Source organism: Microtus oregoni, unplaced genomic scaffold (assembly GCF_018167655.1).
Source record: "Microtus oregoni isolate MIOR12 unplaced genomic scaffold, Mior012 000112F_ref0000385, whole genome shotgun sequence".
Taxonomy (NCBI): Eukaryota; Metazoa; Chordata; class Mammalia; order Rodentia; family Cricetidae; genus Microtus; species Microtus oregoni.
The window spans coordinates 1,971,138-2,032,241 of NW_024544738.1; the positions used below are offsets into that span (position 1 = coordinate 1,971,138).

The 61,104-nt window shown below is 38.8% G+C and overlaps 1 protein-coding gene across 2 annotated transcripts; it reads right to left on the bottom strand.

The window, feature by feature from the left end:
* Positions 1-16,146: 16,146 nt before the first annotated feature.
* Positions 16,147-47,160, bottom strand: LOC121443737 (protein XRP2-like). 2 transcript variants are annotated; one of them, XM_041645532.1, is made up of 6 exons: positions 46,909-47,160; positions 33,071-33,736; positions 30,233-30,347; positions 19,805-19,890; positions 19,170-19,264; positions 16,147-16,218 (listed from the first exon to the last, which is right to left on the bottom strand). In XM_041645532.1, exons 1-5 carry the CDS (start codon positions 47,008-47,010, stop codon positions 19,181-19,183), a joined length of 1,053 nt encoding a protein of 350 aa, XP_041501466.1. In that variant the 5' UTR covers positions 47,011-47,160; the 3' UTR covers positions 16,147-16,218; positions 19,170-19,180. The 2 variants fall into 2 exon arrangements, with proteins under 2 accessions (XP_041501466.1, XP_041501465.1); XM_041645531.1 differs by lacking the exon at positions 16,147-16,218 and having other exon boundaries at positions 18,578-19,264.
* Between the last annotated feature and the right edge of the window lie 13,944 nt (positions 47,161-61,104).

The window sequence follows — 61,104 nt, forward strand, 5'->3', positions numbered from 1 at the left end:
TCTCCTGACACTTTGTCTTTTGTTTTAAAAGGTTCTTTATGCTGTGTTTTGGTATGGGTATTTTTGTTGTTTCCTGGTCTAAATTTGTGGGCTGCGGTACCAATGACAATTTAATTTTTAGGGCCCTACCAGTGCCATTGTGGTCTGCTTGTGTGTTAATCAGAAACCATCTTGAAAACCTGAATCCCAGTGTGCCACACTGCTAGTTCAGTTCCAGATCTGCAGGTGTGGTGAGCTAGGCAAGTATCACATTTGGGCCAGGCAGGGTGCCTTCCAGGCACTTCCCCTACAGATTTAAAGAATCCCTTTCTCAGTCTCCTACTTTACTCTAATTGAGAGGGTGTGGGGCACCAGCTGCTGCTGGCAGACAGGGTGAAAGTCCAGACTTCTCACTCAGCTTCCACTGGCATGGAAACAGCCGCGGGGAGGGGGGAGCACCTGTCTGCATCCTCCGCTGGTGCCAGATGGTGGGAGGGGAGCGGCAGATGTCCTGACTCCCCCCCCCCCCGCCCCCCGTGAGCTCTCTGCTGATGCCACAAGCGATAGGGAGGAAAGTGTCTCCCCAGCAGCCTGCCTTGTGGTGGGGTTAAGGGATCTGATTTTCACTTGGTCCCCTGAAGTGCCAGTGGACTTGGGGGTTGGAGAGTGTCTGCTAGGGCCGTCCACTACCACTGCTTGGGTTCAGACTCAGTATGTTAACTCTGGTTTCCCCGCGGCTGTGGTGCAGTGGGGTGGAGGTCTTTGCTACTGGGTAGGTATCCACCAAAGCTGCCAGTTGGGCAGAGCACGCCTCTGCCAGCTGCCGTGTGTGTTTGGAGGACTGGAGCCCCTGCTGACTCTTGGCTGATGCTGCCAGCCAGCAGCAGGGAGGAAAGTACTTCCCCAAGCTCCCTGGTGCCTTTGGGACTCCTGCTTAATCTCAGCTGGTGTTCTCTTAAGGGAGGAGTGCTTTTCCTCCAGCTGTCTAGGGCCACCAAAGCAAGTTGACAAGCTGTAGGCCCCACTGACACCAGGGCACTGCTGGTGTTGTCAATTAAAGTTTTTCTTCACTAGGCTACCTTTTTCTCCTTTCCCAGTGATTTGGCCACAAAGGACAGGTTTTTCTTTGGTTTGCTTTGCTTTAATTGACGCTCTTGGTTACAGGTCTCTTTAGTACCTTTTCTAAACTATGTGGAAGATAAAAGGAAAAGACAAGGAGCATACCCAAAGCCATCCCTAGAACCCTAAGGTCCCTGTCAAGTTGGCTTTCTGCTTTCCACCCTGCAGAGTCCCTTCTGACGAACCTTTGCATAGTTTTTCAGGGATTTTAGTTGTGTATAGAAGGGAACGGCAAGGAGAATTGAGTATCTACTGTCTTATAAATCAAGCTTTGTAGTGCTAGGGATTAAACCTAGGGCTTTGCATACACTGGGCAAATGTTGTACTATTTATCTATATCCCCTGCTCTCTTTTTTGTTGTTTTATTGAAAGATTTTCACACTGTAGCCTAGAATATCATGAAATTCAGTATGTAACCCACACTGACCTCAAATTCACAGCAATCCTCCTGCCTTAGCCTCCTGAGTGCCGGCATTTATAGAAATGAGTGCCACCTAGCTCAATCTCATATTTTAAAACAAGTAAATGAAGAGCTTTTCAGTGTATATTGGAAGATGAAATTTGACAATTGAGGGTAATGACTTCAGTTTGCACTTTAGGGAATTATTTTTCTTTCTTTTTTTAAAATTTATTTATTTATTGTGTATACAACATTCTGCCTCCATGTATGCCCACACACTAGAAGAGGGCACCAGACCTCATTACAGATGGTTGTGAGCCACCATGTGGTTGCTGGGAATTGAACTCAGGACCTCTGGAAGAGCAGCCGGTGCTCTTAACCACTGAGCCATCTCTCCAGCCCCGGGAATGATTTTTCTTAGTGGAGATACTTTCAGTTGCATAAGGAATTGTTTCTCTATACTTCTTGAACCACTAGTACTAGTGACTAGTTGATGAAACAGAGTGCAAGATCTTGAAATCGCTTAGGCTGTGCTACACACATATGGTGGTGCCACTCGCCATAAATAAGCTCAGGGGACCCAAAGTAAAAAGACCAAAGAAATCCAGAGGATCGCTCTTGGCAAGATCTCCTGTTCTTTTTCTTACTATTGTTTTTCTTGACCATCACACCACAAATCTGCCATGATAAGAATCAGCAGTAGGCAGCATTTTCCTTAGACAAGTAAATACCTGCTTTCCACATGGGTTCCTCTGCCTGCGCACTGCACTGTGCGTGTAAATGTGTACATAAAGCCAAAGAGATAATGGTGGTTACCAGTGGCGAGTGGGGAGTGGAGAGCTCTGTAGACTTAGCTCTTGTTTTTCTCCAGGGAAAATCAACCTCTATTTATAGTTAACAATTACTAAAGCAAAGCAATTGTGTGTGTGGCAAGCCACATGAGTCTGATTCTGAAAAGCCCGTAAGTTATGCTACCTTTCTGTTGGGTAAAATGTTATTTCACACTTGTGAAAGCCAGTGACACCTTATATTTGCCCAGAGCATCACTACCGTGACTTGCAAGAACATTTTTAATATTTATTTATTTATTATGTATACAATATTCTTTCTGCGTGTATGCCTGCAGGCCAGAAGAGGGCACCAGACCTTATCACAGATGGTTGTGAGCCACCATGTGGTTGCTGGGAATTGAACTCAGGACCTTTGGAAGAGCAGGCAATGCTCTTAACCACTGAGCCATCTCTCCAGCCCCGCAAGAACATTTTTAGATAAAAATAGGAAAATAGCTGACACTTCAAATAAAGAAACAATTCTAAACACATAAGTTTATCTTCACTCGGGTTGAAATGATAATGCGTACAAAGACCTTTGTGTGTTGTGGTTTCAAAATGAATTGCCCCATGGGTTCATGTTTTGAAAGCTTGGTCTCTATTTGCTGGTACTGTTTTGGGAGGTGCTAGAAACTTCAGGAGGTAAGACCTAGCTCAGGGAAGTCGGTTACTAGGAGTGAATATTTCATTCCTTACGTGACCGTCACTGTATGTACAGAAGGAAAAACAAAAGAACAGCAGTAAGAAGATTTTTCTGGTGATGGTGGTAACATTTTGCTTTCTTTCATTTTTATTTTAAAAATTTAGGAGGCTGGGGGTATGGCTTAGTGCTGACAAGCACCTGCTACCAAGCCTGATGACCTGAATGAGTTCAATCCCTAGAACTAGCATGGTGGAAGGAGAGAAACCAAGTCTAACCTCAGCATGTGCATCATGTTTAATAAACCTCAGAAAATGTTTATTTCAGTTTTTATTACGCTTCAAAGTAATGAGTTTCATTATGATATTTTCATACACATATTACTGTATCTTATTCATTTCATGCCTGTACTACCTGCCCTGTCCATCTCCTAAACTGGCCTCCTTTCTTCTCTCCCATAGTTCTGCTTCTGCTATCATATATTACACACAGACACACACAGATTCCCTTCCCTTCCTTCCTTCCTTCCCACCTCCTTCTTTCTCACTTTCTCCTCGTTCTTGATTGTTCTCTTGATTATGTATGAGAGAAAATATGCAATACTTTCATTTTATTTTTCTACTACCCTCTTGCTCTGCACTTCTCCTTCCCACCCTTTAGACTTTTTCCTTTCCCCTAGTAGTCTCCCCTCTCTTTCTTACAAACACACACACATACACACACACTCACAAGACTTCATATGAAAGCTGTATGATGTATCTTTAGAAAGAAATATAAGTTAAATAAGTATATACTGTACAAAAAACCCACTTTGGTCACTTTTCACAAATACAGCTTTCGTATGAAGTCTTGTGAGTTAAAAGTTCTCTAAAGCACCCTGGAGAAAGAGGCAGGAAGATTAGGAGTTGAAAGTCATGAGGGCTACATAGGGAGACCCTGTCTCCAAAACTAATGGTTGGGCTGTAGTCAGTGGTACAGCACATTTCTGGTACCTGTAGAACTGAGTTTGTTTTCACCAGCACACACACACACACACACACACACACACACACACACACACCAAGTGAGATTTCTAGTGCTCATTAAGTTTTCACATTGACTATAAAACCAGTTTATCATCCAGACTCAGAAAGACAAATTTTTTTATCATAAGCAGAATTTAAGATAGAGACTGTGAGTACTGTAAAATATGCAAACCTACATGCAAGTTGAAAGCACTTTTATTTTGAAGTGTACCTATTGCCCACTAATGATGTTGGGTAAGTTGTTTTCTCTTTAGGCTCATTTATTTACCTGTAAAATATAAATAATTATTACTATCATGAGATAGGGTTTCTCTGTGTATCTCTGACTGTCCTGGAACTCACTCTGGATTCTAACTCACAGAAATCCACCTGCCAACTTCCATAATGTCTTCCAAACCCACACTGTCTCTCTGTGTATGTGAGTGTATAAGTGAGTCTCTTTAGTGGAGTTTTGACTGATAGAGTCACTCACTTTACATTTGTTTTGCAAAGCAAGATCTATATGCATTTTAAAAACTATTTTCCCCCAAACTTTCATGTTCTTTCTTTAGACTATTTTTATAAACCAAAAGTTTCCAAAAAGAGTCCAGAGCATGTTCAACTTTAGAGATGAACCATCCTTGTTCATATTTAAAACAGTCCACTTGTCCACAGTAAACTGTGCTCTGTGTGCCTTAGGAAAGACTTAATTCCTCTTGGGAACTATTATCTAAGTGAATTCTCAGAAGGCTCTATAGTCAGCTTTCTGAAGATAGAAGCACCAAGGCCTTCAAGCCCATGAAAAATGTTCTAGGCCTCCTCTATGTCTGCGTTCTCTAAGTCCGTCCAGAAATGCTGTCTACTGGATGTGATAAACAACAACAACAAATAGTCCTGAAAAAATCCTTATGTTCTCCAGAAATTTCTTGGAGATTTTCCACTTTTCTGGGATATAGTATCCAAGTGTTTTTATTCCACTGCTTCCTTGAAGGAAATTCTGGGTTAATTTCAGAAATTTTCTTAAATCTTTTCCTTCCTACTTTTAACAGATTTTTTTTTAAAAAAATCCATGTTACAAAAAGCTGATCCTTTTCAGAAATTACTTAATATGAATGACAAATATGGCTTAAATAAAGCAAAACATAAATAAAAATTGGTAGAAGAAAGAGAAATAGCAAAGAAGAGAAAGAAAGGAGAATAAAAGGGAGCCAGAGATCAGAAAAAAGAGCATAATTATCTATAAAATTTTATGCTTTAAATTTTTTAGCAAAAGTTTGGGCGAGAGGAGGCCACCAGTGGGATGGGGATGAGAAGCAAGAGGGGGTAGTGGGAGTAAAGATCCTGCTATGCATGTGCAAACATGCCAGAAGGAGGTCCATTATTTTGTTCATTTGCTTAAAATTTCTCTAGTAGACTGGAAGTATACACTTCAAAAGGTTCAAGAGAGGAAACCAAACCAACTTTTAAAGAGAATTACAAGTATTTTTAATGTAAAGGAAGGCATTGCCCCCAGGGATATGCTATTGTATATTTAACCTTTTGCTTTCTTTAAAAAACACACAAAGCAATACCTCTAACCCCAAGCACCATGAGAATGGTTTTAAAAAGTATTTTCAAGTAACAACATTTTCTAATTTTGTGTTTTATCACCCTAATTTGGGAAGAACTTAGCTGTAACTGCACAAAAAGTAATGAATTCTTTGTATTTTTTACTTAATGTTTCACCAAGGACCTCCTTTGTCTTGTGGAGGCAGCTAGGCGGAGGGTCAGAGACCAAAAATCCTCCTAAAGTATTTGTTGACCTGGTGTGGATGTCAAAGAGCAAACATAAGAGCTTGCTTCCCGTCCTGGGGCCTTGGTGGTTGACATTCAACTGTCTGATATGTTCTAAAAAGTTTTCCAGATTAATGTGACAAATAGTGATATTTGCTTTTTTTTGTTAGAATCTCAGTTTTCAAGACAACAGTGGACCTAGTGTAATTATCTCCTTGGCTTCCTTGAAGCTAGGATAGCTGTGTAACCCAGCTCTGGGTTACAGTGAGATCCAAGTCTACTGAGAGACTTTTGGCAAAGTTAATGTCTTCTTGATGAAAGCGGACAGCACTCACTCACTCACTGCTCTAGTCTTTCGCTTAGAATTCAGGCACAGGATTTAGAGGTATGAGAGCCACTCTATCTGCAGAAAGCAAAGCCACGTTTAAGACAGCAGAGCAGAGAGATGGAAAGAAAGGGTTAGTACTTTAAAGATACTGTGGAGATTCTGGGTTGCTGACCTCAGAGTTTTGAGCTGTTTAATTCCTAGTGTGGTTACTGTCCCCCGTACACCTTGGAACCTTGCTTAATCGTTTCCCCCACTTTTCTAGTTCACTTCTGACTGGTAGCTCATGTGAGGTATTCAATGAGTTACTGATTCAGTGGTATTATTGTCCCAGAGTCTCCTCAAACAAGTCCATATTTGCATTCATCTGGCTTCAGGCAGTTTCAGGCTGCCTGAGCCTGGAGGAGATGTGTACAGAGGTCTTCGAATAGGTCCACAGAGAGCTTGTGTCATTTCAGAAAAACAACACAAAAGAAAAAATATGTTTAGAGAGGGAAACTAAGACCAAAGGCTAGAATTTTGACCTTATTTTGTAGAATGCCCCCAACTAACTGTCAAACTGGTCAGAATTCTTGTTTTGCAGATGAAGAAATTAAAGGTATTGTTTAGGTGACAGGGATTTTCACAGTAGTATGTAGCAGGAAGTATGTCACTCTCAGATCTGAGGGTTTGCCACTCCACCTGACTTGTTTGGTTTCCTGAAAGCAAAGAGAGCTCAGGCCTGTGCTGAATGCTGGGCAGAATTTGAATATCTCCGATGCTAGGGAGAAAAGGGATTCTGATACAGAAAGGAACATAAGCAAACAAGAGTTTTCATTGATTGCCTCTGATCCAATAGTGACTATTGGCTAATGGCTAAAGCAGAGAATTGATTTCTTGAAGCCATTATCTGTTAACATCATGATAGTCACTGTCCACTTTGAGAGGGGGCACATGGGATATAATTGCTGTTGTGTTTTCTTTCTTTTCCGTCTTCCATTCCCTTCTCTCTGCTGAAGTTTGAACTGGAAAGCAATGGGCCCCCTTCTGAGTTTCATACTTGAGGTTTCTCTTCCATTTTGGATGGTTTTGGTCTTTAAAATATTGTTACCTATCTGGGAAGAGGAATTATTTAAGAGTTTCAAAGTAGAAAATGTCACAAATTGATCCAAGACTACAGATTACAATCCCCAGAGCTATGCTTTTTTTTTCTGCTGTGATTTTACTCTCAGTGGAGGGAGGCAACAAGCAAGGAGACGAGCTCTCAAGTAAGGAGTCTAGTTAGGAGACTGATGAAACCATTGCAGGGTCAGTAGCACCCATCAGAATTTTGAGGTTGAGCACAAAAAGGAAAACATGACCAAAAGAAACATTGTCCAAACCATCTTAGTTAAGAGCTACTTAACAAGATGCAAATCCACTCTGACCTAATCCTAAAATGTGAGCAGCAGAACTGGGAAAACTGCAGGCTACCAATGGAAAGAGATGCGAGGATGGCGAGACTGTCTGGAAGGACAGAAGTGATACTTTCAGTTTATTACATGTAAGACCAGGAGGTCTACTATTTTGTTATTATTTAAATGCACATATTGGGTAGAAAGTTGGAACTGAGAAAATGGAATCAGATGAACAGCCAGCCATGCTTGGTAGGGTCCTTGTAGCTGTGAGAAAGGTTTGTGTATCTCAAGGAAAAGAATGGAAGCACCACAGCCATCCTTCACACACCTCAACCTTCCATCAATATCATGCCCCATTTACTACTTGGATATGCTTTGACAATGTTGCTAGAATGTTTTTTGTCTGGAACTTACTAAACCTGACGAAAAAAGCGTTGTGTAAATTTTAAAGGAATTGAATTCTAACATGAAGTCAACTCCAGCATGGCTTTCTGGATATACTGATTTTGCTAGTTTTGAAAGCCTCCTTTACAACTGGAACCAGGATCTCCAGATTTAATCCCCAGCCTCAGGAATTTTCTCCTTTGCTACATCTTGCATTGATTTCAAACAAAAAATGTGATCACAAATGAGAAACTACCTTTGCTTTTTCAAACAGTTTCATCTCTTCCTACCCTTCCATCCACCTAGGAGGTTCTAATATGGCACTTTTGGTGCTGTATGAGAAAATATGATGCTTAATAATTGTCTCCCTACTTGTTTCTATTTCTAACATCTTTTTTTTTCTTTTCTTTTTTTGGATTTTTCGAGACAGGGTTTCTCCGTAGCTTTTTAGTTCCTGTCCTGGAACTAGCTCTTGTAGACCAGGCTGGCCTCAAACTCACAGAGATCCGCCTGCCTCTGCCTCCCGAGTGCTGGGATTAAAGGCGTGCGTCACCACCGCCTGGCTCTAACATCTTTTATTGAAAGGAAAATTGAATTTTGTATAGGTGGTTAGATACAAATACTGCCCATTTCCCAATTTAGATATTATAATGAGTTCTTGTTAAACATTTGGTATTAAATTATGTTGTCTCAAAATAGTATCTAGATTAGCCAGGCATGATGGTGCACACCTTTAACCTCAGTAGGTTGATCTCTGTGAGTGTATAGCCAGCGTGATCTACATAGTAAATTGCAGGCCTGCTAGGACTACATAGTGAGATCCTGTCTCAAATATCTAGAAGACAAAAATAGAGATAAAAGTAGAGGACTTTAGACTCTTTTGCTGTTCATTTGTTGGTTTGTAGGGTCTCATTTTATAGTCCACAGTAACCTTAAACTCATGGTCATCCATCTTGCTCAAAAGTATCAGAAGTAGACAAACACTGCACACCTGAGCATGATCGAATCTTCTACCTTGATGACAAATGAGGTAGAGAGGGTAAAGGCAAGAGGATCTAGATAAAGACTAAGTTCCAGGGCTGGCGAGATGGCTCAGAGGTTAAGAGCACTGGCTGCTCTCCCACAGGTCCTGAGTTCAATTCCCAGCAACCACAGGGTGGCTCACAACCATCTATAATGAGATCTGGTGCCCTCTTCTGGCCTGAAGGGATATACATGCAGACATAACACTGTATATATAATAAATAAATAAATCTTAAATAAAAAGAAACCAAGTCCCCAAATTGGAAAATTCAATTCTATCAAAGTACTTGGCAAAAACAACTGTTATCCATGGAAGGAATCAATCTAGGGAGACATTTTAAACAGTAAGGGAGAAGGACCTGGTGAGAATAGCCCAGTGGTTAAGAGCGCTAGTTCTTCTAGAAGACCTGGATTCAGTTCCTAATGTCCATATTGTGACTAACAAACGTCTGTAATTCCAGCTCAGGGGATCCAGTGCCCTCTTCTGACCTCTGCAGGCACCCAGCATGAATGAAGGTGCATGCAGGCAAAACACCCATATGCATAAATTTTTAAAAAATGATTTTAAAATTAAAAAACAGAATAAGGGACTGTTATACAGTGAAAATTGATACAGGGAGGGTGTGAATAAAGAAATACCTGGGACTGTGACAAGATTAAAAGCATCCTTGTGAAGTATACGTGGCATGAACAGCGGTAACTGTCATTCTTATGAGGTATAGAGGAGCAACAATAAAAGTTCTGTTAGGTGAGTTGCTATGTAGCTGGTCACTTCTTATCTATTGATCAAGTTAGAAGTTCTTCTTCAACTCCATTGCTCCATTGGTCATGAAGCAACAAAATTCCTCTCTGGGCCCCAGGGCCAGTCTTTGGTATGGAGCCAAAGGTCACCTCTTTCCAGCTGTCTCTGAGCACTAATCCTTGCCGTCCCTCAGTTCCATTTCAGAAATTCAAAACAGAAACCTTGCCTAACTGGTTTTGGAAGAAGCAGTTCCACTTGCTCTTTCTTTTTATCTTTTGTTTTCCAACACTTTTATTTTTAAATTCAACTTTTATTTTGAAGTAGATAATCCATTTACAAAGTTTAAAGATCTAAACTGTAAGAGGTATAAAGTTCCATTCCATTTTTTTGATGTTGGAGGGTTCCGTTGTTGTCAGTCATACTTCTGGCCCCCATCACTTTCAGGTCTTGGTTTTCTAACCTAGCAGTGAGATTTCTTCTCAGTAAAAAGAGATCTTTTTTTTTTTTTTGAGATGGGATCACCCTATCTTTGATCCACACTTTCACCTTTAATGTTTTGCACACTCAACATGTGTATAGGCTTTATAAGTGGAGGGCCATATATACTTTATAAGTGGAGGGTCATATATACTTTTTAAGTGGAGGGCCATATATACTTTATAAGTGGAGGGTCATATATACTTTATAAGTGGAGGGCCATATATACTTTGAAAAATACTCTTAAGTTATTTTGGCACATGCCTCTCTCTGGAATAGGGGCAAAGAGACACACATTGGTTTATACCCCAGCACAAACAAATATTTATTTCCTCTGGTAATGCCGGTCTTTAGAGGAAAAGTAGCTCAGGATTTGTCTTCTCTTTGCCCCAGGCTCTCTGCCTAATGGCGATGTTCCACTGGATTGGAGGGGGCTTCTTTGGCAGCAGGCTAAATAGTCACAGAGTGGAATTTCCAAAGGATTAAAGTTAGGTGGTCATTTTCATCTGTCTGGATGTACCCTTTTGCTCAGGCCTCCCTTTGAAGTAGCTATGCCTAGAATCAGAGGCTCTCAGCTTCAAGACAATGTTCTTTCCCTTTTTTTCCCTCTAGCACTCATCGGATAAGACTTTGCTACATCAGTGTAAGACCCAAACATAGAATATGGGCTTTGACCTTACATCTTAATAGACCCCTATTATCCAATTTCAAATATGTGAAACTAAACAAAGAGGGTATTTGACCTAAGTTTCAATTTCTCCATTTGTCAAAATGGAACCAATCATACAGACTTTACCCAGTTGATGTAAAGGTTAAGTGACAATGTGTGCAAAACACTAACACAGTGCCTAGCTACCACAGGTACTCAATAAAAAGGTTATGTTACCGCTATTGCTGAGTACAGGATAATGTTTGAAAGTAGAGGCTTTGGAGTTAGACTGTTCCCTCTCTGACCTTGGTCCAGAATTGTTTGCCCATTTTTGTTTTGCCACAGGTAAGTTAACTAACCCCAATTTCCTTAATCATAAATACATGTTTAAGTAGAACATCTCTTATTTATGCAGATTTCATTTGTAAGGTGCTTACCACTAAGCCTAATGTCCTGTGCCTTAAATGCACTTTAAAACCCAAACCCAACTACACTTAGATGATTTCTGCTCCTTCAGTTAAAGTAGGTGGTACCTCTTCGAAAATTTTCTTATAACAATTTACCTATAAAAGTGCATGTACAATATGGTACATTTGAAATGTGTTGAGAGTACATCTCATGTTGTATTTTTTCCTCAAAATTTAAAATATGTACTCATGGAAGAGTTCTTAATAAGGTATCATTCTGAGCATGACATGTCCTGAGGCTTATATTTTTACTTGTCTTTAACATTAACATACAAATCAGAACAGCACCTATACATAGTGCTGTCTACCAGATGCAGTGTGAGCAATACCATATTGGACTCAAATGCTGCCCTATCGAGACAGCACTGCTCTAACCTTTGATCATGTATTTCCTCTATGAATACATGTGAACACCAAAAGATTTACTATGCCTGACCAAAGACGTGTAAAGGATGGTAAGCATTTTTTCCTTTTGAACAGCTGAGCCCTGGCTCAAGTCAGAAACATCTGACTCCAGATATAACCACTGCATTTATGCACATGGTTCTTTCTGTATTATGCTGTTTTTAAAATAGTAACCAGAAAAGGGTGATCATATGCCTTGTGGATTCTGGTCTGTTACCACTGACTAAATGTAAGCACTTTAAAATAAAGTCCAAGACTCAGATAAAGACATAAATGTATTTATACTAAGTAATGGGAAGAAAAACTATCAAAATAAAAGTAAATATAAATTTGGGATTTTAGTTTTCTTCTAATGTTTAGACTTACAGCTAAACCTTCACTCTAAGAAAAAAAATAAGGCCACAAATCTGGAAACATTGAGCTTTCCTGGACAATCATACATATTTTACAAATGCCTAAGTTCCTATCTGAACATCTGAAGTGGAAAGATGTCAAAAGATACAGAGGGTGACAGAGCTGAGGGTACCAAGTAATTAACTTCTCCCTTAAGTCCAAAGGCAATAGCTGTTCTTTAATTCGGCCCAGCATCAAGAAATCACCTCAGCTTCAACATAGAAACACATCAGATAAAAATTTAAGTGACGGAAATGTCCGTGATCTTGTTTCTAGTGAACATCACTGATATTCTTAAAGCTTCCCAGGAACCTCTGTGGGCAGAGATGGTAGTTACTACTTCAACACAAAACAAACAAAACAAGTTTAATATTGAAAAGTGTTTTTAATTTCCAAGCCAAGGAGAGTATGTGAAGAGAAGAGTTAATTACACAATAAACTAAAAATTGCATAATAGATGGTGGATAATCTAATCAAAAACACTTATTAAGCACAGATCACATTATTGGATACTAATGTACTCCCTATGAACATAATGACTTCTGAGCTTTGATTCTAGAGCTTGGGGTCAAATAATACAGAATTAGTTTCTCATATATTAGTATAAATGCACATAAACACCTGAATTGCCTGAATAAGATATTCATAGATGTTTAGTCAACAGATCTAGAGTGGGGCTTATTTTAACCAGTTCCTAGGTGATGGAGATGCTAGACTAGAAATACAAACAGCCAGACAGGCATAGAAATGGGTTTTTGGAAATCTGAATGGAGCATTATATGAGTATCAAGCAGGGACCAGGCCTGTGTGTGATTGTTGGAAAAGGCTTCACATAGGAGGTTGGAGAGAGTCTTGTTTCTCAAGTAACCACAAGAGGACAGTTCAGTGATTGAGCTGGTATGAGCTGGATAGGCCATCCAAACTTTCTGCCCCTGTTTCCTTTTTCACGTGTAAAATAAAAAATTGAGAACATTAGATTCTTCACAGCCCTGAAAGAAGGATGGCATGTAGCTCAGTGATAGAGCACTTGCCTAACACATGCAAGGTCCTGGGCTTCATCCTCAATACTTAAAACTATCTGTAAATCACTATCTGCTTATAAGTTAAAAAATAGTATAAAATGTTCTATTAATGAGCCTAACAAAGCAGACTACACTTTCCAATTGAAAGTGTGACATGCTATAACAAAACGGCACTTAAGTCCTGAGTGCCACTTTTGTTCCCTACTCAACTGCCTAGCTATGGCGAGGTGTATGGCCCTTACCACTAAACTATTTTAAAAAGCATCACATCCACTTTGTTCAGCACAATGATACTTAACATTTATAAATTACTTTTCACGACACAACAAGCATCACACAACTGAAGTTATTTTCCATGAGTCTAATTACAAGTGGACCAGATTAAACTGAAGCAGCAAAGGCAGGTGGCAGGAGGAGCAGAGCCCGGCTGAGAATGCTGAGGGCTCTACCAATTATGTTCACCATTTGTAGGTGAAAACGAACCTTCACCAAAGTACAAAATCACGAAAAAAGGAAAAAAATTCAGTTTCTGAACATCTTCCTACTAAGAGCCACAGTGTCATGTAAGGAAAGGGATGAACTCCAATGGCTTATCTCTGCTCCTCCCCAACGTTCTGTATATACCAAGTAACAGAAACAAGCCAATAAATAGTGAAGTCAATACTTCACTTATCAAAAAGCTTTTCACTACTAAGATTTATGGTGCTCTTCCAAATACCTGAGAAAAACCAACGTTTAAGAAGGAAACTTTATTTCAGTCCGTGTTCTCAAAGGTTTCAGTACATGGTCAACAGATTCATTGCTTCCAGGCCTGTGGCGAGACATCTTGGCACGGAATTGGAAATATAGCAAAGCTGTTTACCTAATAGTGCTTGGGAAGCATAAAGAGAGGGGGAAGTGTTGCTGCTCCAAATATCCCTTTGAAGGGCATACCACTAGACCCTGTTTCCTCAAAGTTCCACCATCTCCTGGCAGCACCACGGGCTGGTGACCAAACACATGGACTTTAAAAAATTATGTATAGCTGGGCGGTGGTGGTGTACACCTTTAATCCTAGCACTCAGCAGGCAGAGACTGGTGGATCTCTGAGAGTTCGAGGCCAGCCTGGTCTACAAAGTGAGCTCTCGGACAGCCAGGGCTGTCACACAGAGAAACCCTGTCTCAGAAAACAAACAAACAAAATATTCTTTTGTAATTGTATTAATACAATATATTTAGATCACATTCACCTCCCAATTCCTCCCAGATCTTCCACCATATTCCCCTTTCAACAGTTAGGGGTAGAGTCTGATAAGCCTTACCTTTATCTATGTTGGAGTGTTGACCGACTTGGCTGATCTTGTGCAAGTATCAGGGAGGCAATCACAGGGCTGGAGAGTTGATTGGCTTGATCTTGTGCAAATGCTGGGCAGGCAACTACAGTTGCTCAGTTTAGGAGTGTAAGGACTCTGTTAAGTTCAGAAGACACTACTTCATAGTAGTCCTCCCTGACTTCTGGTTCTTATAATCTTTCTGCCCCCTTCCTCAATGTTCCCTAAGCCTTGGGGGAAAAATATAATACAGATGTTCCAAATATGGACCTTCTAAAACTTTTATTATTGTGAGAGGCCTCACATGTCATGGCACATGTGTGGAGGTTATAGGACTATGTGTAACTGATTCTTTCCTTCTACCTTTATGTGGGTTCAAACATAGGTTGCCAGTCTTGTACAGCAAAGCCCTTTATCTGCTGAGCCTAACACATGGACCTTTGAAAGATACTTCAGAGTGAAGTTATAATACATGACCACCACTCACACGACGGCTGGCTTTTTCAGTGGTGTACTTTAAACAAAACTGTTTTAAGGATCTTGTGCTGTGTTTGAAGTAGTACAGTATTTATGGACACAACACAGAAATCAGAAGATTGCAGGAAACCCAATACCAATTCATCCATCTACATCATACCTCCTGCATCTATCTTTTAAACATTCATTCTCTGGGAATCTCATGTGACACATTTTGAACATATTTACCTTTTCACCCAACTCCTCCCATAACTCCCTTCACTATCTTCTCATTCCTTCTCATGAGATTTGTTTTTCTTCCATCAAGTACAGTTTGTGTTGCTAGCTAGTTTGGAAGTATGGCCTGTCAGAGCCTATGGTCAACCTACCAAGGGTCATGTCATTAAAGAATCCTGATTCTCTCTCAGCTGTCATTAAATGCCAGTAGCGTCTTAGCTAGTGGTGGGATTTTTGTGCCTCCTTTCCCCTTCTGTGCTGTGATTTGTTTTTTTTTTTTTTTGTTTTCTGTTTTTTTTTTTTTTTGGATTTTTCGAGACAGGGTTTCTCCGTAGTTTTTGGTTCCTGTCCTGGAACTAGCTCTTATAGACCAGGCTGGCCTTGAACTCACAGAGATCCGCCTGCCTCTGCCTCCCTGGGAGGCATCTCTGCCTCCCCATCCTCTGCTGGGATTCAAGGTGTGCGCCACCACTGCCCGGCTGTGCTGTGATTTTTTTTTTATCTGACTGGAGCTTGCACAAGTCTTATGCATGGGGTTACAATCACTCTAAGTTCATGTGTACAACTGCCTGTTTGTATCCAGAATATAGTTCCCTTGATGTGATCCACCACCTCTGGATCTTTCCGAGTCCTATTCCAAGAAGATCCCTGAGCTTTGTAGGGATTAGTGTGATGCAAATGTCCCATTTAGGGCCGAGAACTCACCAGTCTATACTCTGCACATTAATTGCCATCAACTGCAAAGGAGGTGCTTTTCAAAGATATGTTTTCTAGAGTGGGTTTTTAAAAAAGATTTATTTATTATATATACAGTGCTCTGCCTGCATGTATGCCTGCATACCAGAAGAGGGCACCAGATCTCATTATAGATGGTTGTGGGTCACCATGTGGTTCCTGGGAATTGAACCAGATCTTCTGGAAGAGCAGTCAATGCTCTTAACCTCTGATCCATCTCTCCAGTACTACAATGGGTTTTGAAGGCATCTAGATTCTAGAGCTTGGAGAACTAACAGTATGAAATGAGCTTCTCAAATTTTAATGTGCATCAAAATCACATTCCCTTTTATATAGAAAACTTAAATATATCTTTTATGAGGAAAGCAAAGTTTAGACATGAAGAATTATCCAACATGAAGTAATTTTATTATTGTGTTGTCATTTCTGCTTGTTTCCAATGCTCCAAATGTTCTTACTGTGCTTGCAGAACCTTTATAAGTGGAAATAAACATCATGTTATATCTTTTAAAACTAACTTGAAGAACCTTTATAAGTGGAAATAAACATCATGTTATATCTTTTAAAACTAACTTGCACTTTCAGTATTTGTTTTATGAGCTAGGAAAGGAATATAAAAACTGGTAAATTTGACAATTAAAACTATCATCTACTTTTCTAAATCTGAAAGAAAGTTTATGACAATTCTTTATTTTTTGAGAGGCTCTCACTATGTAGCCCAGGCCTGCCTGGGACTCAATGCATAACCTACGCTGGCCTTGAATTTCCAAGTGCTGGGATTATAACTCTATATGCTACACACAGCTTTTTTTTAATATGGAAGAGAAAGATGCCTAATCTTAGCAAATATTCAGTCATACTAAAATGTAACTTATTTTACCGAAGAAAACATTATGATAGAAATTCCTTATATTAAAATATGTTGCTTCCTTTTCATTTCTTCAGAGTACCTTGCATATATAAACATGCACATATATACATCAAACACATATACACTCACTCAGCATACAGTTCGTTTCTCATTAATATGACACATAGATTAGACCACTTTATTTTGTTTTTAAAATTAAAAATTGTGTAACAAAACACCCAAAAGGAAAATAAAAACTGTATCAAATTTTGGTACATGTATAAAAAATATAGAAGTACTCTTCAAAAAGTTAGTGTTGAACCATTTTAATTTTAACATTTATTGCAAAGCACATTTTATAAACACTAAATTTACATAAAAGCTACACATATACAGACCCAAAAGAAAAATAGCAGTACTATTAATGCAAGTAAACTGATAAGATGTTTAAACAAATATGACAATAAAAATAATTTTCATTGCTATTTATTTTTCAAAAATTTAAAAACTACTCAGAAATGAAATGTATTTAGTATATCATGAATACTATCAAAGTTTAGAATTACAGAAACAACACAGAACTACTTATTTTAAAAATCTTTCAAATATTCAATAGCCAACTGATAATTATTAATGTCAGTAAATAGTCAACATCAGTAAAAGTTCCTATCTAACTGAATAGAAAATTTTAGGCTTTGGTTAACAGGCTAAATTTGGTGGAAAAATCTTTATGTCTCCTTTACATTATATTCCTGAGTTTTTGCACAACGTTACAGATAAGATAAAAACTTAAGGTATAGCTTTGTATAACGCTGCATTTTAGTTCTGAAAAAACAAGTATTGAGATTATTTTAAATGTGAATAATAACATTTAATAACCAAGACAGAAAAGAATGCATTTACTATAGCTTAGCTCAGGGAAATGTTAATGCCTCTAACCACAATTTGTAAAGATTATTTTTAAAATATGACAGAAATTCTATTATACCTGCCAGAAGTTTTTATTTGTACCTCATGAGATCATATTGACTTTGTAGAACACAATGCTTTTATAAAAGAAATGCTCAAATGATGACAGTCAGCACAAGGCTAGGCACAGTGTAGGTGTTCCATATTATTAATTTAGCATAACAAAGTATTATTTCTACACATTAACAGTTCAACAGGTAGTTATAAGTTGATTTAAAGCATTTTAAACAGAAAATACAGTTTTAGTAACAACCATAAGAGGAATTTTTACAAGTGGCCATTTTCAGTCTTAGTTTTATAAAAATAGAGTTTCAGATTCCTTTAAATAGGCCTTAGAAAGCTGCCCCTGTTTGCTGCTAAATGTGATAAGAGCAACCTATTAACACCTTCAGAACTGATTAGTTTAGATGACAACCCTCCCTAGAGCAGTTTCCCTTGAAAACAATCTATGCCTCTGAAGACCAATGTGGATTTCTGAACAATTCCCATACCTCCTGGAAAATTACTATCATTAAATGGATTTGAGAAATAATGATTTCAGGTTACCAAAATTTTTATCATACTTGGACATTACTTTACATGAGTAAAAACATGTATGGAGATCTTGAATAACCTGCCTAGCTTATCATCAGACCTTACCCAAAAGTATTTCTTATCTAAAAGTCACAGGTTTTGCTCTAGGTCTCTTGCTAGTCACAAGAGCTATCAGACAGTGATCGCTTCTGTCAAATCTGCTGGTGATTGCTGTTCTATAGTTTTATATTGCATAGGCTTTTTCTTACTAGGAAACAGAAGAATCATCTGGCAGTTGTATTTTAAAAAGAGCAATACAACTTATGAAGAAGTTAGTTCTTAAAATGGCAATGTCAGCATCAGTAAGAAGTATCTGCAAAGCTGATTACCAAATATCTTAGTTTTTTTCTTTCTTTTAAAATAGGATCTCACTATGTTGTCAAGGATAGTTTTGAACTCCCAAGCTCCAGAGCTTCTTACACTTTAGCATCCCAAGTAGCCTGGGACTACAGATGGCACTACCACATTCAGTTTTCAAATTCCTATTTTTTTAAAAAATTTTCAATTTACAAAATAGTATGTCAACTCCATGTACAAAATCTCATTAGCCATATAATGCAAGAAGAAAATAATTATTTAACTGGATATGCATTTAAAAAGTACATAAGTTTATTTAATTATTACCTAGTAACAAATTCCTCTAAATAAAAAGAGAAAATAAGTAACAAAATACACTATCAAATGAATGCCATAGAGCACTAAGGAAAGTTTAAATTATCAAAGATTTGAAAGAATTTTTAATTAGTATTAAAATTGTTAACCGGTAGCAACTTCTGTTTTCTAATAAGAGTATTATATAAAAAGAAAACTGAAAGCTCATTGAAGGGGTTAAATAGTTTATAAGATGACTAAAATTACTTAATTTAAATGAACTATTTTAGATCTTCAAGTAAATGATATAGTATTCAAAGAATTATTTAAAAATAGCCTTTAACAATTTTAGAATCAGTAAAAATTACTAATGGCTTAAGACTAATAGACATAAGTATTTTATCAAACTCTCTATATAAAGATTAGAAAGAGCTTAATACCACAGTCTGCTTCAAATCGCCATCTGTATCTCAGCAAAGTTATAGAAGCTGTCAACATCTCCAGATGCTGTCTCCTTCTTTTCTGATACAAACATCTATTTAAAATACAAAACAAACATAAGATTAGTTCTGTGGCCCTTAAATACCAAAGGCCACATATTTATAGAACAAAGTCATAAGCTTAGGGTTTTCTTTTTAAGATTTATTTATTTATTGTGTACACAGTGTTTGGCCTCCTTGTATGCCTGCAGGCCAGAAGAGGGCACCAGATCTCATTACAGATGGTTGTGAGCCACCATGTGGTTGCTGGGAATTGAACTCAGGACCTCTGGAAGATCAGCCAGTGCTCTTAACCTCTGAGCCATCTCTCCAGCCCAAGCTTAGGGTTTTATCTTTAAGAAGTTTTTAGATTTACTTTTTATATGTATGAATGTTTTGCCTGCATGTATGTATGTGTACCATTTACATGCTTGGTTTCTTCAGAGGTCAGAAGAGGATATTGGACCTCTGAAGCTGGAGTTACATATGGTTGTGAGCCTATGGGTTAAAGAATATACTATAGATACAAGTACTATTTGGTTGTAAGGGAAAGGAGATAAAATGGAAAATTAGATTAAGATAAGTAAGATCTATACCTTTGTCCCGTTGAATATCTCGTTTACGATAAGGTGACATCCTTCTACAGCACCATTTCCATTAAATTCCAGGGCAATCACAGGACCTAAAATGAACCCCAAGAAGTTTTTTCTCACCACGAATACAAATATATTGTAAAGCTTATTCTTGAATTTCTTTTAGATTTTTGACATAGTTCACTATGTAGCCCTGAAAGACACTATGTAGACTAGTCTGCCCTTGAGCTTTTCTCCATCCTTCTGCCTTTACAGGTATGTATTAAACCCAGCATTCATTTTTTGATTCTTCTCTGAGAAATTTCCAGTATCTTCATCAGGTGGGAAAGAAGAAGGATGGAGATAAAAAGGCACATCATTTTAACTTTTCCCTATCCCTATCATAAAACAAATAAACACTGAGTCTCATCTTAGGATGCACAGCTCCCGTACTATTACACAACTGTATCACATTTTTAAAAATTATGTATGTGTGTGGGTATGTGTACATGTGGAGTCCTGCAAGTGCCTTGTGGAGGACAGACGAGGTCATTGGACTCCCTGTAGCTGGAGTTATGGACAGTTGTTCCTGAGCTTCCAGATTTGGGTCCTGGTATCTGAATTCCAGTCCTTTGCAAGAACAGCAAGCATTCTTTAACTGCTAAGCCATCTTTCCAACCCTTACTGTCACGCTTTCAACTGTTGAAAATTGTCTGGTTTCTTTGGTTTTTGTTTTTCTTTTTAAAACAAAACAAACAAACAAAATAAAAGAATCTCCACTAGTACAAAGACTAGTGGGCAAAATACCAAACAAGATAAAAACAATCCAAGTCAACACACAAGTCTTACCAGGCAGCCTGCCCTCCTTCCAGCTCCCCTACTTAACCATCCAAGTTCTAGTTCACCAACTATGGAAATAAATCAAAAGGGAATTGAGGCCAGGCACCAAAGCAATGCCTCTTTGAAAGAATTTTCCTTAAGTGTGTTTTAAAGTTACATTCTAAAAGTAAATATCAAACTTTTATTTTTAATCCTCTGAATAGAAAGATTTGTGCCTCCTTTCCCACCCATTAATTTAATGCTTTTAAGACCCCCTCTGACTTACATTTTGAGTTAAATATTCATGATTTAATCTTTGGCAAACCTGGAATTTAGCATAGATTTGTTGGCAAGCATGACCAAAGCCAATCAGACCAAGAAAATGTGTGCTTCAATTAATGTGTATTCAGCTATCACTATATTCCAAACAGATCAGCATTTTATTTCCTATGGTGATGGAGAAGTTTTGACCTCAAGGAGTTTACAAATGTGTCTCAAAAACAGATATAAACTAATTAAACAAACAAAACAATATAGAATAATGGAGTACTACATCTGAAAAACCAAGGTAAACAAAATATGAATGCTAAGTTTAATGTAGTTCTGAGACCTGGACAAAGCACAAGAATGAGATAGATCTCATTATATTTGGCACTGAAATAACTGGAGGGTTGAAATTTAATACAGAAACAAACAGGAAAGGCAAGTACTAAAACAGTCAACTGTACCCTCACACAGACCTAGTGAACAAGCTAAACTAGGAGTTTACAGCACATAGTATCTATAGATTATGATAAGTACTGAGTCAAAGAAGAGGCAACTGTTTACATTTTCTTACTCTTGGCAAAAAGGCTCTGTGGAAAATGTGGCTGATAAGAAGAGGAAAGAGAGGGTCATGTAGTAGCATGGATGCAGGTGAAAATCGTCTCAATGTACCCTTTTATATAACTTGATATTGGAAAGCATGTCAGTATTTCAAAGCCAAAAGTAAATGTGGGGGGAAAAGCAGTTCTAAAAGTTAAAAGCAAACTAAAATAAATGAGTCTATCAAGTTAGTGATATGACCATACAAAGACTTATTCTAAGCAACCTTAGAAGGCAATGCCTTGTCTGTATACCTTCAGTGGTATGTGGCCTAAGTATAAAAATATAGAAGGTGATCGAAAGCCAGTAAGCTAGGCCAAAGTAGGCCTGAGGCAACGAACGCCACCTTGGGCCAGAGCAGGATTGAGGCAACAAATTCCACAGTAGTGAGATGGAACCAGCTACCTAGGCTGTAGTGAACCTGAGGAAGCAAGCTCCATGGGAGCAGGAGCTGTGAGCCAATCCAGTCCTGGGACACTGGTGGACCAGGATTGAACCAGGGTCCTGGTCCAGAGACAGTGAAGTCCACTGGAACAGGTACAGGAGAGTAACTGCTGAGTGAGTGAGCCAGAGTCAGAGACTATTGAGGGTCCAGATGTGAATTTGGGGCCTTCAAGGGAGTATACCTAAGCCAGGACCCCTGTGGGTCTGGACTTGAGTCTAGGACCCCTCAGGAACTAGGCCTGAGCCAGGACCTCTGCCAGTCTGGGTGTGAATCTGGGACCTCCGAGAGGGGAAAGGCAGGAACCAGAGATCTCTGTGGGGCCAGGTGTGAGTCTGGGACCTCAGAGGGAGTAGGCCTGAGCCAGGTCCTCTGTAGGTCCTGGCATTGGTCTGGGACATCGAAGGGAATAGGCAGGAACCTGGAACCTCTGTGGGTCCTAGAGTGAGTCTGGGACCTCTGAGGGAGTAAGCCTCTGCGGTTCTGGGGGCTCCTGAGCCTGGGAGCCCCAAGGCAGTAGATCAGAGCCAGAGGCCTTTGCAGGACCAACTCCATGCCAAGGACCTTTGCAGGAGTGGATCCAGACCAGGGTTTACAGAAATAGATCAAAGCCAGTAACCTAGGCCAAAGTAGGCCTGAGGCAACAAACTCCACCTTGGGCCAAGCAGGATTGAGGCAACAAATTCCACAAGAGTGGGACTGAACCTCTCTTAAGATTGGAGGGTGTGTGTGGGAGGGGGTAAGGGGGAGGGTGTGTGGAGGGAGTGGTAGGGAAGTGGGAGGAGGGGAGGAAGTGGAAATTTGGATTGATATTATTTTTTAAAGTAATAAAAATAATAAAAAATTAACAAAAATACAGAATGAAATATTAACCAAATTAAAAAACAGTAACCTTATTAATTAATTAATTTCAGATAAAATTGATTTTAAAACAGGGAAGATAATCAGAGCTAGATGGCGTTATTATATAAACAAGGGTTTTCCAAAGAAAAATCTATCAATTCTAATGCATATGCAATTAATAGACCTTCAAAGTACACAAGGTGAAGCCTCAATAATTAGAAAAGAGAAATACACAAATCCTCAGTGACACCTGTAGAGGTCAACATTTCTCTCATTAATATATCAAATAAGTAGGCAGAAAATAAAGGAGAGAGATGACTTGCACATTATCAATTAAGTTGGCATAATAGATATTTATATAGCATTTTACCAAGCAACAGATTTTACATTTCTGAGCCACCCAACATGGGGTACTGGGAATTGAACTCTGGTTCTCTGGAAGAGTAGCAAGTGATCCTAATGACATCTCTCTAATCTCCAATTTTTTGTTTTTCTTTTCTTTTTTTTTGAGACAGTATTCTAATACGTAACCCAAGTTGATCTTGAACTAACATATAGCCTATGTTGGCCTGATACTCATGATCATGTCTCAGGAATGTGCCACTATACTGGCTTTAAAAATACTTTTCACTAAATTAAATATTAAGTTACTTTCTCTATAAAGGACCGGATAGAAAGTATTCTAGCCCTTGTGGACTATACATTGCCTGCCATGAAACAAATCTTTGGTTGTAGTTAAAAAAAAAAAAAGAAAACCCAGCAGAATAGACAGAAGAATGAATATGACCATAATCCCATAAAACTTCATTTTGTTTTGTTGGTTTTAGTAGACAGGGTTTCTCTGTAGCTTTGGAGCCTGTCCTGGAATTAGCTCTTGTAGACCAGGCTGGTCCCAAACTCACATAGATCCACTTTCTTCTGCCTCCCGATTAAAGACATGTGCCACTACCACCCAGTCAAAAACTTCATTTTCTAATGCAGGCTGTGGGCTGTATTTTGCCAAATCTTGAGTTGAATAAATATGAAAATACAATGTGTTGAAAGTTGCATGATACAGCTAAAGTCATACGTATAGGGAAAAAATCATTATTAAATATATATGCAGGAGATCCTTATTTGCATACTTGTTAAAATTCTCCTGTAACTACCTCTACACTTAGGTGTGTACTACCCATCAATACTTGAGTCTACTTTTGTAGTTATTCTCAGACATGCTTGTAGTTCATGTTCCTAGCTAAGTGAAGTTAGCATTCTTGTTTTATTCCTCTTATATACGCAAATATCCTTTTCACCATCTGAATTGTGCCTTATTTTTCATATTTCTGAGATCCCTATTGATTGTGGTGTTGACACAGCCCCCAAACTTGGTGTCCACTGTACCTAACTGAGGAAGGCTATTCTGTGCTTCATGAGAACATGTGTGTACATATGCTTCACGCAGGCATGCTGTTAGCTGTAGTTCTTAGAGCAATGTCAAAAATCATACTTAAATCTGTAACTTATGCTCAAACTTTAAGAAACTAGAGAATGAACAAATCATACCTAATGTTAGTGAAAGTAAGGAAGTAATAAATACGAGAACAGAAACCTAATGGAATTGAAAAGAAAATTGAAATGCAAAGCACTTCTTTGAAACTCTCAGTAAAATTAGAAACATCATGTGAAAAGGTACTGAATGTCACTAATCAAGAAAATGCAAATCAAACTCATGATGAGATATCAACTTCACATACATGTTAGGCTATTATCACAAAGGGAAATGCATTGCTGAGGATGTGAAGCAAGAAGAACAAGAACCCTTGTGCATCGCTAGTGGGAATTTAAATTGTTATATATAGTCATTATGATAATACTTCAAAAAAATTAAAAATAGAGCTGCCATATAATCCAGCAATCCCACTTCTGGGTATATATTCAAAAGAAATCAAATCACTACCCAGAAAGAATTCCTACGTTATTGAGGCATTATTCACCCTAACCAAGAAATGGAATCAAATTTAGGGGTCTTGTTGACAACTGGGTGGACAAAAAAAGTATGGTATGGACTACTCTTGGTGGCATATGTCTTTAATCCTAGAACGTGGAGGGCAGAGACAGGCAGATCTCTGTGAGTTCTGGGTCATCCAGGGTTATGTAGTAAAGCCCTATCTCAAAAAAATCTCACTCTCCTCTCTCTCTCTGTATCTCTGTCTCTCTCTTTCTGTCTGTCTCTGTCTGTCTGTCTGTCTCTGTCTGTCTGACTGTCTCTCTCTCTCTCTCTCTCTCTCTCTCACACACACACACACACACACACACACACACACACACACACTCACGTCTATTCTGTCAAAAAAAGATCTTGCCATTTGCAACAACATGGGTGAGCCCAGGGCCGAGAGGCTGGAGAAAGTGCAAGATGCTGGTTACATCATATAAATTTGTGTAGTTATATGATTAGTATGTTGAGGCTGCATATATAGACTGAGCTATCTCCTGTCTAAAATGCATGGGGTTTAATCTACAACACAACCCCCCAACACACATTTAAGATAAGTAAGTTCTTAGGATTTAATATATAGTATGATGGCTATAGTTAGTAATACCATATTGTATACTGGAAAATTGCTGAGACTTTAAATGCTTTTATCACAAAAAACCAATTATGGGCCATTGAGATGACTCAGAGGGTAAAGTTTGCTGCACACCACGGAAAACTGAGTTCAACCCTTAGAATCCAGAGAAGTAACTTAACAGAGTTGTCCCTAACCTCCATAGCTGTGCCACAGAACATGCACCCACAAACATACATATAATAATAATAGATTTTAAACAAAAAATTTGAAGACATAACTGTTTGTTGTAATCATTTATAATATATGGATAGGTCAGGTCACTAGATTATATACTTTAAAATGTAGTATCTGGCAATTATATATAAATAAATCTGAAAAAATTAAAAAAGTTACCAAACAAAATATAAATTTCTAGACTGATGGAAAAATGAGAATAAAAGCCTGACACCCTGCGTTTGATCTGTGGGACCCACATGGTAGAAGAAGAGAATCAGCTCCTACAAGATGTAACCAGCATCTTGCACTTTCTCCAGCCTCTCGGCCCTGACTTCTACCTTTGCCCTGTAACACAAATGTAACCCTACCCTGCCACGATGGAAGGTAAACACAGCAGATGCCATTTCAACTTCACCTCTTCTACAAAATCTATAACCCTTTCTAACCTGAGAAAAGAGCAGATGATCCCCAACACAACAACATTCTTCAGACTAACTGGAGGTGATGAAAAACAAAAGTAGGTTGACAACTGTCACAGCAATTAAAGTCAACGTGGGATCTAGAAATGAATTTTGGACCTGGAACTTGCTGGCAAACATCTGGTGAAATGAGAATCGACTGTACAAGGAAACATTTTACCAATGTCAATTTCTTGCTTTTGACAAATGTGCCTTGGCTACGTTAACATTTGGAGAAGCAGGAAGAAGATATACAGAAGCTCTTGGTACTGTCTTCGCAAAGTTTCTGTAAATTTAAATTATTCTAGAGATTTATTAAAAATAAAAAGCATGAAAATTCAGACTAAACTACCAAACCTGGCATGGCCTACAAAGCACCATTTTGTCCACTACTGCTCATAGCTCATCTACTGTTTTTGTTGAAGAAGATGGGCCTTTCAAACAAAGAAAAACAAGTCTAATTAGTGCCCAAGACCATCTGAGAAGCTACCAAAATGTTGATTCCAAGGACATATAATAAAGACTTCTGAGAGAGTAGTTCGAAATTTATATTTTTAAAAACATCCTACATAGTTTTGAGGATTAGTACGGTTTGGAAGTTCTAGGATAGAAAACAATAGATTCTCTTATTAATAGTCAAATAGTAATATTTATTAACTAAAGAAGATAATTGTGATTAAAGACTATTTAGATTCAGCTATGAATTACAATAAAGGTAAATTTCCAAGAGTAAGCCTATTATTTAAAAAAATGGTTTTCAACTGACAATTATTTCAAAGGACATCAGGCAATGTCTAAAACCATTTTTGTTGTTGTTGCCACAACTGAAGAAATGTGTATCAAGAGGGCAGGAGCCAGAAATGATGTTCAACATTCTATAATGCACACAGCAGCCCTACTCAGGACAATTACCTACCTGAGAATGACTATTGCTTACCTTATTCCACCGTGTTAGAATATTAGCATCAAGTCGGCTTGCTATTCCACATGACCTAATAAACTCACTATTGGGCAGACTAAATTATTTTATCCATTTTAGGTGGTTTTGAGAATAAGATATATAATTTTTTAAAGTTTTTATTTCACTTTTATGTGTTATGGGAGCTTTGCCTGCATAAATGTGTGTGGACCATGTGCATGCAGTGCCTTTGGAGGCCAGAAGAGGGCATTGGATCCATAGGAACTGGAATTACAGCCAGTTGTCAGCCACCACTGAGACCAGAGAACCTGGGTGCTCTGGAGGAGCAGCCAGTGGGTGCTCTGAACTGCTGAGACATTGCTCAACTCCTCCAATGTTCAATTAAAACACACACACACACACACACACACACACACACACACTAGAAATACTGAAAGAACAGCATAAATATCCACCTTACCTTTAACTATAGTCACCAAGAGTCAAAATTTAGCCCCATAGGTTTTTTTAAACAATTATTTGTTTGTATATTTACTTATTTTTATAGATGTAGAGGTGTGGGCACTCATGCCATGGACACACTTATGGAAGTCAGAGGACAACTTGTGGGTATAAGTTCTCTCCTTCTTCCACGTGGGACTGAACTCAAGGTCATCAAGCTTGGTGGCAAGTGCTTTTACTCACTGAGTCATTTTGCTGGCCCCTACATATTATACATTAGTGCACACACATGCTTTATTCTTGTTTTGCTGACACCATGATACTCATAATGCATTTCCTACCTAATCACAATACTATTTCCATACCTAAGGAAATTAAACAACTCCTATCACCTTCAAACTCCTAGCTTAAAAACTGTATCAATCCCATATCAAATCAGGGTTCTCTCTTTGCATTAATTGTTATATCCCTTTAGATTATTTTAATCTAAAAGAGTTCCCTCACCTGAAGAAAGCTAGTTATCTTATAGAACGTCTTGTATTTTGGGCTTGGTTCATTGTTTCTTTGTGGTGTCATGTAACTTTCTTTCCTATCTTGGTTCAGTTAGCAATAGATTGAAAGATTCCCTTTCCCCAGATTTAGAAAAGAAAGGAACAAAGACAGAAGAGGTTGGAGGCAGAAAGAAGGTAAGAGACGCAGCCTATAATCATAAAATCCACCTGCTTTCTTTTTCTTTTCTTTTTTTAAAAATATTTATTTATTTATTATGTATACAATATTCTGTCTGTGTGTGTGCCTGCAGGCCAGAAGAGGGCACCAGACCTCATTACAGATGGTTGTGAGCCACCATGGTTGCTGGGAATTGAACTCATGACCTTTGGAAGAGCAGGCAATGCTCTTAACCACTGAGCCATCTCTCCAGCCCCCTTTTTTTTCTTTTTTTGAGACAGGGTTTTTCTATGTAGCCCTAGCTATCCTAGAACTCGCTCTGTGGACCAGACTGACCTCAAACTCACTGAGATTGGCTTGCCTCTGCCTTCCAATCCTGGGATTAAAGGAGTGTGCCACCATCGCCCCTTCCCTCTTTTTTTGAAATGGTCCTGAACTCCTTATATAGCTGAGAATGTCCTTGAACTCCTAAACTCCTCTTGCCTCTACCTCCCAAGTACAGGGATTACAGGTGTGGAGTACTTTTCCAAAGGTGCATAACAGTTATTAAATTACCTGCACTACTTTTTTTTGAGACAGGGTTTCTTTGTCTTGGACTCGCTCTGTAGACCAGCCTGGCCTTGAACTCACAGAGATTCACCTACCTCTCCCTAACGAGTGCTGAAATTAAAGGCGTGCATCACTGCTGCCCGGCCCCCCTGCATTATTCTTTGTAAGGTTTATTTGGTGATAGAAATGGAACCCAGGTCCTCATGCTATTCAAGCACTCTTACTACTCTGACCCCAACCCCCATTAGTCAATGGTCAAACTGCCCCCAAATTTTTCCAATGCAAACTCCTTCAAGCTGATTCTTTTGACCCGACATGAGTGCTTCAATCTTTAAGTACTTCCTGTAGACATGTTTTTTTCAATTAATTAATTATTTTATTTTACTTATTTTTATTTTATGTGAATTGGTGTATTACCAAGGGATGTCAGGTGCCCTGGAACTGGAATATTAGACAGCTGTAAGCTACCATGTGGATTCTGGGAATCAAACCTGGGTCCTCTGGAAGAACAGTCAGTGTTCTTAACCAGTGAGCCATCTCTCTAGCCCCAGAATCTCTTGTTTTTTTAAGACTTGATTGTATGACATTATTTCCTGAAATTCTGGTAACATCTGCTCATTGGTTTTAGTTCTGCTTTTTCCAGAAACAAAACATTTTACTACTTCCATGTGAAATGTTGTATTATTGAAAGACAGGTACTGTTTAGGTTGAAGCAATTCTATAAGACTTCTTTACTAATATTATACAAATATATAAACCCAATTCAGGCTACTGAATTCAATACTAACTCTTACACTTTAGGATATCCATTAGACTTATTGCTTAATTCCATTCCTAGAAGTTGATGAGAGTTTTAAGGTTCATTTCCAAGATTTTATTTGAATGTTCCTATGTCAAAATATATTCTGAGGTAGACTCAAGCACTGGATTGAATAAGTCATTGCCACTACCACAATAACTAAGAAAAAGATATGAAATTTTATGCTAACACTTAACAGCCCAATTACATAGAGCATTATTGCTTAAAATTATCGTAATAGTCCTTCTATGCTTTTTTCATACAGTTTTAGAGTTCATTATATTTTATTTATACATAAAGAACACACATACAGATGTGCCCTGTCTGTAGAGTATACCCAATTAGCATTCCATATTGCTATTCATACTGGCTTGGAGCCTTAAGCAAACAATGTCCCTACTCCCAACAGAAAGATAGTACTTTGGCCTCCAGAGTCAATATGCCTTTAAGAAAATATAGGCAAGCATCATCTTTTCAGCGGGGCAGGCAGATTCTAGCTCCTCTCTTTCGCACATTTCTTCACTATCTGAAACTTATTGCTGGTATTCACTTGCTAGGGAAAATTATAATTTTCACAAAAAGTTAATTATATGAAAACAGAAAATTAGTGACTATAATTCTTCTTTTTCAGTAGAGCCAACGCATATCCTTATTATGTAACAGTACAAAGGTAAAATAGTAATAAAATGACAACTAAAATAATACAGAAATGTGACCATTTAAGTACTAAGAGAAAGAACAGGAGAAAAGTGAGTTCTACAGTGCTTCTTGGGTTTTGGGGAAAACCGAACAAAAGAGAAAGCGAAGGCAACATGAAAGAAATGTTAAGAGAGTCAAAAAAGAAAATAACCAAAAAAGTACCCCAGTCACCCAGAAAATACCTTTGTTTAGAAGAAGAAAAAAGTCAGATGCCTTTTCTCGGAAAACCCTTTGAGCATCTTCAGCTTTCATTGACACTTCCTTTGTCTGCACTAGGAGAAACCCTTTACCAACCATCTGTGGAGAATAAAACTTCATTCAGATTGGAAAATGAACTTTTGGGATAAAAACAAGGTTTTGTTATTTGAACATTTTTCCATATATAATGCAACCCAGCATTCTGATTTTTGTTTTAGTTCTGAGTAATTCAGACTCCGCTGTCACTACTTTACAACTACTAACCAGAAGCTTAATTTGATGATACAGAAAATGTTCAATGAAAATTACCATAGTTCACTACAATTAACATAATTTGTTAAATATAATAAAGATGTTAAAATAAAACAGAAAAATACCATGTAATGTTAATTTTAAAAGCCATCACATCAATTTGTATAGTATATTGCAAGAATGATTGACCACACATAGGGGACCATTTGAAGTTTTCTGAATATTATACATATATACATACAAAATACATTTAACCTCTCATGAGATGGGTACCACCACCATCTTCCTTGTAGGGATGAGACAATTAAGATGTGACATGGTTAAGAACTTGCCCAAGGTCTATAAATTAACAGAGCTTTGATTTTAATTTAAGTTAATGAGATGGTGGATTAAAGAATTATTTTTCAGGATGGTGGCTTGTAGATGGAGGCTATTTGTTCATTTTCTGGCCACCCAGACCCAAAATAATCACAAAGAAACTATGTTAATTGCAATACTGTTTGGTCAATAACTTATGTGTGTTTCTAGCTAGCTCTTACATCTTAAAGTAATCCACTTCTATTGTTCTGTGTATTACCACGAGGTTGTGGTCTACTTCCTATATAAGAAAACAATTTCTTTGTGAAAACAATATAAAATGTGATTTTATAATGTTCCTCAGCAAATCAGAGTTGGTAACTGCATCTCCCAGTCTAAGCTGTCCTAATATAGCTGTGCTATGAAAATACTTAACTTTTATTTTTTTCAGAACTAGTTTCTTTGCTAACTCAAGTATAATTTAAATAGTATATAACCTGTCAACATAACATTTAGGTCTTTCCCTTTTCTTAGCATTAGCTTTCTTTCAGCACTGGGACAGCACAAGAGCTTTATGTTTAAGGGTTAATATACAGGAAGAGTATCAGCCTGCATGTATGAATCACAGCTCTGATGTTTACCAGCTAGCTGAGTGACTTTTGCCAAGTTATTTACCCTGTCTGTAGGTCACAGAGTTGTTTTGAACACTGAGTTAATTCATGTAACTCTCTTTACAAGTACCCGACTGGTAAAAAGTATGTAAGAGTAAGTTACTATTATTATTAGTGTAGGATTGTTATTTTTGCATTCCAGAAGGACATTTAAAGAACATCACTCTTCTAAGTCATATTCTTGCAAAGGCCATTTCACACATCAGATACCAAAAGTCAAAAGGTTCAGAGCATTGATGACTCACAAATAGACTGTGTTGATGGCTTTTTTTCTTTAAACAAGTTAGAATATCCTAATTATCTAACAAAATGGAGTTTAACTTGAATGATTAATCTTTGAAAATTATATGTAGTAAAAACTCACAGACAAAAGAAACCTCTCCCTCAATGGTGACGGGACAAGAGAAAATAAGGAGCCCAGTGTGGATGACACTGTCAAAACAGGGTCTAAAAGTTGTATTCTTAAACATCATTTCCAACCTCTAAACCAATTAAAACTCCAAAAAAAATTTCCTCATTAGAAAAATCATTAGCAAAGACTATGCTTCAATACGCAGTACTGTTGTGAGCATGTGTGGAAACTGTTTATGATGAAGAATGGAAAATCTTTGAGGCAAAGAAATGTATCTGTATGCCTTAATTTCCAGTATCACCTAGGTTCTATTATTTCTAAGTTGCAACTAATTACAAGGTATTTAAGCAAAGATGTGGAAAACAAACTTGTATCATATAATGAATGAAATATGATAATAGCATAACCTGCATATAACTGATGCTAACAAATGCTTACTAAATTAAATTAGATTTAAAGGTTGCATTGAGAAAGGATTTTGGCCGGGTGATGGTGGCGCACGCCTTTAATCCCAGCACTCGGGAGGCAGAGGCAGGTGGATCTCTGTGAGTTCGAGACCAGCCTGGTCTAGAGAGCTAGTTCCAGGACAGGCTCCAAAGCCACAGAGAAACCCTGTCTCAAAAAACAAACAAGAGAGAGAGAGAGAGAGAGAGAGAGAGAGAGAGAGAGAGAGAGGGAGGAAGGATTTTGTAGACCAAGAGATCTGCTTCTAAGGTAAACTTTGTGGATCCAAGGAATTCGAGGACTATAACTTGAGGGTTGCTAGTATTTCTAATAATTAATTTGTAAATAATTGATGCAGGATTTCACTCTGTATGCTGTGAATACCACTGGTGAATAAAGAAATTGCCTTGGCCTGTTGATAGGGCAGAACTTAAGTAGGCAGGGAAAGCTAAACAGAATGCTGGGAGAAGGAAGGCAGAGTAGAGAAAAGCCATGTAGCTGCCAGAGACAGACACTGGAACTTTACCCAGTAAGCCACAGCCATGTGGTGACATACAGATTAATAGAAATGGGTTAAATTAATATGTAAGAGTTAGCCAATAAGAAGCTAGAGCTAATGGGTCAAACAGTGATTTAAATAATATAGTTTCTGTGTGATTATTTTGGGGCTATGTGGGCAGGAACAAATAAGCGGCCTCCCTCCTACTACAAATAATAACAATAAATAAAACCTAGCAAGTCCTATCTATGTCTATTTCTCTTCTCTCTCTCTCTCTCTCTCTCTCTCTCTCTCTCTCTCTCCTTACCTCATCAATTAATTTTCTGGCATTTGCAGTTGTATAATCATCAGCAAATAATACCACTAGGCATGACTCATCGCTGTCCTTCCGTCTCTGACCCCGGGATATGGGAACAATGCTTCTATTGGCTTCTGTAGAAATTCGTACAGCTTTGAATTCTTCAGTAGTTGGAATAGGAACATAGTCTTGAACCACAGCATTTTCTGGAAGAAGGCTCCAGTTGAGTTCTCCTGACACAGGTGTAAAATCATGAACATGACTCCATATATTATTGAAGATACTGAGCCCTGCATCTTTAAATTGGGCTGCTAATTCAGGGTAGTACCACTGAAAACATCCAAACTTGATATTTGTGGAAGATTCAATAATGGGTTGAGTGGCACAGCACAGAAAGACTTCCAACTTTCTACAGTCCCTCACACGAAATTGTTGGCAAGCTAATGTACACTTGCAATCTCTACAATTTCGGAAAAATACACTGCCTTTCACTGGTCCCAAGAAAAGTATGCAGTTGGTGCAGTCATCAATGGTAATGGTAGCTGAGTGATCAAAAATATAGATGTTACAGTTTTCACAGTCTTGAATGACAAATTGTTGTCCTGCCACTTTTCCAGGTAAGCGACCTACTGTTTCATCCTTCAGTCCACTGAAAATATAATCTTTTGGATCAACCTGCAGGGACAAAGCACAAGACCTTGAGTATTGTTAAGATATTCACCAAAAACATGTAAGTGCCTATGGGATACCAGACACAGTTGTTAATGCTAAAGCTTAAGTTTCCAATTTCATTGACTTTGCAATAAATTAGAAACCAATAAATAAAAGGAATGAGGAAGGAAAGGGGGAAGGAAACCAAAGTTCAAGGACACAATCAGCAAGTGCTTGGATCTTGTTCCAACCATTTCAGTTGTAAACTTTTTTAGGCAACTGGGGATATTCACACATATACACAAAGCCTATAACCTCAAGGACTTCTCTTTTTTTCATTTTCTAAGTGTGATAACAATACTGCTGTTACAGAGAGGTGAACTTGGCAATTTTAATTAATATAAAGTTTATAACCTTGATTAATATATATCTACCTCCCAAGAAATGGATCTGCTCTTTCTGCTATCAAATTTCATGCCTGGGCATGCAAAGCTAAAAGAAAGCCTGTGTGACTATGGTTTGGGTCTGCCTGTGAGTTAACCCAGGTGACATATCATCATTGCTACTATCAACAGTCTTTCAGCTTATTTGGAATCTGTGTGACCACAAAATAGTATGGAGTGCAATGGTAAAGAATATATTTTTAAAAACAATTATTCTAACAGAGTAGCTATGTAAGTCAGACATGAGAGTAGACACTTGCAATCCCAGCATTTGGGAAGCTGAGGCAGGAAGATTACTAGGAATTCAAGTCCAGCCAGGGCTACAGAGCAAGAGTCTGCTGCAAAAATATTGCTAAGAAAGTAAAGCTTATATCCTCTGCATCTATCCTAATCAGAACATACTATTTCAGCTGGAATGCAGCTCAGTATTAAAATGTGTGTTTAGAATGTAAAAGGCCTCCCAACCAAAAAAAAAAAAAAGCCCAGAACCAGATGACTTCAGCACAGAATTCTACCAGAATTTCAAAGAAAAACTCCTCAATACTTCTCAAATTGTTCCACACAATAGAAACAAAAGGAACATTACCAAATTCTTTTTACGAGGCTACAGTTACACTGATACCCAAACCACACAAAGATGTGATTAAGAAAGAGAATTACAGACCAGTCTCCTTCATGAACATTGTGCAAAAATACTCATAACACACTGGCAAACTGAATCCAAGACACATCAGAAAAAACATCCACTATGATCATGTAGGCATCATCCCAGAGATGCAGGGATGGTTCAACATACAAAAATCCATCAACGTAATCCACCACATAAACTGAAAGAAAAAAAACCACATGGTCATCTCATTAGATGTTTAAAGGCCTTTGACAAAATCCAACACCCTTCATGATAAAGGTCTTGTAGATATCAGGGATACAAGGAACGTATATAAACATAATAAAAAGCAAATACAGCAAGCCGACAGCCAACATCAAGTTAAATGGAGAAAAACTCAAAGTGACTTCTCTGAAATTAGGAACAAGACCAGGCTGTTCACTCTTTTATTCATTATATCTATTCAATATGGTACTCACGGTTCTAGCTATTGCAATAAGGCAACAAAAGGAGATCAAGGGATACAAATTGGAAAAGAGGAAGTCAAACTCTCACTATTTGCAGATGATATGATAGTATACATAAGTGACCCCAAAAATTCTATGAGGGAACTCCTAGGGCTGATAAACACCTTCAGTAATGTGGCAGGTTACAAAATCAACTCAAAAGAATCAGTAGCCCTCCTATATACAATTGATAAAGGGGCTGAGAAAGAAATCAGAGAAATATCACACTTTATAATAGCCACAAATAACATAAAATATCTTGGAGTAACACTAACCAAAGAAGTGAAAGACTTGTACAAAGAACTTTAAGTCTTTGAAGAAAGAAACTGAAGAAGATATCAGAAAATGGAAAGATCTCCCGTGCTCTTGGATAGGTAGGATCAACATCATAAAAATGGCAATCTTACCAAAAGCAATCTATAGATTCAATGCAATCCCCATCAAAATCCCAGCACAATTCTTTAAAAAAAAAAAGATTTATTTGTTTATTATGTATACAACTTCTGCCTCCATGCATTCCAGAAGAAGGCACCAGATCTCATTATAGATGGCTGTGAGCCACCATGTGGATGCTGGGAATTGAACACAAGACCTCTGGAAGAGCAGCCAGTGCTCTTAACCGCTAAGCCATTTCTCCAACCCCCCGCACAATTTTTCACAGACCTCAAAAGAACAACACTCAACTTTATATGGAAAAACAAAAACAAAAAAAAGAGGAATTGCCCAAACATTCCTGTACAAGAAAGGAACATCTGGAAGCATCATCATCCCTTACTCCAAGCTCTATTATAGAGCTAAACTTGGTACTGGCATAAAAACAGACAGGTGGACCAACAGAATCAAATCGAAGACCCTGATATTAATCTACACACCTATGAACAACTGATTGTTGACAAAGAAGCCAAAATTGTACAATGGGAAAAGAAAGCATCTTCAACCAATGGCGCTGGCATAACTGGATGTCAACTTGTAGAAGAATGCAAATAGATCTATATCTATCCCCATGAACAAAACTCAAGTCCCAATGGATAAAAGACCTCAATATAAATCCAGCCACATTGACACAGGAGACCACTTCCTAAATATAACACCAGCAGCATAGACACTGAGAGAAACAATAAATAAATGGGACCTCCTGAAACCGAGTAGCTTCTATAAGGCAAAGGATAGGCTGGAGAGATGGCTCAGTGGTTAAGAGTACTGACTGCTCTTCCAGAGGTTCTGAGTTCAATTCCAGCAACCACATGGTGGCTCACAAACATCTGTAATGAGATCTGGCGTCCTCCACTGGCGTGTGGGCATACAGGGAGGCAGAATGTTGTATACATAATAAATAAGTAAATCTTTTAAAAAATTTATTTAAAAAAAGGCAAAGGACATCGTCAATAAGACAAAACGGCAGTCTACTGAATGGGAAAAGATCTTCACCAACCCCACATCAGACAGAGGAGTGATCTCTAAAATATATAAAGAACTCAATAAACTTGACATCAAAATACCAAATAATCCAATTATAAAATGGGGTATAGATCTAAACAGTGGATTTTCAACAGAAGAATCTCAAATGGTCAAAAGACACTTAAGGAAATGTTCAACATCTTAAGTCATCATAGAAATGCAAATCAAAACAACTCTGAGATAGCATCTTTTACCAGTAAGAATGGCTAACATCAAAACCACCAATGATAGCTTATGCTGGAGAGGATATGGAGCAAGGGGAACACGCCTCCATTGCTGGTTGGAGTGCAAACTTGTACAGCCACTTTGGAAATTAGTATGGCGGTTTCTCAGAAAATTGGGAATCAACCTACTTCAGGATCCAGCAATACCACTCTTGGACATATACCCCAAAGATATCATACTACAAGGACATTTGCTCAACTGTGTTCATAGCAGCATTATTTGTATATGCCTGAAGGCCAGAAGAGGGCACCAGACCTCATTACAGATGGTTGTGAGCCACCATGTGGTTGCTGGGAATTGAACTCAAGACCTTTGGAAGAGCAGCCAGTGCTCTTAACGTCTGAGCCATCTCTCCAGCCCCTGCATAGCAGCATTATTTGTAATAGCCAGATCCTAGAAATAACCTAGATGCCCTTCAACTGAAGAATGGAAAAAGTAAATGTGGTACATTTACACAACGGAGTACTACACAGCAGTAAAAAAAAAAAGACATCTTGAAATTTGCTTGCAAATGAATGGAACTAGAAAAAACCATCCTGAGTGAGGTAACCCAGACCCAGAAAAAAAAACACAGTATGTACTCACTCATACGTGGATATTAGACGTAAAGAAACAAAAAAACTAGCCTATAGTCCACAACCCCAGAGAAGCTAGGTAACAAGGAGAATCCTAAGAGAAACATAAATGGATCCCCTGGGGAAATAGACAAGATCTCCTGAGAAAATTGAGAGCGTGGTGGCGGTGGAAAGGGAAGAGGAGGGGAGAAGGGGCGGGGGGAAGGAGATCATGAGGGAATGTGATGCTCAAGAAGGGGGAAGGACAGGGAGGGAGAGCAAGGAAGCCGTTATGGGGCTAGTGAGGAACATGGCACTAGGGAAATTACCAGTAATCCATAAAGACCCTAAGCAACAGAGGAGAGGGTGCCTGAACTGGCCTCACCCTGTAATCAGATTGATGACTATTTTAATTGTCACCATAGAACCTTCATCCAGCAACTGCTGAAGCAGATGCAGAGATCCACAGTGAAGCACTGGGCTGAGCTCCCAAAATTCAGTGGAAGAGAGGGAGGAGTGAGAATATGAGCAAAGGAGTCAAGATCATGATGGGGACACCCACAGAGACAGCTGACCTGAGCTAATGGGAGCTCGTCAACTCTGTATTGACAGAGGGGGAACTTTTATAGGACTAATCTAGGCCCTCTGAATGTGGGTGACAGTTGTGCAGCTGGGGCAGTCTGTGCGTCATTGGCAGTGGGACCAGGATTTATCCCTAGTGCTTGAACGGGCTTTTTGGAACCCATTCTCTTTGGAGGGACACCTTGCTCAGCCTAGATATAGTGGGGGAGAGCCTTGGTCCTGTCTCAAAATGAAGTGACAGACTTTGCTGACTCCCTATGGGAAGCCTCACTCTGAGGAATGGATGGGGGCTAGGGCTGAGGGAAAGGTGGAAGGAGCAGGAGGAGGGGAGGGAGTGGAAACTGGGATTGGTATGTAAAATGAGAAAAGACTGTCTTAAAAATAAATAAATTTAAATAAAAAATAAAGATGCATACTATTTCAGCTTTCTGGTGCTTTGCTTTTCCTGGTGCTTTAATTTTTAAAACTTCCACTTCTTAAAAAACATTTTAAATTGAAAATCTTTACCCCACTACAAAATGATATTTAGGTGTAAATTTAGGCCTAAAATATGTCACATTATTTTTTTTTAATTTTAACTGTGCTGTCAAAATATAGTCAGAGGCTAGACATATAATTCAGTGATGGAGTGTGGTTAACAGGCCTGAGTCTCAGAGTCTGATCTGCAGCACATAACCCCAACACACAGACACACACACACTAGACACACACACACAAGAGGCAGGGGGAGGGAGGAGGAAAAGAAGGGAGTGTGTTAATAAAAGGCCAGTCTGACAGTTTAAAACAACAGCTGAAATGTATTACTTTTTAGTTTATTGAAACTATTTTACTATTTTAACTGTTTATAAATATAACTATTTCATGCAAAACTATACACTAGAAACAGGTTCCTTTATATACATTACACATATTGTTTACTTACAAAGTAACTTGTTAGCATGTTAATTGTTATTAAACTAGCTTAAAGTGAGTTATTCCATCATACACAATATTATATTTATCCAAGTTTACATAATATTCTAGGATGAGCACTGGTCTATAGCATGAAGCAATAAGAGCTACTCATTTTCCAGCCTCAATTTTGTCACCTATGAACAACATGATCTTCAAAAAGTCACTTTACCTTTCAGTCACTCAACCAACATTTGAATACCCAAAATTAACTAGACACTCTTTTAGGCACTAAAAGGGAAGTAGTATATGCCTAAATAGACCATTTAAACAACCTGACTATGTAGTGAGAGGTGCTGAGAATAATTTAGAAATACAGAGGAGGGTCACATAGCAGGCAACACAAGACTTACTGTACAAAGCGAGTATGAATAAGTTGGAGTTTATTGGAAATACTGGGAAAGAAAGAGCATTCCAGAAAAAGGTATCATATTGAACATGCTGAAATTCCTTAGTAGATGAAACTAGGGGTCCTGGTATAAAGTGTGGAAGCTATGGACAACAGAAGCTACAGAACAACTTAAACATGCTAAACATACATTCAGAAATATCAATAAGAATGTGGAAATATGAAGTGTGAATCTGAGGGCCTTAGGCAGAAGGGACTGAAGCAGTTAGAGGGGAAAAGAACGATGGGATAAACTGAAAAATGTTGAGGAAAGAGAATCAGCAGATGTGCTGAGGCAGGAAGTTGTCAGTGTGAGGTCAGCTAGGGCTAAACAATGAGACCCCACCAAAACTAACCAACCAAACAAAAGACAAAACTATCTAGGAGAAGAGGCTGAGGCACTGCTCAGTTGTTGAGCACTCACCTAACGTTCACAAGGCCCTTGGTTGTATCCCTAGGACTTCCAAAGGAAGCCAACTAAAATAGAAAATTAAATCTAAGGAATATTTTCTAACACTACTACTCTCGATTACTTATAGGTAAAGAAGATCCTCAAATTAAAATCTAGACATACAGGATTGGGGGGTTGCATGCACACTCACGCGCATATGAAATAAATAGGCTGTTGCAGGAAAATAGCTCAGATCCAGGCTCTATTAAATAGCAAGAGCCTACCTTGAACAGGAAAAACAAAACAATCCATGTATGAGAACACAAAAGAGCCTCAGGGAAAAAAGAGTTCAATCCCCAGCAGTTAAGTCAAAGTTTATCCAAAAGAGCCTCAGGGAAAAAAGAGTTCAATCCCCAGCAGTTAAGTCAAAGTTTATCACCCCAGCACTGCAGTCAGTGACTGGCACATCCTTGTAGCTCACTGGCCCATGGCCTAGCATCCATGGAGAATTCCAGGGCACCTGTTTCCAAAGAGGGTGCATGTGTGGAGGATGTCTGAGGGATGACACCCAAGGGTGTTCTTTGGCTTCCATAGGCACATGGATGTGTACCCCCCACACGTACAAAAAGTAGATAAAATTAAAAATACAGTTCACCCACACATCTACATATATGTACAAAATAGATAAAACTAGAAATACAGAAGAATTGAACGCATAACAAATAAGCTTCAAGTGCACATCTAATAAGAGTCAAATGACTTTGTATATAAGCACACACACTGCAAGAAATTATAAGTGAAATTAGGGGACCGGAGAGATGGTTTTGTAGTTAAAAGCACTTGTTGCTCCTGAAAAGGAGCCAAATTCGATTCCCAGCACCCACATGGCAGGTCACAGCCATCTATAACTCCAGTTCCAAGGGATCCAATGCCCTCCTTGGGCACCAGACATGCACGTGGTACATAGACACACATGCAAGCAAAACACGTGCACACATAAAAGAAAAACATTTAATTTTTTCTTAAAAATAATGAAGCTGGGTCTGGGCGGCGGTGGCGCATGCCTTTAATCCCAGCACTCAGAAGGCAAAGGCAAGTGGATCTCTGTGAGTTCGAGGCCAGCCTGGTCTACAGAGCGAGTGCCAGGACAGGCTCCAAAGCTACACAGAGTAACCCTGTCTCAAAAAATCAAAAATGAAGGAATAAATGAAGGAAGGGAGGGAGGGAGGGAAGAAGGAAGCTGGGTGTGGTGGCAGCACACACCTAGAACCTCAGCACTTGGGAGGCTCATGCAGATCTGAGTTCAGATCCCCAGAATTCATATAAAGCCAGATATGTGGAATCCTGAAACAAGAGACAGCAATAGGAGAGTTCCTGGAAGCTCACAGGCTGACCAGCCTGGCCTGTGCAGCATCAAAACCAAAAGGCACTGTCTCAAATGAGGTGGAAAGCCAGGGCTGACACTCAAGGTTGTCCTCTGATCTTCACAAGCACACCAAGGCAAGTGTGGGTCCACACCATGCTCAAATGCATTAAAACACACACACACACACACACACACACACACCCTAGAGAAACCATTACTAGGAGTTAAGATTTCTTGTTACAAATACCAACATAAGATCTATTGCTAAATTACTGAGCTATTTAGTTTCTTAATAGGATTGAGTGTGCTATGGACTTACATTCATATTGCCCCCATTTTAATGCTATTGAAGACTGAACCCTGGAAATCATATATGCTTGGCAAGTGTTCTCCCACTGAGTTGTATCTCCAGCCTGTCTCCCCAGATTTCTACATGGAAGATCTAGCCTTTAATATCTGGTATTTGGAGGTGGGACCTTTGAGAAGTAACTAGAGGCCTTCATAATGGGGTTACTAATTTTATAAAATGTGGCAAAAGCCAGGCAGTGGTGGCACACACCTTTAATCCCAGCACTTAGGAGGCAGACAGAGGCAAGTGCATCTGTGAGTTCGAGGCCAGCCTGGTCTACAGAGCAAGTGACAGGACAGGCTCCAAAGCTACACAGAAAAATCCTGTCTCAAAAAACCACACACACACACACACACACACACACACACACACACACACACACAAAAGTGGGAAAGGAGCATTCTGAAGCTGGAGAGTATATAGAAGCAAAGTCATATAAAAGGACACAGCAAAAAGATAGCTATCTGAAGCCAAGAAGAGAGATCTCACCAGACAACAAACCTGCCAGCATCTTGATCTTGTGAGTCTCAGGCTCTAGAACTCTGAGAAATAAACTTGTTTAAGACATCCAGAATATGGCAATTTATTATGGCAGCCTGGTATAGTTGGCTCCAAATGAAAAAGCCCTTTTAATCCCTGTATCTGTATCTTTACCAGCACTTTCCTCCATGTGGAGTCAGGGGACATGACTGTGCTTCCCTTCTGATGAATCTTCTAGTCATTAATCCTGTAGGATCGGAATTCCATCCTTAGGAATCTTATGTGACCTTATTTATTTCTTTAGTGGCCCTAACTGCAAATATAAGGGGCCTTAGGCCTTCAACAATGTTTGATTACTACACATTCTATAAGAGCCCCCAGTGCTGAGGTGTTCAATGTAATTTACTCCTCTTAGTCTTTCCCTAGACATTCCATTTTTATGAGTTTATGAAGAGAAATTAATCCTGTAGCTAAAGATGCAATAGCTAACTTTACAATATAAAATTATTTGGATTATTAAACAGTATTCAAAGGACAAATTTAAGATTTGTGTTACTATATTTTCTCAGAAATTTCCAAAAGTTTTTCAAAACAAAAATTAATAGCGAATATGTAGTTTAGAACCATAATAATTTTATAAAAGTTACTAGTTCTTAAAATGTCTAAAATTATAAGCATGGATAAGTTATAATCTAAAGTACTTTAAAGCAAGAGCCTTGATGAAGTGAGCATAGTTTATTTTTATATTTATTACCTATGCTGTCCTCAAACTTGCTATGTAGCAGAAGCTGGATTTAATCTGATTTAGTATCCAATAGTTATTAGGCATTATTTTCCTAACAGAAAATAAGTGAACATTTTATTCCTTTACTAAGAAGCAAGCAAAATTTTCATTACATTTTATTTTCATAGTTAACTTCAGTAATGATATTCTGAGATACAATAATGGAATTTGCTCAATATAATGGAAATCCAGTTTACAAAAGGAAGTCCTTTTTTAAAAAAAAGCTCTTAGCAGATAATTATTTAAGTTTTAATATGCACATTAAACACTTTCTCTTAATATATATGTAATGAAGGGCTGGTGAGATAGCTCAGTCATTAAGAGTACATGCAGAGAACCTGAGTTTCCAACACTCAGGTGAGGTGGTTCATCACTGAAGGAAACTCCAGCTCCAGAGAATCGGATTCTGCCTTCTACAGGCATTGTACTCATGTGTCCAAACCCACACTCAGATACTCACATATACCTATAACTGCAAAATAAAAAAAAACCTTAAAATATGTATGTAATGAAATATTGACATCAGAAAGTTATTTGGGGGAGAAAGATGTACTAGTCTCACTGGGGTCACTGGTCCTTGGACCTCTTCACCGTGGAGGAAGCCCAGACTGCGCATGGAGAGTGCTTGGCCTTCAGTCCCACTTGAGCTCCCTGCCAGCCGGCTTTGGGGCTAAGCCACCCTGAAGGTGATCCTTCAGTCCCTACTCAAGTTGTCACAGTTGATGCCATATAGAGTCAACCCTGCTTAGCCCTACACAAAGGGCAGAGTCATAAACAAAACCAGTATTTACCAGTGTTTGAAGGTATTAAGTTTGGGGCTGGTTTAGTTCACATCGATGGACAACTGAGTTACCTCACATACTTAGAAGATGATGAAAATAGCATCTAGCTTCCTAGCCACTGCAGACACTTTTTAGTAGGTTACCCATCCAACCTCTCTGAAGGTTCTAACATAGACATCGGCTCCTCACAAAGTCACCCCCATCTATTGATGAAAATTCTGGGGATTATGATCTCTCGTAAGTTGTGCTCAAAGTATTATCTCTGGAGATGATCATTACTATCAATGAATGTCTCTTCTTCAGGACAGACCTTCTTCACCTTGCTAAACTGTGCAGAACTCTTATATCTAAGACACCTGAACTGCACAAATTGGTTGCTTTACCCAAAGATGCACAACAGACACTTGAATTTCTAATGATCATGAGACAAATACAAATGTGTTCTTCATACTCAAGTCACAAGTTTCCTACTTAGGCTATCATTTAGAGAACTATTTTTTTAAGGAGTCCAGATCTCAGTCTCATAATGACCACACTTACCCAGAAGGCTGGCCCTGAACTCATAAGCACCTATCCTCCAGAGTTGCTAGGATTATAGGTGTGTTCCACCATGCCTGCCCAAGAAAACTAGTTCTTATTTCTATTATTTAGGAGTTTTAGCATGAGTAACTGGAAATTTAAAACTACTTTTCTATGCCACTCATCTTTATTTTTGCTTCAGTATTTCGTGTTTTAACTCCAAAGGACCAGTAAGCTCTTGGAGGGCAAGAATAATAATTTTGGCTTTTCCTTGGTGTTTGAATACATATACATGGAATAATTTGCTTAGCTAATAAATGCAGCATACAAATAATAATGACAAAAGCATTTCTTTCCTATTTATTTATTTATTTATTTATTTATTTATTTATTTTTTCGAGACAGGGTTTCTCTGTAGTCTTGGAGCCTGTCCTGGAACTAGCTCTTGTAGACCGGGCTGGCCTCGAACTCACAGACATCCGCCTGCCTCTGCCTCCCGAGTGCTGGGATTAAAGGCGTGCGCCGCCACCACCTGGCTCCAAATAATTTAAACAGCGATCTTGCAACCCCAAAATATTTCTTGTCATGTCAATGCAGTAACTATGTAGTAGGCTTTTTCCCCCTTTTTCAAAGTCAGCCGCAATGGAAAATGAATTTCTTCCACTGTTGACTGCAGTATGTAAGTTGCCATGACACTACTTAGTCCCCAAACATTCTTTCTAATTGAGACAATTTCTCCTTGCTTTAATCCCTTACGGCTGACCCAATTACCCAATGCAAAACCCCAAAACCCTGGGGTGCCTTTCAACTCTTATTATGCAACCTAACAAAATTTTAAATACTACTTTTCCAATGGTAAGGAAATTACAGGCAACTCATTTTTAAAAAAGTCTTACAGGCTGAATAATTGCTTGATCTAGCTTTAAACCACATAGACTTAGACTCTATGACATTCTGAATCCTAAAGCACATTCACATGGTGGAGGAGGGGATTTAGATGCTAATATCTACTATGCTCCTTTTTCAGTACTTAGAGAAAGACCACAAAAAAAAAAAAAAGAAATCACAAAACACGTACACATGAAAGATCCCAATTATCAGGGTGTGGTAACACAAGCTTATAATTTCAGTACTCAATAGGCTAAGGTAAGTGAATTGCCGAAAATTCAAGGTCAGCCTGGCTATAGAATGTGTAACAGGCTAGCTAGAGGTACATAACAAATCATCGTCTCTAACCAGAATTGCAATTCCAGCAATCAGGAGATAGAGGCAGGAGGATTAGTCAGTTAGCGAAGGATATCAAAATTACATGAGACCTTGTCTCAAAATATCGTAACATAGTACAACAAAACGAACAGAAGATCCCAGCTAACCAGAACTTTGTCCTACTGCAAAAAATGTAAAGCACACTTTTAGTTTTAGCCTGTGACCTTAAAACAAAAAGTTGAAAAACAAAACAAAAACAACTCTCTGGAGCAGTAAGTTCAAGTTTAAAGAGCATTGTTTAGCTAGGGATGCCACTCAGTGGTAGAATGCTTGCCTAGCATAGTTCAATCTCCAGTACTGGGGAGAAAAAAATTTAAACAGCACTGTTAGAAATCCCAAGGCTATCGAAAATGAATATTTAACAATCCACCAACCAAATAACTTTGATAGGTACAATCTTCTTATAAAACAGAAAATCGACCACTTTCCTACATGACAAAATCTTGCTATAAGAGAAGGGAAACAAAAAGCCACATGGCCCAGGGTTTCAGAATCAAATGCACAAATCTGGGCCTGAGAAGTCCAGCAAAATCTTTGATTTTTTTTAAAGCCAATACTTTGAGAATCTTGTTTATATGAATACCTAAATTATTCTGGGGATTTTAAAAGATGCAGGATGATTTATTATATCAAAGCATTAATAACAGACTTACTATAAAGTATATTTTGGTCAAAGGTGTTGCATTAAGCAATAGTTAACCAACACCCATTTAAAAAAATAAGATCTTTCATTTTGTTTGGGAAACCAAAAGAATAGGCGCCTATCAAACTGTTTTACAAGCAACTATACTAGGCAGAAATGAAGAACTATGTAGAAAGAGGAACCATTGTGAAATGTATGCCTAAGTGAGTGTGTTTTGTGTAAGAATAGGGGACTTTTTCGAAACTTTTTGGGTTTTAGCTATATATAATATAAAAATAAGGGTGTTTTCATTCATATAAAGCAACAATAATAAACTACTTCCTGGTTTATGTTGGTGACTTTCACTTCACACAATAATGTATTCCAAGACTGCCTTAACTTTCATTATTTCTTTCCGGTAAACGGAAAAGGAGAGAGAGCAAAGGTGGACATGAAACAATTCATTTAGTAACTGAGTAACACCAAGAGGTACCAAAAGAGATTTGTCAGGAAGGGCAGACAAAAGAGAAACAGCTCAGGAACACAAGCTGCAGAAAAGATGAGAATCAGTCTGGTGTGTGAAATTCGACCAAACCTCTTTGGCCACTGCTGGTGAAAGGAGCTGATTGGAGATCCAGCACCCTCCGGGCTCTTTACCTCCCCGGAAGTCCATCCTGGGATGGGGAGTCAGGGTACAGAGCCAAGGATGAGGCCCTGAGGGTCTAGCTTGGCAGACCACCAACTCCTTCGAGCCTTTCCCAGCCAGAGCCCAAAGTCCTGCATACCGACTTCAGCTCCCTGAGCGCGCGCGAGAAAGGCAGTTGTGGGCCACCCGCCTCCCTGCCCCGTTTTCGCTTGCTCCTTCGGGACCCTCTGAGGGGCAGTCGGGGAGGACGCAGAGTAGGGAGCCCTCAAAATATCACCTTTTCCCGTTGGTTCCAGCTGTAGAGCTTGGGCTGCTCCTCCTCTCCCTCAGCCTTCGACTCCTTCTCACTCTTCCGTCTCTTAGAGAAGCAGCAGCCCATGGCGCCGGCCAAAGGGTCTCGCTAGTGGATCCCACGCGCTCGGACAACTCCCAGAGGGTGGCGGAAACCCAGGGCGACAGGGCGACTCGGCCAGCAGCTCCTCGGACACCACCCAGGAGTGCAGCCCAGCCGCCCACAACCTTCAGCACTCCCGCCAGGGCCAACACCCTTCTCCTTTTTTCCCCGCCCCTCGGTCGCCTTGACGACCTACCACAGCCAATGAATGGTCAGAAGCCACTGAGCCAATCAAAGCCCCGCAAGCCGCTCTGCACCTATGAGCTCAGACAGAAGGACTCATTCACCAATCCAAGCCTGGCTCCTAACGTCAGCAAACCGGGCTGGCCTGGCCGCTGGGGCGCACTCACAGAGGACCCAACCTCCTGGTCGGTCCTGCCCCGCCCTCAGCCCCTCCTCTCCGGGAACTAGCTCCATGTAGCTGACTGTTAGGCTACATGGAGTTCCCTTCTCCTAATGTGGTGCTCAAGTTTCCAAAGTTTCGAAATTCTAAGCTCTGGAGGGGATGCCTTGTGGAATAGTAGACTTGTTTTATGACATAAATCACGTGAGAAAAAGAATTCTTTTGAAAAAACTATTTACTGGGCTGGAGAGATGGCTCAGCGGTTAAAAGCATTGCCTGCTCTTCCGAAGGTCCCGAGTTCAATTCCCAGCAACCACATGGTGGCTCACAACCATCTGTAATGAGGTCTGCTACTGCCCTCCTCATATACACAGACAGAATATTAGATACATAATAAATTTAAAAAAAATTAAAAAACTATTTACTTTTATTTCATTTGCATTTTGCCCGCATGTATGTCTGTGTGAGGGTGTCAGATCTTGGAGTTAGAGATAGTTGTTAGTTGCCATGTGGTTGCTGGGAATTGAACCCAGGTCCTCTAGGAAGAACAGTCACTGCTCTTAACCACTGGGCCATCTCTCTAGCCCTCAAAAGAATTCTTGTTGCCATGATAAGACCTAAAATTTGTGTCCTTCACTCCTCCCCTCAGCACCCTTCTCATAGACCCCACAAGCTTCTGGTCAAGTTGTGCATGTCTGGTGTGTCCGCAGAGGTTGAAAGGGTTCAAATCTCCTGGTTACTGATAGTTGTAAGCCACCAAGTGGGTGCTGGAGACCAAACCTCTGCAAGAGAAGCAAATGCTCTTAACTACTGAGCTATCTCTCCAACCCGTTGAGTTTTCTAAAATCTCCTTATCTCTCCAAAACTGAAAAAGTATCTAGTAAAATAACTGAGTATTGTCTCCTTACTAGAACTGTGAGTTTGAAAGCAAAAGAATATTGTAAAGGGGCCTGTGCCTTTGGCTCACTCAGTCTAGGTGCTCCATAGAATGTTGAGCAAGTGATTACATGCATCTAATGATACAAACACATATAACCTTTCCTCTATATCTTCCCAAAGAAAGTGACCCAATTGTGGAGGTGGGGGAGGCATGCGGAGTTACTACAAAGGTATTTTTGGAACTCAAGCAGTGCATAGTCTATTAGAGAATATAAACCCTACCGCATAAACAATCAGATCTGTTCAAAGCAAGTGGTACAAAGTTTGCCTGGATTTAAGAATATATATTAATGTTTGTTGTATTTAGATGGACTTTTAGTACAATACAAATGAACTGCTTTCATAATAGATAAGTTGATTTCTCTGAGGTATAGTATTTCGCCATCATGATAGGACATTGAATACTTATCAGTTCAGTTTCAAATTTGTTTATCTTTTTACTTTGCCACACCTATCACATTTAATGGGAATGTGGATTTTAAATGAGCCTCTAACTTAATTTGGACATTAAGATTGTTCCCCATTTCATTTCCTGTCCTTTTTGCACAATCAGGAAGAAATTATAAATGACCAGAAACTGAAGTTTCAGATCTTGGTCGGTAAAGGCTGGTCATTACACGTTTTTTTTCTTCAGTGTCCGATAATTTTCTATGTGAAGATAGTTTTGGTTTAGAGCCTAGCTTCTGGTTTATGTTCATAGAATAGCAAAACTTTGATCACTGCATAGTGCAGAATAAGAAGCCAAGATCCAGGAATGAGTCTGTGACCACAATGACAGTAATTGAGCAGGTACTAGAAAAACCCAGAGCCTGTGTTGTCTGGACCCTTTTCCTGTCTTTATATTGTTTCTCTCTAATTTGTCAGAGACAAAGAAATTGAAATGCATCCCTCAGCCTTCTGGTGCCTAGGGGAGCTCTGTCCCTCAGGGATAATGCTTTACATGAAGATACTACTCAACAGGCACCAAAGTTACAGAGAAACCTTGTCTCGAAAAACCAAAAAAAAAAAGATACTACTCAATAAAAATAATTTTAGAGAAATAATTTCTAAAACTCATTGCTTTAAAATATGTGCTCATGAGAAATTCAAACCTAAAATGAAACCTAAATCAACCTGTAATTTTTTCAAAGATTCTCAAATAAAAGTGAAGATTAGGGGTCCTCTCTAGTAACTCTGAGTCCACTGCAGTCTAACCCCAAATTAAACTAAAATTAAATTGAAATTGTACAAGTTGTAGCTGGGTGTGGTGATATATTCCCAGCATTTGAGATGTAGAAGCAGGGGAAAGTTCAAGACCAGCCTGGGCTACTTGAGGCACTGTCTCCTTTCCACATAGCCCTCCACCCACCCATGAAAACTCAGGACTAAAAAGCTCAGAAACAAAGGTAGGAGTAGTGATTACCTCTGCTTTCTTTTGTTCTCTCTTCTTCTCTTTAGCTCTTCCCACCATGAATTCTCATAGTGATTTTTTTTTTGCAGACTGGCTCTGTACTTACTAATCAGCATATGCATAGCTGCCAACTGCCATCCTACCTTGAGTCCTTCTGGTTCTTCTGTCCCAGTATAATGAGCTCCTTATATGTTAATTCAGGCTCTAAAGGGAGTTAGCTACTCCAGTCTCTGTGAGTCTCTATGAGCCCTGCTTAGATAATTCAAGGTAAATCAAACATTTAGTTAGCCACTCCTACTTCTGTGCCACCATTGCTCTAGCATATTTTGTAGGCAGGACAGATTATAGGTGGACAGTTCTTTTTTTCTGGGTTGGTTTCTCTTTCAGTAGCCTATAGAGTACCTTCTCACACCAAAGAGACTAGAACTTAGGGTGAAGGCTTCCCCAGTTTTACCTCTCTACACTCAATGAGCTATGTGTATGTTGTCCATGACAATGGGGCCCCGGTGCCAGTTTTTGGAGAGCAACCCTCTGTTCTAGCATTAAGCCTGGATTGTTTGCGGATCTCCACTGGACCCCTTCGGAGAACAACTCAATTGAATGCAATCGAGTCCTGCCAATGGAAGAGAGGCCAGTTCAGATTCCATATCCTCCATTACTAGGACGACCATCCTCATAGATTTCAGAAAGTTTCCACTGTACTAGGTTTCCTCATCATCTCCTAAATGTCCCTCCCCAATTCCAGCCATCCCTCCCCACACCCTCTCTCTCTGTCCTACCCTCCACCTGATCCCTTACACTCCCATCCCCACGGGTCCCCAATCCACCCACAAAATCTATTCTATTTCTTCTTTCCAGGGAGATCTATACATTCCCCCAGGTGTCTCCTCTTTACCTAACCACTCTGTGTCTGTGAACTGTAGCTTGGTTATCATTTGCTTAATGTGTAATACCCACTTATAAGTGAATACATACCATATTTGTCTTTCTGGGTCTGGGGTACTTCATCTACCTTGGATTCAGTTTGCAAGTATTTTATTGGATGTTTTGCATGTATGTTCATAAGGGAAATTGGTCTGTAATCCTCCATTTTGGTTAAGTGTTTATGAGGTTTGGGTATCAGGGTAACTGTGGCCTCATAAAATGAATTTGGCAATTTTCTTTTTGTTTCTATTTTGTGTAACTTGAGGAGTACTGGCATTAACTCTTCTTTGAAAGTCTGGTACAATTCTTTACTAAAATTACCTGTCCCTGGGCTTTTTTTGGTTGGGAGAATTTTAATTACTGCTTCTATTTTACTAGATGTTTTAGTTCTATTTAAGTTGCTTATCTGATTGCGATTTAATTGTGGTGATACCTATTGCAAAAATTGTCCCTTTCTTTTAGATTTTCCCGGGCTGGAGAGGTGGCTCAGTGGTTAAGAGCACTGGCTGCTCTTCCAGAGGACCCAGGTTTGAGTCCCAACACCCCCATGGCAGCTCGTTGTCTGTAACTCCAGTTCTTTTAGATTTTCCAATTGGTGGAGTGCAGGTTTTTAATGTCCTTTTAATTCACTGAGTTTCCTCGGTGTCTGTTGTTATGTCCCTCTTTTTTTCTCATTTTATTAATTTGGATATTCTCTCTCCACCTTTTAGTTAATTTGGATAAGGGTTAGTCTCCATTGAGTAGTGGGTTGTTGTTCTAATGGGTCGTCTTTATATGTTACTTGGCACTTTTCCTTTGCAGCTTTTAATATCCTTTCTTTGTTCTGTATGTTTAGTGTTTCGATTACTATGTGGTGAGGGGACTTTCTTTTCTGGTCCAATCTATTTGATGGTGTGTGTGCTTCCTCAATTCTTAATATTCGTAGGTTTGGTCTTTTCATAGTGTCCCAGATTTCCTGGATGTTTTGTGTCAGGAATTTTTTAGATTTAACATTTTAAATCTAAAATTTCAATGTATCATTTCCTTTATGGTATCTTCAGTGCCTAAGATTCTTTTTCGTCTCTTGTATAATGCTGGTTATGTTTGCATCTGTAGTTCGTTTGAATTCTTAATTTTTTTTTCATTTCCAGAATCACCCCAGTTTGCATTTTCCTTATTGCTTCTATTTCCATTTTCAGGTCTTGAATAGTTATATTCCTTTCCTTCAACTGTTTGTTTGCATTTTCTAGGCTTTTTTAAGGGGTTTATTCATTTCCTCTAATTGTTTGTATTTTCCTTGCTTTCTTTACAGTATTTATTAATTTCCTCCAATTGTGATATTTTGGATTTTTGAAAGGGATTTATTTGTTTCCTCTTTAAGGATATCTTTCATCTTCATATAGTCACTTTAAAGGTCTTTTTCTTGTGCTTCAGCTGTGTTGGAATATTCAGGGCCTGTTGTGGTAAGATAGCTGAACTCTAATGGAGACATATTGCCCTGGCTACTGTTGATTGTGTTATTACACTATCATCTAGGCACCTGGGTTTGGGGTGATTGTAGTTCTTTATGATTATGGGTCTTTATTTGCTGGATGGGTATTTTGTTTCTTGGTTTTTATTTCCTCTGGATTTTCAGAGAGTATGATGGCTGTATGACGGATGTTTTCATGCCCTTCTCAGCTGCTGTGTTCACAGGCAATGCCTGATGGTCTTGGAGGCTGGGATGCAGTGATGAGTGAGGGGAGGGAGGCCAGAGATCCACAGGAGGCATGATGAGAAGAGAAGCGAGCTGTTCTGTTGCCATACTAGGGATGAGCCTGAGGGATTGGGTCTGCTAGGGGAACAGAAAAAATAGAGAAGGTCTTCTGCTAGTCTTCTGGCAGACGTGGCTTGTGCTTGAGCAGAGGGTGGCCACCAGAGATCAAAACTCTGTTTTTATTATTAGGAACTTACTTTGTATAAAAAAAGAGAGAACTGATTCCCATTTCATTCAAGCTATAAATGATTTACCTAGTTTCTTCTTCCTATATGTGTTTTAGTCAGGGTTCTCTAGAGTTAAAGAACTTATGGAATAATCATCTCTCTCTCTCTCTCTCTCTCTCTCTCTCTCTCTCCCTCCCTCTCTCTCTCTCTCTCTCTCCCTCCCTCCCTCCCTCCCTCCCTCCCTTTTTCTTCCATTTGTCCTTATATAGGCTTCCAGCAGAAGGTGTGGCCCAGATTAAAGGTGTGTCTTCCTGCCTCAAAGGTCAGAACTAGAAGTGGATTTGTCTACTTCAAACCAAGCAGAAAGTCTATCACAAGTGTGCCCTCCATTTCTGGATTGTAGTTCATTCCAGAGATAGTCAAGTTGACAACCCAGAATAGTCATCACACCATGTATACTAAAATAAATTCTCATCTGACACCTAGAAAATCCCAGTTCTCATGACTGTCACCCAAAAACATTTATACAATTTCAACATAATCTCAAAATAGTGTGTGTTAGGTAGAATGGTTGAACAAAATAACTTATGTCACAATAGAAAAGTTTTAATTAAACATTATATATAAGTATGTATGTATATACATATATATATATATATATATATATATATATATATAAAGTCAAATATGGACATACATAGCAGACTGAGTCCAGAAGACTGAGGCAGGAGAGTGACAAGGTCTACTTCAGCCTGGACAGTGAGTTCAGACTGTCTAAAAATGTTATATCTAATAACAATTCCAGAATCTTCCATAAGAAAAATGTTAACATTATGTAGCTAGTCAATGCCTAAGAAGACCCACTCCACTCACCTCTGCTTCTTATAAAAGTAGAATTTCTTTCCTCTCCTTCCCTCTTCTTTGGTTTCCAACAAAGTTAATAAACACCGGAGTTTATTTTAGACAAAAATGTTCCTCAGAGTTTTTCTGCTAAGTTTGGTACAATTTTCACTTCCCCTCCTCCCCACCACAAAGCCCAGCTGCACAGTACATTCTCAGCCAAGGATACACATGCGCATCAGGAAGGGAAGTGACTCAATCCCATCTATAGGGCAGTCCTTGATTCGTGTGAGGCTGAGAACGGCATTAAATCAACAATAACTCACCCAAAGACAGGAAGAAATTCAAGATTTATAGATTTTTGAAGTTTCTGTAATATGTACCATGTCTTTTAAATAAAAATAGTACAAAATTATTAACATAAAATAACCAGGCCCTTTCCTAGGGTATATGCAAGACTCAATCAAATGAAAACTCTAAAGTTTAAATTTTATTAGTTGTACTATAAAACTGCCTATCCAGTCAGGCATGGTGATGCACACACTTGGAAGGTAGAAGAAGGTAAATCTCTGTGAGTCTTGAGACTAGCTTGATCTACAAAGCAAGTTCCAGGTTACATAACTAGGACTACTTAGTGAGATCCCGTCTTTTAAAAAGAATCTGGGGTTGGAGAGATGGCTCAGTTATTGAGTTTTTGTAGAGGACCTGAATTTGGTTCTCAGCATCTACATGAAAGCTCACAAAACATAATTAAGTCCAGTCACAGGGAATCAGTGGTCTTCTTCTTGCCTCCTTAGGGACTAGGCATGCACACAATATACATACATATGTTCAGGTAAAACTCATACACAAACTAAAAATGGAAAACTCTGTAAAATAGCCTGTCTGAATGTATGAGGGTTATTATTTCTTGAGGAATCAGGATCTAAATCTACACGTTATGCATTTTTTCCACATATCATTTGGCTTCTGAATGCATCCATGTCGGCATAGCACATGAGCAAATAACAAAGACTGTTTGCCCAGCATGCCTCAGATCTGCTACATCTCACGCAAACCTCAAGAGGAACAGAGAAGCAAATGGGTGTAGGCTGCTGAAAGTCAGTCAAAGATTAACTATGAGAGTCAGATATGCTCAAACAAAATCCTAATGCATGCATTATAGACTCATTAGCAATCAGCAAAGACAACTGTACAAATATTTTGACAACCATTGGCACACATTTAATCAAATACTTTGGACTGACCGCTAAGAAAGGTAAGATAGCACCATCAAATTTATGTGTAGGCTTAGTATTTCAGATTTCAATTAGTATGGCTGCAAGCTTTCCCTTTCTCCAAATATTTACCGAGCTGACACTTCTGCTTCCTGTTAAGATAGTGTAAACTCTTACTGTATTTGCCATATTTGCTAGCAGAAATAAACCCAGTTCCAAATTTTCTTATCCATACTTTGATTTTTGTCAATGGCATTTAATTTTACAGATAACCCATTTGCTTTCAAATTGATAAAAATTATACCAAATGTATTGAATGTACCAAACAAATTCCATTCCTTGTTCAGAGAGAGCTGAATCTTAGTTGGTCACACTGGATGGTGCTCCAGAACAACATTCAAAAGTCGTGCAAGGGTGGGCTTGGGGCAAATAGCTCATAAGGTACGAGTACAAGTTACATAAGCCCACAGAATCAAATTTGAATTCAAGGAAGTCTTTAATTTCTTCCTTTATTTCTTCCTCGACCCAGGGGTGGTTCAGTAGTTCACTGTTCAAATTCCATGAGTTTGTAGGCTTTCTGGGAGTAGTATTGTTGTCAAATTCTAACTTTAATCCATGGTGATCCAATAAGACACAGGGGCTTACTCCAATTTTTTTGTATCTGTGGAGGTTTGCTTTGTTTCCGGGTATGTGGTCAATTTTAGAGAAGGTTCCACGAGGTTCTGAGAAGAAGGTATATTCTTTCCTGTTTGGGTGGAATGTTCTATAGATGTCTGTTAAGTCTATTTGATTCATGACATCTGGTAGTTCTCTTATTTTTCTGGTAGGTTTCTGTCTGGTTTACTTGTCCATTGGTGAGAGTGGAGTGTTGAAGTCTCCTACTATTAGTGTGTAGGGTTTGATGTGTGATTTAAGTTTTAATAATGTTTCTTTTACATATTTAGGTGCTCTTGTATTAGGGGCATAGATGTTCAGGACTGAAACTACATCTTGATGGATTGCTCCTGTTATGAGTATAAAGTGTCCTTCTCCATCTCTTCTGATTGATTTTAGCTTGAAATTTATGGTGTTAGATATTAGGATAGCTACATCCGCTTGTTTCTTAGGTCTATTTGATTGGAAAACATTTTTCCACCCCTTTACTCTGAGTAGATGTCTGTCTTTGAAGTTGAGGTGTATTTTTTGTATACAGCAGAAGGCTGGATCCTGTTTTCATATTCATTCTCTTAGCTTGTGTCTTTTTATAGGTGAGTTAAGTCCATTGACATTAAGCACTATTAATAGCCAGTGGTTGTTAATTTCAGTTATTTTTTGGTAGTAGTGTTTGTGTGTTTCTCTTCTTTGGGTTATTCTGGTGGGAGTTATCAGATGCCTGTGTTTTTGTGGGTGCAGTTAGCTTCCTTGGGTTGGGGTTTTCTTTCTAGTACTTTCTGTAAGGCTGGGTTTGTGGGTGGATACGTATTGTTTAAATCTGCTTTTATCATGGAATATCTTGCTTTCTCCATCGATGGTGAATGAAAGCTTTGCTGGGTATAGTAGTCTGGGCTTGCATCCATGGTCTCTTAGTGTCTGCAGCACATTTAACCAGGACCTTCTGACTTTCATGGTTTCCATTGAGAAGTCATGTGTAATTCTGATAGGTTTGTTTACCCTCATATGTTACTTGACCTTTTTCCTTTGCAGCTCTTAATATTCTTTATTTTGTATGTTTTGTGTTTTAATTTATATATGGCAAGGGGACTTTTATGATCCAGTATATCTGGTGTTCTGTAAGCTTCTTATATCCCCTTGATTAAATCTATTCTGTTTAAATGATTTATTTTTATTTTTATTCATGTGCATGTACATGTGCGGGTACCTAGAAAGGCCAGAAAAAGGTATTGGATCTACCTGTAGAATTACAGGCAGTTGTGAGTCATGTAAGGTGAGTGCTGAGAATTAAACTCTAGTCACTGGGCCATCTCTTCAGCTCTTAAATGGATTCTGAAGTAAATTTGCCGACTGTGTATGTGTGGCTCTGGGAAATTCAATTGATGGAAATGATTGTTTGATTATTTTGTGGATAGTTCATTGTTTGTGGGTAGAAATATTACTGGATATTACATTCTTGGTTTGTACCCTTCAACTTTTCTGAATTTAGCATCTTTGATGAGGTTTTAGAGTTTGTATACATATGATCTTGTCATCAGAAAGCAAGCAATTTCACTTCTTCCTTTTTACTTTGGATGCCTTTTTTCTCTTACCTAATTTCTGTGACAAGGACTTCCTGTAATTTCACTTACCAAAAGTTGACTTAAGGAAATGTTGAGATCAGGGATAACAACTTATAAACAAGACTTTTTTGGTGATATTTTAGATAATAGTTTAAAATGACATATCTTAAGTATTCATTAATATGAGATCAGTGGAAAATTATGGAGCATGCATTGATGAAATCTCATGTAGATATTAAAAATTATGTTGAAAGTTTTAAAATGCATGAACATGCTTATCATATATATCAGAAAAATAGAATATGAATATAATATTTGCTATGAAAATAAATCCACAAAGGTAGTCAGGGATACCATTACTTCCTGCGTATGCTGCTGCTCTTGCCACCAGAGGTGGAGTCTATTTTCACCTGTCCTTCTACCTATTGGAGAAAAGGATTGGTGTCAGACTAGGCGGGGGGCACAACAGGACTATGGGTTGGACTCAAGAAGTTTCTGGAAAAAAGGGTATGATATGTAATGTCTGGTTGACGTGTAATGTCTCACTGGGAAATGGAGAACAGAGAAAGCAGTTAGAATGCTACTTCAGTGATCCAGGTCACAGTTGATGCTGGGTTAGACCAGGAGACAGGCGGAAAAATGAGGAGAAATGTATTTTTTGTTAAAGGCAGAGAGTCTAGATGAAGTACTAATGGGTCTGAATAGGAAAGGCATAAAGGAGGAGTCAAAAATTATTTGAGGAGTTGGGTGGTGGTGGTGCATGCCTTTAATCCCAGCACTTGGGAGGCAGAGGCAGGCGGATCTCTGTGAGTCCAAGGCCAGCCTGGTCTACAGATCAAGTTCTAGGACAGCCAGGACTGTTACACAGAGAAATTCTGTTTCAAAAAATAAAAAATAATGATTTGAGGAACCCTTTCATTAAAAATTCAATGAATGATTTCTAATGATATTCTGCTATACATGTAGACAGGAGCCTGGTTATAACCATCATGAGAGATGGAAACAAATGCAGAGACCCACAGCCACACATTAGGTAGAACTGTGAGAAGCCTGGCAAAGAGCAGGAGGAAGGATTGGAGGAGCGAGAGAGCAGTAGGGTAAAAAGCCCCACAGAATCACCAAACCTGGGCTCAGGGGCTCACAGAGACTGAACTGACAACCAGGGAGCCTGCATGGGACTGACATATGCACTCTGCATACATGTTACAGTTGTGAGAGAGAAACAAATAAAAAAGACAAAACAGAGTGATTTGAGCATGATTTATATTTACAGAGACAGAAAAGTATGAGGGAGGAAAAATTGAATGTATACATGGAAGTGTTTAGTTTGGTGTATGAATTAGGTAACTAAAAATGTTGACTATCTGGGACCAGGGTTCAAAGGAATGATAATGGACTTTGAGTTCTCGATGGAGGTAATCCATTCCAGGATACTCCTCTCATTAATTTATAGTAAACAATCTGCACACATTTGGTAAAAGAGTTTTGTGGTCATTAGACAACTCAGAAGTGCGCTAAAGTGAAATGTGGGGCTTAAGAAGTACTCTGGTATCCAAACATTGTGAGCTATGCATGTCATTCTAACACATGGAAAAGTGAGGCAGGAGGATCGCCATGAATTCGAGGCTACTTTGTGTTCCACAGTGAGTTCTAGTATAGTCTGGTCTACAGAGTAAGACCCTGTCTCACACAAACAAGCAAAACTCAACAGTACAAGAGCAGCACCATAGTAGTTAGTTCTCTGCTTTGTTTTGTGTATATCCTTAATATCATGGACTGGGCAGTAGAGAGGTCCCAAATCCAGAAATGTCAATAAGCACACAAAAATCATGTCTTCATTAAAAGCTCACTCATTCCTGATTGCTAGAGGACCAAGTAAAGAACAGTTTTCTCAATGGAGTAAGTTGATTCTACTTGTCCTGCTTCTGGTATGCATCATCAAGAAATCTATATCCTTCTTCCTCTTAACTAGGAAGTGGCTGAAAATTACCAAGAGAAGGGAAGTAAAGAAAGTAATTTTTAAAATCTGCCTATGAAATTCTGTGCTGACCTATTAGCAGCTCAAATGTGAAACTGAACAGAAACAACAGAGAAATACTTGGGAATTGAACCCCACCTAGATTTGACAGAAATTTCTGGGCAGCACATATATGAACAGATCCAAACGGTGCTGCAGAGACTGAGAAGTAAATGTGTATTTGGATCACATCCCAGAAATATGGAATAATATTATGTTTTCTTAACCTATAAAGATTGTCTTCTGTCCTAGAAGACTCAAATAGAAACCAGAATCTTTACACTGTAATATGAAAATTATCTAGAACATAATAAAAAACTAACTCTATCATGAACTATGAAACTTTAAAATTGTGCAAGTGAAGACAATCAACAGTAGCCAACACCAAGATGACACAGCCTTGAAACTGTTTCACAATGCTTTAAAAGTAATACCCGTATAAGTGATCCAACAAGTAGTCATGAACATTCTTTAAACCGCTGAAAAATACAAAGTCTCATCAAAGAAAAAAAAGATACGATGTGGGCAGCCCTTTCTGTATATGTGTTGCTTTTATTGGTTAATGAATAAAGTTGTTTTGGCCAATGGCTTAGCAGAATAAAATCAGGTAGGAAATACAAACAGAGATATAGAAAGAGAGTAGTTGAAGCCAAGGAGATGCCATGTAGCTGCCAAAGGAAAAAGACATCGTGTAGTTGCCGAAGAAGAATGAGGCAACAAACCATGAGCCTTGTGGTAAAATGCAAAATAATAGAAATGGGTTAATTTAAGATATAAGAGCTAGCCAGAAATATGCCTGAGCTGTTGACCAAGCAGTGTTGTAATTAATATAGTTTCTGTGTGATTATTATGGATTGAACAACCGGGAGATGAGCACGCAGTCTCTGTTTACAAAGATACAGTTGTGAACCACACAACAAGTTCAGAGATGCAAAATACAACAGTTAAAATTAGAAGACACCTTGATGTGTGCAATGGTAGAATGGAGATGAAGGAATGAGCCGGCAAACTAAAGACAGATTAGTAGAAATTATACAAAATGAGAAAGAGAGAAAAGCGTACATTTAAAAATAATAAATTGTTTTGGGGAACTGTGATTAAAAATTTAAAAAGCAGAAGTCTAAAAATTCAAGGAGTTGTACAAACCCTAAAAATAGACCTTGAGGCTGAGGAGATGCTTTAGTCATGAAGTGCTTGCCACAAAAACACAAAGACCTGTCTTTAGATCCCTAGCACTCATGTAAAGAGCTGAGCGGGTGGACACACACTAGTAATTCCAGAATTGGGAGGTGGGAAGAGTATCCTGAGGGTTTTGTTGTCAACCAGTTTAAGTGAAGATTCAAGCTGTCAGTTCAGGGAAAGATCCTGTCTCAACACTCAACGTGGAGCCAGTTGTGATGTTGCAGTCCCTTAATTCCAACACTTGACATTCAGAGGCAGGAAGATCTCTATTAATTTGAGGCCAGTCTGGTCTATATAGCAAGTTTCAGGCCAGTCAGGGCTATATAATGAGACACTTTCTCAAAAACAAAATAATCAAGATGAAGAAGCAATGAACAAAAACACCTTTGTTTCAGGGAAGTCACAGTAGCAGGAGCTAGAGACAGCTGGTCACATTACATGGTAGTCAAGAAGCAAAGAAGAAGGAATTAATATATGCCTACTTGTCCTGAGCTTGTTTTCTCCACTCTTAGACAGTTAAGGATCTCCTGCCTAGGAAATGGTGCCACCTACTAGTAGGCTAGTCTTCATACTTAAATAATGTAATCAATATAATCCTCCATAGACATGCCAGCCTCATCTACATAATCTTTCACTGGTATTCTCTTCCCAGGTGATTCTAGATTCTGTCAAGTTAATAATTAAAACTAACTCTTCATAACACTATGCCTTCATCCATAGATTAATCCAATGATAGATTCAAATTCTGAATAGACTATTGGGATGTGTTGGAACTGTGTAAGGAAAAGCCTGGGGGGAAGTTTGTCCTTAAAGCTTATATACTTGGACTCCAGTCCCATCTTATCTGGGCTTCCTAGCTACTATCAACCCCACAGAAAAGAGTAAAGACCCAAATTAGTCCAATTTACAGTAAGATTTACTATGTGAGCACAATATAGCTGGTCTGGTGACTACATCTCCCTAAATTTGGAATTTAAGAGGACTACCTGAACATAGGAGAAGTGGGGTTTTTATAGCTACAAAGCTGCAAGACTAGGGGATTTTCAAGGGTTGGGGAATTCCCAGGGGAATCTTGGTTATGTAGGAACTTGGCAGAACATTTCAAAATGAAT

What these genes read in the sequence shown, in the direction of transcription:
- LOC121443737 (XM_041645532.1), bottom strand. Translation starts at nt 47,010, where the DNA reads ATGGGCTGCTGCTTCTCTAAGAGACGGAAGAGTGAGAAGGAGTCGAAG. An exon ending in CCAGAAAATTAATTGATGAG is followed by an intron (nt 30,348 to 33,070) that starts GTAAGGAGAGAG and finishes TATTCTCCACAG; the next exon opens with ATGGTTGGTAAAGGGTTTCT. An exon ending in AGATATTCAACGGGACAAAG is followed by an intron (nt 19,265 to 19,804) that starts GTATAGATCTTA and finishes TATTTTAAATAG; the next exon opens with ATGTTTGTATCAGAAAAGAA.